Source organism: Leiobunum rupestre, chromosome 4 (assembly GCF_980474605.1).
Source record: "Leiobunum rupestre chromosome 4, qqLeiRupe1.1.hap1, whole genome shotgun sequence".
In the NCBI taxonomy this organism is placed as follows: domain Eukaryota; kingdom Metazoa; phylum Arthropoda; class Arachnida; order Opiliones; family Sclerosomatidae; genus Leiobunum; species Leiobunum rupestre.
Window position 1 is genome coordinate 64,285,546 of NC_143387.1, and position 72,089 is coordinate 64,357,634.

The 72,089-nt window shown below is 36.3% G+C and overlaps 2 protein-coding genes and 1 long non-coding RNA gene across 3 annotated transcripts; 2 read left to right on the forward strand and 1 right to left on the reverse strand.

Annotated features, from left to right (window-relative positions):
- The first annotated feature begins 23,895 nt into the window (after positions 1-23,895).
- Positions 23,896-24,982, forward strand: LOC149948737 (uncharacterized). Its single transcript, XR_016480492.1, has 3 exons — positions 23,896-23,951; positions 24,021-24,557; positions 24,621-24,982. It is a non-coding gene; the product is annotated as an uncharacterized LOC149948737 (long non-coding RNA).
- Positions 24,983-50,733: 25,751 nt separating this feature from the next.
- LOC149948738 (putative G protein-coupled receptor No18) lies at positions 50,734-51,876 on the reverse strand. The gene has a single exon (XM_090171140.1). The coding sequence runs from the start codon at positions 51,868-51,870 to the stop codon at positions 50,734-50,736; it is 1,137 nt and encodes a 378-aa protein (XP_090027266.1). The 5' UTR covers positions 51,871-51,876.
- A 6,729-nt stretch (positions 51,877-58,605) lies between these two features.
- LOC149948739 (uncharacterized) lies at positions 58,606-59,715 on the forward strand. The gene is made up of 3 exons (XM_090171143.1): positions 58,606-58,939; positions 59,185-59,630; positions 59,710-59,715. The coding sequence occupies exons 1-3, from the start codon at positions 58,606-58,608 to the stop codon at positions 59,713-59,715; spliced, it is 786 nt and encodes a 261-aa protein (XP_090027269.1).
- Positions 59,716-72,089: the final 12,374 nt, after the last annotated feature.

A 72,089-nucleotide genomic window follows, 5' to 3' on the forward strand; every position in this document is an offset into this window, starting at 1 on the left:
TATTTTACGTGTTTTCTTATCGGCTTAAAATGTGTGATACATTTTCCTTAATGTGGTTACGTTGGTCTTATATTTTGAGATATGCGCTGTTGTTTAGCCTTCACTATTCAGTTAAGGTTTTTTTGTGCGCGTTATAAGCCGGGAATTGTAAACGCGGTAAGGTGTTTTTGGTTTTTTCTATTACAATTTTCATTTTAATGGGGATATGGATTGACATTTTCTGGATTTCTAAGTATTTGAATTACCTTGTTGTTTGATTGGGTTATTATTATATATTTTTCTATTGGTTATTTTTCTTGTTTGTTGATAATGTGGGGGATAATTAATGTCTACGATTTTTTATTTCCATTGATTTTTATCGGCTTCGTTGGGTTGTCATCATGAACCCACGCAGTTTTTATTAGTTTTTCCATATAAATTTGATTGTTTAAGACCTATTATACAATGGGTTGGTTTTTCTCTATAAAATAATTTCTTGCACGTATATTTTACGTTTCGTGAGCGTTCGAATAATTTTAAATTTTGTATATTCTATTTCTCATCTTGTTGCTTTGGTAATTTAATAAAGTTTTGGGTCTAAAGTTGGTTTTTTGTTCTATTGATATTGGAAATTTGTTTAATGCAATAACATTTGTAATATTTATAATTAAAATAAAAAATAATCTACTGGTTGGGATAGCACCGGGATAACATTTTTTGGAGGACGCTTTTAATGGCGAAATATCATTGAGTACCGTGTCCAGTAGTTAATACACCCAAGGGCAAATTCTTCCGAGGATATATATATTTTGGCAAGCTTGCCGACTTGTTCTTTTATCAATTATCTAATAAAATAATAATAAAAATCAGATCGGCTAATACCCAAGGCACCACCTTAGGCCTATGTCATCAAGCGTCATTTAAAGCCATGAATTCAGGTAATTGTAAGATCAATAGCACTATTTTGTATTATTATACAGTTGTTGGTATATTAATGGAGAGTTAAACCTCGCTAGAAGTTTCATTACAAACGCAGTTTCTATTTCAAGTATCACAACACGTGATTTCCTTTCAAAACCCTTTTTTTTTATTAGATGATTTCCAATATAAACTCTAGCACTGCACTTTTTTCCAACATACGATTCAGCTCCAAAGCTGGATTTCCAAAATCGCTCGAAATACCAGAAAAGCTGTTCTTTTGTTGATGCGTTTCGGAGCCCAGTTCTTTTTTATTTTCAGATTTGAAGCGTCTTTGGAAAACTAGCTTTAAGCCAATAGTTCAGCTTTTACGCTTCGATCGTAGTCGTCGTCGAGAAATTGATTCGAACGGATTAGCGCGGAGCTCCGGTTTAATTGCTCTTCTCGGGAACACCGTTGTTTCCAGACCCCTCTTATTTTCGCATCCGCTTAGAAACAATGAATTTTACTTGTATCATTTCTGGATTTGTTTTAGTTATTGGTTCAATTAGCAACTGCAGAAAGAGTTCAAAAGTGGAATACCGAAGTATAATACGCGCTATTATGAGTTATAATTTGACCAATAATAATGAAAGTATGATCAGAAAGATTTGTAAGGAATTCTATCCAAAAAATCAGCCGTTATTATTAACAGTATTGTCATTTCTCTATAAATATTTTAACTTGACTCTATTAATTCATAAATAATATTAATAAGAACAACGAGCATCAATCACCACCAGCAGTAGGCATTATTAATTTTTATCCCTTTGACGGTCTCGACAAGGAACAAAAAGCCGTACATTTCGTCAATTTTAAAATCCTTATTTTTAGAGAATGGTGTAAGATAAATGGGTTTTGTTTAATTTTGTTTAATTTAAAATCAGTTCAACGGTAATTATTTAAAACTGGCGATTTAAGGCAAACTTTAGCCATCGTTCATTATATTTATAGCACTTTACAGATCCTATTTTCATATTAGGATCGTTGTTAATTCACTAGTTTGTTGAGCAACAGGGTGATTGAAATATTGTTCCTAATGAGCAGGGTGATTGAAATATTGTTCCTAATGAACAGGGTGATTGAAATATTGTTCCTAATGAACAGAGCGGTTTATCAAGCGTTGTTCAATGTTTTGGTAAAGTTGCTCTTTGGTTGTTTAGAATTAGTGCCTTGATTATGTTAAAAGAACTGCGTTATTGAGTTTTGGTAACGGGTGGTGGATCTTTGCGTGAAATTTACACTTTGGTGGTTATATAGTGCGCTTAGTAATTATAATGTAAGGGGTGATTGAAATATTGTTCATAATTAATGGACAGGGTGTTTAATGAAGCTTGACCGTGGGTCTGTGAGTTTAAATTTTTCTTTTGTTGTTAATGCCTATTTGAGAAAACGGTCATTTTCGAGCAAATTCATCTCGGGTTATTATAGTGCATCAAGTAAATGTACAAGATAATTGAAAAAAAAATACTCGATTGTCCGTAACATCTTGTTTTTCTTCCCGATCTAAACGATCCTCAACTGCGAGACTAATATTCTTCAGAAAAGAAGGACACAAGGCGACCGAATCCGTGTTTGGACATGGATTAATGGATTTATATACCCCTGTACAGTGGTACATCCGATAAGCTAAATAGCCTACGTGCGGTCCTTATCTTCTTCGTGTACCCTGCTTCACCAAAGTGTTAATTGAATGCGCTCAATATTTTCTTTAGACGTATGACCATGAGTCTGTAATATTAATTTATAAGTATGACATTTGCTGTTCTTCACGTTAGAAGTTTTTTAAAAGAGCCATACGCAACACTCTATCGTAGGCTTCGTCACCATTTTGCGTCCGCTTGCACTGGCGTCTCACAATGTCTTTGATAGCATTTCGCTACAGCTCAATTTTATATTCGTGATAAAGTCACTCGATAGCTCTCACAAAGGAGACTACCCGTGGTGGTTATCACCGATTCTGTTGAAACTCGGGGGTTAGGTAGACCTTATGGTAGTATGAAAATGGCCAAAGGGAAAAGTTGCAATGGGCTTTAGTTTTCCCATGGCAACCGAAAATGTTTTTGATCTTTCGAAACGAAAAAATCTTCATTTAAAAATACATGGCATTTTCTCGGTTTCACAGGGCACTTACTTAAAAAATTTTAAAAAATTAAAAACTTACCCAAAAAGATTAATTTGATCTATTTTGGGTAAAATTGATCAAAGATTTTGGGTAAAATTTATCAATTTTGAATAAATTTTAAAAAAATTTGGGTAACTGAGAAAATCCCATGCTTTTTTAAATGGAGAGGTTAAAAACATTTTCGGTTGCCATGGGAATCACCGTAATAGATTTGTCTTGAGGCGCGTGGAAAGCTTTCCCAGCCCAATTTAGCCGTTGGGAATCTTCAGCCCTTCCTAACGAGATTCGCGCGGAAGACACTCCCTTAATTTCCATTCAAAAAAGTTCTCTTATAAGCCTGAAAGATGACAAGTTTTATCACCCCCGACGGCATTACTCTAGTAAATAATTCATCGAGCGGAGATAAATTATTATCAATTTCCATAATTTTAAAGCAGGCTGGCGACAACCTGAGTTCCTCGTTGATTTATAACACTAGCGAAGATGCATTGTGTCTTTTCTTATTCGATGAAAGTTGCTCGACTCAAAATTAAAACGTAGACTGAAAGCTTTGACATTATTAAATGACGCGGACTTATAAAATAAACAATTACGCTTTAGTTAGGATGTAACACAACTATTTAATAAAATAAAATTAAAGATAACAAGTTGGCAAGCTTTCCAAAATATACCTCTCCTACTACTGGACGCGGTACTCAATGATATTTCGCCATCAAAAGCGTCCTCCAAAAAATGTTTTCCCGGTGCTATCCCAACCAGTAGATTATTTTTTATTTTAATTATAAATATTACAAATGTTATTGCGTTAAACAAATTTCCAATATCAATAGAACAAAAAACCAACTTTAGACCCAAAACGTTATTAAATTACCAAAGCAACAAAATGAGAAATAAAAAATACAAACTTTAAATTTATTAGAACGCTCACGTTGTCTATGTCCCCTCGGATAGGCAAAAATTCTTAATTTTAAATTCTTCTAATTTTTTAAGTATTTATGATATAAATTGTAATTTAAATTAAGATATTCAGATGCAAAATATTCAAAACGTGACATTATACAATACTCAACTCTATAGAGACCTCTAGTGGTCGTTTCTCTAGCCTGTTTAAAGTTATTTAAATTATTTTAATTTATAATAGAAATATTACAATTTTAAATAAGTTCGAATAAAATCCCATTAGATAGAGAAGATATTTTTATGCAATATAAAACTGGAATAATAGATTTAGAAATTGGTCAATTTTGAGTATTATTCTTAGCAGTAGCCACGTATTTCACTTGACGGAAAACCATTACGCTAGAGGTCTTTATGGAATTAAGAAATATCTACTACATTTTGCTTCTGTGATATCTAAATTTCCCTATCGAAAAACCTTACACGCACTCTATGCAATTCGACATAAAACCCTATCTAAAACTACGCCAAAAAATTACTTTATTAAAAATTTTCCCTATTAGATCAGCTGTGGTTTTCTTAAAGCAACTGTCGGCTCTATCACTGCCACCTGTATTATGATGAGGCCCTTGATATTAGAGATGCCAATGAATTTATCCAATTCTCCGCAAAAGCGACTTTACTGGAGAGCGTGGTGCCATCTATTAATGGCACATTAAGCTAAAATTCAAAATAGCGAAACAATAACGTCGTCAGAGGACCATTGTAGAGTATTAAAATTAGACAACTTAATATCTACTTAGTGGACTTTAACCTAAATAATGTATCCCATGTCAAATATATTGCTAAAAATTACTTTAATTTAATTTTTTGTCAAATTTAAAACCGAGCAAATCAACGCGGGGGGGGGGCACTTTTATATCTAGCCTTTTGGGTCAAAATGTAGCTTAAGCATCTTGTTTTGAGCTCGACGCTAGTGACATCTGTTGAAAAAAGTGCTAGTAAACGTCGAGCCGACACTTACTTTAAGTATTTCTACATACAAAAATTATGAAATATTATTGCCTAACATTAAAATTTTCAAAAGAATTTTATTAATTTAATAGATAAATTTGTCGTTAATCTTGGAAATATGCCCTAAACACCTGCGAGCAGTACTTGTGGTTTCCAACTTAAAAAGAGAAAATGGTTTTTTTGGAAGAGGGAACATTTTGAATGGATAGACCCGAAGGATATTCTCCCCGATTCTCCCACTCTAATGGCCCGTTTCGTACCGAGTTAAATATGTCCGCGAAAGTGTGTAAAGTCCATTAGGTCGTCCAAAGGGATACCTTCAATGGGGTTCTTTAACACATTGTTGTAGGACTAAATGTTTTATACCACGCCATCTAGGTCATCCACTTATCATTAATATGAAAATCTTCTAAATGTTCAGGGGAATTTCGAAATTTTTTTTGGCTAATATTCCATCATTTCTTTATAATAAATATTCCATTTTTGTGGCATCGTTAAAAATTAAGTTCTTTAAAGGAAATAAGTTCCACCTTATATAGTTTTCGTTATAAATATATCAGTAACATGATAAATCATATACGTTTCCTTTAAAATTCGTCTCTAATTAAGATTAATTACGTAAAAATAACTTTGATGTACGTTTGTCTTCCCCGCATCACACCAGGGGCGCGTCAAAATTCTAAGAAGGAATTTTTCTCTTGAGAAGAGTTCTTCGTGAGAGTTTTCCCCCGGCGGGACTCGCTAAAGAGCGTCAAATGTAAAAAGATTCTTCTAAAGATGGCGGCTTACGAGAATGCCACGCACGTTGTAAACTAAGCCTTTGACAATAAGTATTATTTTTACACGATTTCACATTAATATATGAAGGAAGAAAACATTTGATTTATAATTTAAAAGGAAATATTTAATCGGAAATTATCTTAACATTCGGTTTTCTCCCTTTTCGCGCTCTTTCGAGAGACGAAATTAGTTCTCCTCCCTTTTCGGGCTCGTTTGAGAGACGAAATTAGTTCTCCTCCCTTTCCGCGCTCTTTTGAGAGACGAAATTAGTTCTCCTCTCATTTCGGGCTCGTTTGAGGGACGAAATTAGTTCTCCTCCCTTTTCGGGCTCATTTGAGAGACTAAATTAGTTCTTCTCCTTTTTCGGGCTCGTTTGAGGGACGAAATTAGTTCTCCTCCCTTTTCGGGCTCATTTGAGAGACGAAATTAGTTCTCCTCTCATTTCGGGCTCTTTTGAGAGACTAAATTAGTTCTTCTCCCTTTTCGGGCTCGTTTGAGGGACGAAATTAGTTCTCCTCCCTTTTCTGGCTCATTTGAGAGACGAAATTAATTATCCTCTCATTTCGGGCTCGATTGAGAGACGAAATTAGATCTCTTCTCCCTTTTCGGGCTCGTTTGAGGGACGAAATTAGTTCTCCTCCCTTTTCGGGCTCATTTGAGAGACGAAATTAGTTCTACTCTCATTTCGGGCTCGATTGAGAGACGAAATTAGTTCTCCTCCCTTTTCGGGCTCATTTGAGAGACGAAATTAGTTCTACTCTCATTTCGGGCTTAATTGAGAGACGAAGTTAGTTCTCCTCTCTTTTCGCGTTAACTATGTACGCGCTCAATATGACAAAAACTCTCAAATGAGCTGGTCGGCACCCACCCTGATTCGAACCAAAGCTGTATTCGAGATAAACATATTTTTTCGTGATTTCCAAATCGATATATTACAATCCTATTCATCAGCATCCTTTAAGCCCTTCATTGACCAGTTCAAAAATAAACATCGCGCATGGTGATAATTCACGTACCCTTTTCAAACGGTTATAAACTAAGCCGATTTTCGGTTTATTTTAAGCCTAGAATTCATACAGTTATGGTTTCAAACCCGTGGTTTAAAACTGTACTTTAGTTTACTAAAGTCGGTCTAACCAGCTTAACGTCCTTCGTCTTCAAATGGGTATTAGCGGTTGTAAGGCTTAAGAAACTCTCCCTTCTAATAGTGTTTCTTAAGCCGCTTTCACACTCAAGCGAAAATTAGCGATATTAAAGCTGGGTGTTGCGTTAAATCACGTCGAAAAAAATGTTTTTCCGCCCAGTTTACGACGAGTGTGAATGTAGCTTCTACATATACTTCGCAGCCAACGTAATTATACCAAATATAAAGCGTTACACGACCGCTTATATATATATTATATACGAGTGTGGCGAACATGTAAAGCGCTTAAATCCCCCAGACGCTTTTATTCCACCTTATCAAGTGACCCGGAGGCTAAAAAGCGTTTATATCTAAAATCAAAAATGGCAAAAAACTGCCAAAATCCAGCCGGAAATTAGCTAGATCATTACGGTGCAAACTATACCAACTCGCGGCCGTTAAACGCGACGTGGAACCCTTGGGGAAAGCTGACTAAACGGAGCGGAATCGCGGAATCGTACTGAAAGTAAAACCAAAAATACGTAACGGTTTTCGGGAAAATAAATGTAGCGAACGATTTTTTGGCGCCCTAAATCGACATAGCTAAGCCTATTTCATATTTTGCCGGTGCGAACGAATCCAAGTACGTTTGAGTTTATATCTTGGAAATATCGAGTTCGGACTTTAAAGGGGAACGGCCAAGCTTTTCCAAATATGGCCTTATTTCCGTATCAAAAGATTAACAAGACGTTCAATATACTAACACGTACCCTTTTTTTGTCTTGAAAAAATAGCTTTTGGCCCAAAAAGTTGAAACGAAAAATAACGCCGTGTGTTTGGGTTTGAATTTTCGCCGCCATCTTAGGGGCTGCCGCCATCGCCCCTAACCCCGTATGAGCGATTTGCGAGCTATCCTAAGTTTTAAAATCGCCCAATTTAGGCTTAGGTCTCTTATAACTGGAACGCGCCGCTCGTGAAAAACATATTTTTCGCGTCTTCAGCAGCGCGCGCTTTTACGTTGTTTTTCTGTCTCACCGACTTCTCACCAGGTGTCGCGGCGGACGCGCGCTTTTCGATTTCCCAAAATTTCTTTATTTTATTTAAAATTAACCACTCAATATTTTTTATGCGGTTTTTGCCATAAATTTTAGTTTTTAATGGGCTATAGGGCTATCTAACTGGTTAAAGCTTGACCGTTCCCCTTTAAACGAGTGGCTAAGATTACTAAATTTAATCTGGTGTCGAATCACGGTGGTTTTATATTTTCCCAATGCGAACGTATACTAGTACGTTTGAGTTTGTACAGAGAAAATATCGCGAAAGGTAGTCGAAAGGGGTAAAGACACTTAGGAAAATAGCCGCGTTCGGACTATAAACGAGTGTCTAAACGCGAAACCCATTACGGTGTCAGCAATCAAGTAGTGAATTAGTGGGCGACCGTCGTAATGAAGGGAAAGCTACTACTGGGAGGGATGGGTGGGACTGGAACCAATTTGTCAAAAATATACGGCGCCGTACCACAAGAAGCAGTCCCGTCGATCGCGCTGTTATTTTTAGCTCGGGTTGCACGCGCGCGGACACTAACAATTAAGTTATAATCGCTTTCCGGCAGGGAAATTTAGGAACACTGAAGATTATGAGGATAAAAATAAATAAAGCGAGTCTCCACTTTCAGCGCAGCGGTTCGCTACGTTCGCAGCCACGAAATCGGTCAGCCGACGGGACACACCAGAGCGGCCTCTACATATAATTTCTAGTAGAGTTGACCCTGTTTTATGAGCATTAGGAAAAATCCGAGATTGAGATCTACTGGCGTATGTCCGGGCCTTGGAGCTCCAATTACTTTTATGAATACTCTTTCAGCTTAAGCATTTTCGCCGTAAATTGCTACCTGGAGAATGGTCCACCAATGTGGAGGCTTTCTACTAATTAAGAGTCCGTGTTTTAAGGCGGTGGACTTGTGACCTGGCATTAGCGTACGTGTACACTAGGCGATGTAAGCCTGTAGCTTACACCTGAGAAAAATTGCAGTCCTTATTTTATTAAAGCTAATTACCTACCTTGAGGTATTATTTTTAGGGACTGCCATTTTGAAAAGCTGGTGCAATATAAAAAAAAATATGTTTGTTTGGGGGGCATAGCCTTCGCTACATCAAAGACAAAGTGAAACAAATAAAAAAAACTATATTTTGAGAAGGTTTAATCTATAATAATTGCAACTAAAGTAACAATAAAAATTAAGTATTAAAAATTATATTGCTTTTCACTATAAATCCTGTTATCAGAAGTTAATGAACCCCAAAGTTATATGATAGCTCAAGTTTAAACGACCGTACCGGATTTCCTGAAGGTGGGGCCCTAGGCAGATTTTGGTGGGGGCCTATGTAAGGAAAGCATAAAAACACAAAACTCGCTTGTCCCGAAGCTGAGCTTATGTCACGAAAATTATTATTATTCCAATATTAAAGCAACAAGCCTCATACTTTTTTGTCTGAAACCGAATCAGTGAAAAATCCATTGATTTCAACAGTGGTGGAAACCTTCTGTTTGTGGGGGCCAATTGGCCTGTGCCTAGTAGGCCTAGTCCTTAATCCGGCTTTGGTAAACGATAAATCCACTACGCGTTCCCCTCTTACCAGATGTATCGCTCCCTCTAGCGTAATCCCCAAATTTTCACCTGAGTGAATGTTTATTTACAGTTACACAAGGTTATCATTTTTTTTTTTGAAATAGGAGATAATCCCTACTAGCAAGAATGAATGTATTTCTACTTTTGGAGAAGAACAATGTTAAGGGGATTTTTAGCGCAGCTTTCAATCAGCCCTCACGGTCTAGTGGACCGTTCTAAAAAATCAGCTACAAATGCTTTTCCCCGTTGAAGTGTGAGGGGTGTGAAAGTTTGGCCAGATTTTCGACGGAGATAAATAATATTTATCTGGCAAACGTGCGAATGAATGTTGCCAACTAGGCCGAGGCTTCAAAATTTCCTCTTTTATTGTTTAATATTTGTAATTATGTAAAAGCAAAGGTCTAGTGAAAAACCGTTAGTTTCGAAGTTGTCAATTTTATAGACATGGTCTCAGACTCCCAAAAATATAGGCTAAATTTACGAAAACAAAGACTAGAAATACCTAGAAAAATATAATATGTCTGGCCACGCAAAGACCGAGTGGAAGCTTAAGTTTTGAAATCAAAGGATAGAGAAAGTTGCAAGTGCCACAACAGTGGTCGAATAGACTTTGTGAAATGTTTGGCCTGTTTTTCTCGGATTTTATAGAACGCATGTCTGCGATACTCATTATCCCAAAGAATAAATATATTTATACAGTCTTGGTATTACTTTCGGAGTTTTCTCCAAGTTTACGTATTTAGTTATTTCACAGAATCTACTTTGAACATATCATCATCCACCTGGAAATTATAAACGTATACACCAAGAATGTTCAATGAAGGCTGATGATTATCGAAGAAACGGGCGTGCCTAACAGCGGAGATTTCGTTCGCGGCGTGCTAATTTAAACTCGGGCCAAAGTTGTCATTAAAGGGAATATAACCTCAAGTCGCTTTTTATGTTTTTATGCTTTTTTATGTAAACAATTTTGGCGGGAAGTCACTAAACAGCGCCAAAAATATCTAAAGTCATAGGAGGGAGCGGGAAATGGTCGAAGGTTGGTGTTCCACACCTAAAACCTGAGGTTATATTCCCTTTAAGCTTGGTGTCTCACTTTTCATCTTTACTCTTTTTAATCCATCTAAATTAGCCAGCCAATGAATTTGAAAAAAGAAACATATTACGTCTTATATTCACCCGTTTGACGAGTCACTGTCGCAGCATGGTGGATATGGCGGATTAACTTCCACCGGGCCCAAAGGCTTAAGCGTTTTTAGGGCCCCTGGTGACCATGCTCCCTTTATCCTCGTCTCGGGCCCCTCAACCTTAAGGCAAGCTCCGGTTCCCTAGGCTTCAGCTTATTCCGCCGCATCCACTAAGCTAGCCCCTGTAGCATTTTAGAGTCGGGCCGACGTCGGCTAGTGTCTTAAAACAGAAAGGTCGGCCTACTGTCGGGCCACCCCACTCTGAAAGGTCGAAATGTCCTAGTAGAAAAGTAGTCGGCCGACCGTCGATCGACAAGAAAATTCGACTCACTTCCGATGTATGTCCTACTCAGAAAGGACTATGGACCGACTCAGAAAGGACTATGGGCCGACTCAGAAATGACTATGGACCGACTCAGAAATGACTATGGACCGACTCAGAAAGGACTATGGGCCGACTCAGAAAGGACTATGGGCCGACTCAGAAATGACTATGGACCGACTCAGAAATGACTATGGACCGACTCAGAAATGACTATGGACCGACTCAGAAAGGACTATGGGCCGACTCAGAAAGGACTATGGGCCGACTCAGAAAGGACTATGGGCCGACTCAGAAAGGACTATGGGCCGACTCAGAAAGGACTATGGGCCGACTCAGAAAGGACTATGGGCTGACTCAGAGAGGACTATGGGCCGACTCAGAAATGACTATGGGCCGACTCAGAAATGACTATGGGCCGACTCAGAAATGACTATGAGCCGACTTCAAATAGGCATATTTCCGACTCGGAAACGACGTTGTGCCGACGTCAAATTAAATCGCACTTCGGAACTCCCACTTAATACCAATTTGATGCCTTAACAGTAATTTAGCTGAGATTGAATCGATAATAATTTTCAATAAAAATGAGCTATTTATATTAATAGAACTAATCCAAACAATATACAAGTCTGAAAATCTTTTGGCGAAGTACATAGAATTAATAAAGTAGTGATATAGAAAAGAAACATTTTAATTAAGCTTCTAGATTTTAATACGTAAAAACAATTACAATTCAAATACTTTTAACAAATATCATTATCTTTTGATGTTGTAGTCTAATTATATTTTATTTATAAAACACATGACCTTGTAATTGCCAAGGCCTAACAGCTCATGCAAAACATTGTTCACAAAGCTATAATTAATTGATATAGATATTATTTATATTGATATATTATTGAAAAACTTACTTTTTTAGTTTAGATTTAATGTATTTCTCAAGATTCCAATGATTTTCCATTAATTTTGAATAGAAAATTAAGCGCACAAGTCAACAATTACACCTCCCATCTCAAGCGAGTTCGCCAATAAAATTCTATAATGCTGCTAGTCCGGAGATGGCGCTGCGAAAGTATTAACTGGCGCGTGCTTTTGAATTTTTTAAACTATGAAGCGTTTGTGATCGTATCAATAGGCCTATTTATTAATACATTTTAAATTTTTTAATCTATTTAGAGTATAATTAATCAATATAAATAAAAATCAGGAATTAATATTTTGAAATAATATCGTAAATCGCAAACCCCTGTAACACATGAAGTCGGTTTAGAGCAAAGACTATATACGCTTCGCTTACTAGACAGGCGTCTCCATACAAAAAACCTGTTAACACTTTCGAAACACGGGAGAAGCCTTTGACCAGCCGTTAGAGGCACCACTAGTAGCACTCTGAAGCGCGAGGAAAATTTTGACCAGCGTCTGCTATCGTATGCAAGTTGAGCCATTGAACACGCCAATCTATTTATATATAGTCTTTGGTTTAGGGTCGGGGTACGGTCGATAAGTCGGTTTATAGCATTGAGTTGGGAATAAATAGAGGTACAACTAAATCTGTCTGGCGCGGGACCAATTTCGTTCCAAAAGGAGACTTTATCAACTTTATCGTTCAACCGTGGGGGCATCTGTCTTTATTGGTGGCAACTATTGCAATTGAATTTTTTCGCGAATCTGATGCGAAATTGAAATCTATGATTTCTCGTAACAAACAAACCTTTGAAGTTGTTTAAAAATAATTTTATTCTGTCAACACGATTCTTTTTAACTCAAGTTACGGTGAGTTAGCTAATAATTATTTATTTTTAGCCATATAACTTTACAAAATATAGATGGCGCTACCGCCTAGTTATAAAGATGAATTTCGTACAGTCTTATCAGATTAGGCCCCGCGTAACCATGGCAACTGGAATCGTAATTTTAATTCTAGCAGTATTATTTCGACACTAAAACCGTAATTTTTTTTTGGGACTATTTATGGTCGGTATGCCGACCATTATCCAACTTAAAATAGACCTTACATTTAATTATTGGATTCGACATTAACTTTATGAAACCGACCATATTTATTTAGGAAAAGGGGATATTTTAATTATTTTCTGACTATTTGATGATGATAAATTTTTTATTCACTTTTATTTTTTCTTCAAACTTATTTGTATTCGAAAATCTAATAATGAGATCAGTTTTGGGTCGGAAATAAGCATTAATATAAAGTCGGCCCGACGTCGTTTCGGAGTCGGTTCTTAGTTCTATTAATTGGCGGTAAAGAGTCGACGTTTTGCAGTCGGCCGACCATTTTACCCCTACGACATTTCGACCCTCAATCCAAAGGTCGGCCGACTTTAGCGTTTAGTACCTTTTGCCGACGTCGGCCCGACTCTAATTTGCTACAGGGAAGTAACTTCTTATGCAAATTAATTTCTAAAAATTAATTAATCATAATTAGTAAAAATGAACTTCAAGTATAATTATAATTATACAATAAAATACAATTATTTTAAAAATATGTGTGGTCCTTATCAAGTCGGCATATCGACTGTACATTAAAGTCGACTTGCCGACTTTATAAAGTCTCAAAATGGAAATTTGTAATTTTTGGGGTAAAAAAATTGAACAATTTGAGTCGGCATACGGTCGTCGACCTGAAAACGACTTTTAGACCCATACCCGACTCTTGACCGACACCCTAATGCTACAGGGGAGGTCGAATGCCTTCGTAAAATACTCACGTGTTCGAATTTTGGATTAAGCGATAGGAATAGAGGTTTCTTCAGACTTTTTACACTAAAAGTCAATCAACTATGTGCAAAAACTCCCTTTAAAGATGGGGCCAATTCGGTGGGCCGTTGGAACGCTCCACACTTTTCAATAGGCGATAGCATAAATTGTTTTGTAGCTAACTTGTTAAAATGTTCCCGAAAATTCGTCAGTGCTATGATAGCACTGCCAACTTCTATAACGCGCTTCCGCGATCCAAAGGTAGGGGCTATTCTACTAAGCCTAGGTTAAAAACGTGTTCTAGTCTTAAGTCTTTCATTTTTTTACCATTTTCTAGTCAGAAACTTAACATCACTATCACAATTATATTACTAATTTCCGAGTCATCGTTAAATTAAGTTTAACAAATTAAAAAAGTATAAATATTAAAACAGCCAACTTTAAAGCAATTTTATAACCACGTGACTATTTTTAAAGGTTTCTACCGTTTGATGGCGCTCAAATGTTTCCCGAAAGAAATTTTACCCAGTATACCTTGTAATTTATGCTATCGCCTATTAAATAGTAGAACGCTGAAGTTACTGTTTGATGGTCAACGGTTTAATTTCAGTGCTGATCTAATTGAGTTCTTCACTACTGGTTCAATCTAATGATATAGTTTTTTTGCCGTCATGGCGTTTTTTGCCAACGTGATAAACTGCATTAGCTCTCTTATTTGAACAAAATATTTAGTTTAGACATAATTGAAAATTTGACTGTTAAACAACCACCGAACGTTTCACTCAACGACTTTTTATAGAAAATATAGAAGAGGAATAGAATAGCTTTTACAAGGCTTTCAAATATGTCTCTAGATACTAAAGCCAGGGCCCCCGAATCTGCAAAGGGTCTCAAGCTGGAGAGATTCTTAATTAAAAACAGCGACAACAGAAAAAGCCAAAGATGCAATATTTCATATTATTCACGTATTCTACATGTAAACCAAAAGCCTAAAGGGCCCCGACATTTTTACCGCCAGTGGCCTCCAATAGGCGTAGTCCACCTCTGGTATTTGCGTAATGGCGCAGCGTTGCAAAGAAACATCACACGAAGGAACCTGTAACGCCATTTGCTAGGCTCATCTTAATTCTTTATTTTCTATTCGCAAACTGTTAGGCTTATTTTAATTTCGTATTTGAATTCCTGTAAACAGATAGTAGGGGTAGTTTTTGTCAGAGCCTTTTTTTCAACCTGTCCAGAAATCGTTTTGGGTGACGTATGGCTTCGGCGTTTTGGATCCACGCGCGGTACCTATACAGGGTGTTTGCTAAGGTTATGCAATAATTTTAAGTAGTTGTAGGGGGTGAGTTGAGAAGTATGCCTGTTTTTTCCCCATTTTCCTACGATGAGTTAAAAGAGCGCCAGAGAGCTTCAACGTGTGGCCTACTAGCCCCTGCAAGTAGGTTGCAACAAGCACAAAACGAAGCAGCAGGGAAATGCGAACATTAAGGTTTGGGTTCGTGTGATAGGTAAACAAGCTGGCCAGCCAAAATAAACCTATCCTCGCAATAGTTTCTAATTTTCAGTGAAGCGTAACATATGTGTCCGTGGTTCTGTGGTAGAACGCTCACCTGTCGTGCAGGAGGGCTCGGGTTCGAATCCCGCCCGATACTAACGCAAATTTTATGCTACACCCAATGACAAAAAGAGGGCTTTTTTCGAAAAAGCTTTTCCCCAATTCCAAGAAATTGCGAACGCAGTGATTTCGCATGACCCCGAAAATGCGTACGCGTTCGCAGCCCAGAAAATGGGGAAAAACAGGCATACTTCTCAATTCCTCCCCTACAACTCCTTAAAATTTGGGCATAATCTTTTGAAACACCCTGTATAGTCCCAAGTTCGCCCTCTTTAACCCTACGGCGTAGTTGACTATGGTCAGCCATGGGAATATCGGCCACTCGCTAAAAGCGATGGTGGGCCTATATCTGGTTAAAGGTTTTGATCTTTACAACTCTATCTTCTTCCCTTCAGCCCCAAGTTTCCTTAGTTTTAGCACGTTTTTAAAAAAAATAAGTTGCCAATTACCCAGAACCTATTTTTGCCATGAAAGTTATGGTACAATCGTTATGTATGTATATATGACATTATGCACGCATTCAACTACGCCGCTCGCTTCGCTCTTAATTTCCATATTTTTATTTTTGGTATTCTTTATATCCCCGTCCGCTGGAATGCTTACGGAGATGAAACCCAGTCCTTTATACGCATGCTCAATGTTTATTCTAACTCGATATTTTTTGTTGCCTAACCGGGAATAAGTTGGTCAAATGATTGCGTTTTAAGGTTAATGGGGAAAATGTTAATATTAGATTTATGATTTATCGATGTGCCCAAAGCAGAGTTATTATTATTATTATTATTATTATTATTTGTTTATTGTGCAAAGAAGAAAAAATGGTTACAAAAATTATTAAAAAAATTTAAACAGAGCACAACACGTCTCCCCTTACCTAAGCAGGGCTTGTATTTAAGGGGAGCAATTAGATATAATTAGTTTTTCGGCAGCACCTCAACACCGAGTTATAACTTTAATCATTGAAATACACTTGTGTTAGTTTTTACAAATATTTTCAATTTACTTTTAAATAACTGGGTAAATCTTTTAGATTTTAATTCCACGGGTAATGCATTAAACCATTTAGGTCCTAAATAAATAAAACTTCGACGCAAAAATGTGAATTGGATCACAGGTATGCAAATATTATGATTATATACAAAACGAGTAAAATAATTAACATTCGACGGATCTATCTCTCTAAACAAATTACAAAAATTAGTTGAAATAACAGAGATTATGTATAATTGTTTAAGATTAAAAACGTCAAATTCGTTGTATAACTTTGTAGCAGAATAAAACCATGGTTTTCTAAGACATACTCTTATGATTCGATTTTGCAAATTAATAATTGGTTAGTTTCAGTAGCACTACCCCAACAGATAATACCATAGGTTAATATCGAGTTAACAAGTTGGTAATGGTGTATTAAGGGAAGCAGAACTTTGGAGGTTTCCCATCGGTATATAAAAACAAGACGGTCTCAAAAGGATTGCTTCAAGTTTGAGCTTTTTGCAGGTAACCATTACAGGAACTCGCTACTTTTATCTCAGTTTTATGATAGATTCTTCACCATTATTGCAAGGTGGTTCGATTTTCATCAATCACAAGTTTCTGCTCAATAAAACGTTCGGAGAAATGTATCAAATGTCTAAATTTCAGCCAGAGATTCCAACAGTACGAAAAGATTTTTTTTTATATTTGAAACAATTATGACTTTGACGGTGGTACTTTTTTGATAATTGGAATTTCCAAATGTGTGAATCGGTTTCTCCAAGGATTCTATATTTTAGAACTAACAAGGAGACGACCCGAGGTGTAACGCACCGATTTTGTTCAAACTCGGGGGTTTGGTAGACCTTCATGTTACTTGTAAAACCCTAAAGGGAAATGTCTCCATAGGCAACCGTTTGGCCATGGCAACCAAAAATGTTTTTGACAACACAAAATGGAAATTATTCTATTGAAAATAACATCCGAATCTGACCAATTTTAAGGGCACCCAATGAAAAACATTTAATTTTTGGAAAATGCTAAAAATTGAAAATATAAATAAAAAGTTAATGAAAAAGTTTGAAATTGATTAAATTTTGCAGGGAAAATTTCCATTTTGTGTTGTCAAAAACATTTTTGGTTGCCATGGCAAATTGGTAGCCTATGGCAGCGGTTCCCAAAAGGTGTTCCGAGGAACCCGAGGGTTCCGCGGAAAGGTCACAGGGGTTCCGAGAATTCACAACGCGGCCATCTTTGTTTGCGTCAAGATTCTTTTAAGTTAAGTAAAAAAATTAGTTGGGGTTCCGTCAGAATTAGGTTTATAATTTAGGGTTCCATAGCAAAACAAAATTGGGAACCGCTGGCCTATGGAGACATTTCCCTTTAGCCTTTTTTCAAGTTAGAGGAAGGTCTACCAAATCCCCGAGTTTGAACATAATCGGTGTGTTACACCTCGGGTCGTCTCCTTGTAAGTGAAAGGGTCTGACTTCGGGATTGGTTTTCCCAATGAACCCACCAATCTGAGGTGTAAGGGGTCACGTCATGTCCATTGTGACCTATTCAGAAAGCCGTGCCCCTTTAATCTGATTGGTAAAATAAAATTAAAATTAACTGTTGAGAAGATAAAAGCAATAAAAAATTGACTCACCCGAAAGAGAGAAAGGGCGAGCAGAGCAGAGCAAACGAGTTCCAGAGTAGAGACTCCGCCAAGTACTAAAAACGTATAATGCTTTCGACAATGTTCCTTAACTTTTGAAGGTTGCGCGTCGAGTAACCGACTTAAAAAAGAGGCTAAAAGCCCATTCGGTCACTCGTGGCGCGGCGCCTACTGTGAGCCTCGATCCAGCGACTCATGAAACTCTTTTGTAATTATTTCATTATTTTATCTTGATACGTTATTAACTCTCATCAGTTCATTACCAAAATGTTAAGTCCATACTTTCTATTATTTAGTTATATAGTTAGTTGATCATATATATATATAATATTTTATTTTATATTTGGTCACAAACCGTTCCATGAGAAGAAAAGTGACAACAGACTGCGCTGCACACTCTAAAAAAGGTTGGGTTAAAACATTTGGGCAAAACATTTTTGACCCATAATGATTCAGTTTTGACCCAATTTTGGCTATTATGGCAATTTTGGGTTATTTATTTTTACCCACCATTTGGGCAGTTGTTAATTTGCCCAACTTTGGGTCATTTATTTTTACCCAACCATTTGGGCAGTTGTTAATTTACCCAACTTTGGGTTATTTAGTTTTACCCAACCATTTGGGCAGTTGTTAATTTACCCAACTTTGGCTGATTATTTTTACCCAACTTGGGTGGTTTTCATTTTGCCCAAATTTATTGGTAGGTGAAATACTGACCCAAAATTTGAGTAACAATTGACCCAAAATGGTTAGAATTTCACCCAACCTTTTTTAGGGTGTAGAAATGGGCCCTCTCCATTCGCATTAGAGAATATCCTCCTTAACAAATACAGCCTTGAAAATAACTTCCGGGGTTAATAAAATAATGATAATTATAATTAATTTTTCCCAATAATATAATACGCTCCTTCTGTTCGTCATATCAGAAGTAAATAATGTATCTCTTAAATAAGAGAGAAGCCTTCATCCCTTCATCCGGCTAATGTTATTGTTTGAAACATGTACCTTCGCAAGTTCCCGCTTACTTTACAAAATGCCTTTGTAAGAAACAATAGTACAAGGGCGAAATACGTAATGTAAAACACATTAGTAATTATAAATATTATTAGGCAGTGTATTTTGTACATTTCACACCGTTAGGTGGAGTTGTAAACGAGTAGTAAAGTTTGAGTCGTTTACACTGTTTGTCGAGAAAATGGCACCTATTGGAAACTGCAATTAGCCTGCTAAGGTACACGTTTCATTTTTGTATCCTTAAAGGCCTGTTGCAAAAGTCTACTTGGCTAGAATGTTACGTCATAATTCTAGCCAAAATAGGCGTGGTTAGCCGATTGGAGATTCTAGCTGAGAAACGCGTTGCAAACGTATAATTTTCAACTCGGCTAGCGATAAATATTTTTAGCCGATTGGCGACTGGTCTAACCCACTCGCCAACCGCCTAGAACGGGGAAAATGGCGAAATATTTGGCAATACTTGATTTGGGCGGGTTTTTTATTCACGAAAACGAAGCTGGAGAACCTGTTTTAAGACGTAGAACAGTGCAACATATACGCCAAAATCCATTGGCATTGGATGAAAAAGAGTTTTTGGAGTATTACCGACTACCAAAACACGTATTTAAGAAGTTGTAGAATGAACTACGACTTTATCTTGAGCCTGAAGTGTTGAGAAGTCGACCACCGTTGCATTCTGCATTATAATTCCCGCGGTGCCATAATTATTTACTTTTCAACCACCAAACTACACAAAATTATCAAAAATTCTTGAAAGTAAACTTCACAAAAGATAATTTTCACCGAGATCACGAAAACCGTTTCTATGTCGTCTGCCTAAAAAACTCGCGATTTACCGCGAAAATAGGACTCTCCTATTGGTTATAAAGTGGGCGGGGCGTAATTTCGACTAGAATTATTTTGGCTAGATCTCATTTTGCTAGATCGCACTTCTGAGACTTTTGCAACCGATTTTTTCTAGCTCGCCAATCGACCTACCCGATTTGCGATTTCTAGCCGATGGTCTAAAAATTTGGCTAGGACTTTTGCAACGGGCCCTTAGATTGGTACTTCTCTTGTACTAGCGGTATTATATACTTTTGGTCATATGGAACGCGTAAATGATCTACCTAAAAGCATTCCCTGAAAAATTACAGTTCATTTTACTCTTTCTTAGAAACGTAAACGGCTTAGGACTATGTCCATTAAAGTTTCTTTGAAGCGTTTGAAAAATTTGAGAGACAATTTCAAGTAGTTTATCCCCTTCCGCCACGTGACTTAGGCATACCTTCCTACTGTTTAATACAAGTGATTCTGTAGCCCACCCCCAAAATTCTAACGATCTGGTGGCCCTTTAAAATCAAAGTTAGGCGTAGTACATGTTTTTTTTGCGTAAACGCTCGTTGTCGCGTGGACTTAGGCCTAGTGAAAACTAGCCCCTTATATTTCGGTATTCAGCTTGGAAATTCTGAAGCTGTCATCGTTATCTAAGCTAGATTTTGTCGTTTACCACATATCCATGTACTCTTCAGTTGACACGATTAGCGAATTAGAATTACGTCGTGGTCTTCCCTACTCACCTTATCTCAAAACAAACTTTTAAAAATGTTTAACTCTAGACAGCCCATTCTTGCCTTTTGAGATTTTACCACAAACGTAAAAATGTCAATTTCCAAACACGTTGAAGGCGTTGTAGTCAAAAATGTTTAACGCAACGTCTTCAAACCAAGAACGAATTTAGGTAACTCATTTTTTTCCAATTATATAGCGCCATATAGGTCGATAAAACATTTTCATTTACCTTTTGACAAAATGTCTAAAGTTGCGTCCGTGTTGAGATATTCCACAAAATCCCTCTATTGATGTGCTGGAGCACCGTCGTGTTTGAAGCGAAGTCGTTGAACCACGGCTAATGGAAGTTCTTCCAACTCGGCAGATTTTCAAGAACTTTCTCCAAAGTATTTTAAAACAAATCTCTGTCTGATGACTTTTTGGTTTCGTCGTTATCGGCAGCTCCTCCAACCTAGTGCATTGGATTCGATTGGTTGAGCGTTCCAAAGCTTACGAAAGGAGACTAAATATCAGCCGTATATTTGAAATGGAGAATGTGGAATCGCTAATCAAGTACTAGTCTCTAGAATTTAACTCGTTCACCATCTTAGCGTCATATTTTATTTCATAAATCGTAATAAACATCTTTTCGATTAAACCAGTTAAAATGTGAAATGGTATACGCCTACATTACGTTTATGAAAAGAGATTATATTATATTTAATTACTTTAAAGAAATACGAATGATTTTCTTCGTCTATTAAGCTGAGAAATCTGAGTTTCTCGTCGGGTGATAAAATTAAAATATTTCGCGATGCGACTACTGTAGGGGGCGATACTTTAAGGGTTTTTTCGGTGTAATACGGAAAAGCTTCGAATTAATTATCTTTCAAACCATCACTTGTTTTAATACATAAACAGAAAAATTGTGAGTACAGTTTGAGCTATTACATTAAGAAGAAATATTTAATGAAACGATTCCCGAAAAATGGCGATTCTGTTTCAATTGAGGTTTTGAGATAGTACTTTAACGTTTCCGTAAACAGGTAGACCTTATACGATCTCAGTAACGTCAACAGGTTATTGTTCATACTTTTAACCTCTTTATAACAATAACGACGATGAAAATGTTTATCGAGAAGACGATATACGTCACAGACGCGTAAAATTTGGAGGGGGGCTTCTAAATTCCCCCGGAATAATTTATTCTAGTCCTTTGAAGACGACATTCTAACAATAGAAGATACGCCGCCGTCCTAATTCCCTGATGAATAAATCTATTTAAACAACCTCCCCCCCTCCCTGCGATTTTTCCTAAAACCCTTCCTTCACTGTCAGTGTGTACCTAGACACCCACCTCTACCACCATCCATATACCGACGCTATTTTTATGCTAAAGAGTATGTCGAAAAATATCTGACTCGGGGATGAAAAGCGATTTGAACATCCCCTTTATACCTTTTCATCCTCTTTGGTCGTGACTCTTCCGCTGGATGTTTACTCCCCCCAAACTCTCCCTCCCCTCCTCTCTCTCCATCTTTCCTCGCCGAACATTTTGCCCCGGGACCAAAGCCCGATAAATCCGAGCTTGGCGTCTGATGGTAGCGCGCGCCAGTTATACAGCTATAGCCTCCGTCATCGCCGACTCGTGTTTGTCCTTCTAGTCGGACAAATAGAAGCGGACACGAACCGAGTAAAGCTCTCGTTCTCTGTAGACAGCCTTCCTAGAAATACGTGTCGTTGGAGAGCGCGTGCGCTCGTACGCGGCGTCGAGAAGGAAGACCGAGAAGCTTCGCCAGAACTTACTAACTCCATTTGACATTTTTTAGCGATCCCCTCTTTCACGCGCGATATCCTCCTTCTGTTTAGACCAAAAGGATGAAAAATGCTTCTTTTTCGTGCCGCTCTGTTTACCTAAAACGTACCGATAAATCCATATTTCTTAGTCAATATTTGAAATAACACTCGTTATATTTTGGCAATTCCTGCTCAAACGCCGAAGGGTATAGAAGAATAATGTATCATTTCTTCTGTTATTTTTCTTACTGGTACTGTGCTAGAACTTTTATTGTGGTCGATATTTGGGACAGTATACTCGAGAGATCCGGGCAAATACCATAGTGAAGTTTAATTGATAACTAAAAATAGGCTTAATATAGAGTTTATTTGTGGTATGGGGATGGTGACCGGGGTTGGACATAAGTCACTACACTGAGAGAAAAAAGACCCGTTCAAATTATATTAAAGTGTTGGAAGCAGGGGATGCCAAGACGTTTCTGTAAATATAACAGCTTATTCCGTATTATAATATTACAAGTAATTTTATGTTACTTTAACATGATGAAATAGCTGTAAATAACGCAGTAATAAAGTCTGTCAAATCAACATGAATTACATTCTGGAGTACGTGAACCTTTTACGTAATTGTATTGGCATATTAAAGTTGGTTTTACACATCCGCCGGTAGAAATACTTTTTACATCTCAGTAAATTCGATAAGTAGCAAATAATTAATTCAACAAACAATATTGTAGAAAATACACTAACACGTTTAGTCAAATTTACGAATATGAAACTGAATTTTTGACGTGGTAGCTAGGAAAAAACAGCTAATCTGCAGGGCCGATCTACCATTTTTCAATTTTATAAAATTAAAGGTTATCCGCACAGACAAATCGTTAAAATCCGGGGGTAAACGGGTCAAATACCTCAGAGAGACCCAATAATGCGCAATTGCACAACTTATTCTTGGGTTTTTAAAATTAGCTTTATGTTCAGTCCTCTTTGGTTAGTATTTTTTAAAGTTTCACGCGTAAGGTTGATTTCTAGTATATAGCTAAGGTAGCCTACGTAAAGAGACTATATTTCAAAATATAGCACGATTTTAATTTACATGTTTACGTAATTACTGATACACCGCTATTTCACTAGTAAAAATGATTTTGTTTAAAAAATAACAATAAAGTCGGAAGACTTTGGAACAAAATTTTACATGTTTTACGAGGCAACTGGGTTTTCAGGTTTGGCAGATAGGTACTAACCTAATTGTGAGCCTCTCTGGTTCAAGAGAAATCGGACAGAGCCTTTAGCCTTTCTATAAACCAAAGTAAATAATCACGTAAGTAGTATTTTACCGAATTGTTTATTGCTGTAAATCAATTCGACAAACGACTAAATATTAAAACCAGAGAGTGTAAAGATTATGAGAGGCGTCTCTTCCTATTCCCGTAACGTTAAAATTTCGTACAAGATTTTGATAGCGCGCGCCCATAGGAGAGGTTACGATACTATCCGACACACGATGTCGCTACTGGAAATTTTTTAAATTTTGTAAACATCCGGAAAGTTTTTCATCAGTCATGGCTGTTAAACATATTTGAATTATGCTAATTTAAAATTAATAAAATTCAATTCCATGAAAAATAAAGAAACGTAAGTACAAGAAAGCGGACTATTTATAATATTTTGATACTAAAAGAATTATTTGTTTGATTAACCAAGGAAATTCATTGGAAATTTTATGAAATGGCCGAGGCTTAACGAGAACAGAGCGTTATAAATTAAAAAATACGAGGAAACATTGAAGTTGGTAAAATGAGATTAATGTTGTATTTTTAACAGTTTCCTATCTAATCTTTTCTGGGTTTTCGTGTATTCATGGTTGAGATCTTGTTTTTTAAGGGAACTATGTATGCAGAATTCTATGAAAAAAGATATCATGTTTTGGTATGCAGTTGCACATGGAGAATCTTCATTAGCTTTAAAATATTTCTTGTCAATTCTTTGAATGATGAATCTCTCCAAACGTCCTTTAATATTTGTCATGTGCGATAAAAGCTTAAAACTGGTGTCAAATACTTAATTCATTTGTCTCCGTTACAAATTTGAAGAAACTATCAGTTGGTACGATGAGGCTGCTGAGCAGCTGATAGAAGAATTCTTTGCTGTTTTGAAAGCTTTAAAGTAAAAGAGCAGATTTGTTGGGTCAACAATTGGATTGTCTTTTTTGAGTTGACTTATGCAAGAAGAGCATTGAAGGTTTGAGTAGCAGCGGTGAATTAGATATCCTGAAATGTAACTAAGAACATTTTGTTTTAGCAGGTTTGGACTTCCAATAGAATTACAAAATTCTAAGTCTTCATCGGAACATTGCCCCTGGCTTTGCGAGACTACAAGATTTTCAAAATTAGAATCCGGTGGTTTCAAGAGATTATTCACAGAGGCCGCCCTGTATGCAGCTCGAAATTGTTGTGGATTGGGATGATCACGGACTCGCGGTTGCCTCCTTTCTGTCTTATAGATCCAAGAAAATTATCTACAAAATCTTGGCTAATCCTGTCCGTTAATAAAAACTTAATTTTGGTTTTATCCTTTAGATCTTCCCAGAGGAGTAGCAAGGCTTGAATTGAAATTTCCAATGGTGTAGAGTCATTAAGACTGAAAATTGTTGGCACAGCGGATGGTGTGAGCCTATTTTTAGTTCTAATATTCATGAAACTGACATCAATGAAATTATTTGCGCAAATTATATGGTTAACGTGTAAATATTCCGTAGTTTTATTTGTAAGCCCATCATTATTTACATTTTTCAGCCACAAAATAGAACTAAACTTTATATTAAGTTAATTTGCCAATAAGCCTATCTAATGAAAATGCGAATTTACCAGTCTTTTTCCTTTGGAAACTTAAAAAAAGATGAACAAGGATTTCTTGTTTTCAATATTTTACAATTTAAAACAAAAGAATATACCCCAGACCCACTAAATTATTTAAAAACCTTGTAAATCTAGCATTAAAAATCTGGGAAGTTTTTGCGTCTCTTTTAAACCTAACATCGAAACACACGCGCTGTGAGAACGGCGCCACTGGTGGCGCCATCGCTCTTACGGTAGTAGTGGACATTTTTGGGAAAAAAAAGTTAGTACGCTTTTTTGAAAGAGAGACGCCTCTCATAATCTTTACACTCTCTGTTAAAACGCTCGCTCTTTTCCCAAAGAAACTCTCGCTTAAGTTGTATAAAATATCTCACGGTTTTTATATTTATTTATTTTTCTTATTTATTTCTTACAATTAGTATGACGTTTTAATTAAAATTTAATTAAAACCATTTGAGGCCGATAATGGATGACTATAACCACAAAACATATCATGACTCTATCATTAGTAGATTTCAAAATAGAGTTTAGTCAATCCCTGCCTTGGGCAGTGCACTCAAAAATATAATTTTGGGCAATGTCGGAATCGAAAACATATCCAAATCACTTCTTGGTCTGCAGGGTGAAGGATTATCAAAGAAATTACCATGCATTATGCGTAATTAAATTGACGGGGTTCAGATGCTATTAACTAACGTAAGTAGATGAAGGGTGGTCGTACGGGGCGCACCCCCACAGCAATGAAACAATAAATAAAACTGTTTAAAAAATTTGCGTGCTGAAATAACCAGTTTTTCAAAAATACTGGCTCTCCGATGAATTATACGTTTGAGTTTTTAAATTGAAATTAATTGATTCCGGTATATCTACAGTGTCAGATATGCTAATGTTTTTAAAGAACTTCAATGTTAATCTTACTGAAGCTAGCCGTTTAAGTACATATCTGTTATTCAAGTAAATTTTACATAATGAACTGTTAATTTTACACTCTCGATGTGTGTAATAAATACAGCTGCAAATATTCCTGAACATTTTTACAATGTCCTTCTGTACATTTTACAAGACCAACCCATTTTTATAGAATACAGGCCATTTATGTACTTATGTTCCTGTATAAAAAAAGGATACGTGTAATTTGTACAGGATTATTCTGTACTAGTTGTACACAGACGTTTCATGTTCATATCTTCCGTTAAATTAAAGGATAACAGTAATTATTACAGGATTATTCTGTGCAAGTGATATACAGACGGTTCATGTAAAATTATCCTGTTAAAACTAGGGTTTTTCTCTCAGTGTAGTCACGGCATTTGACTACTAAAATAAATGCTCTGACTGCTAAAATTAATAGAAATCCGGGGGCTCACTAGTCAATTTGGCTAGTGAAAAATTTACCTAAATATTCATAAATAATGGCGAATATGGTGTATCATAAATTCATCATTCATCAATCCCATTTTATTTTAAAAAAAATCGCATCAGGTAACTCAAGTGATAATTAACTCATATTTTAATTCTGACGGATAAAGCAAAATGTTGACTTTCCTTTTGGTTTTTATACCCGCATTTTTCCCCCCACTAGTCAGTGACTACTAAAATAAATTAAGATAGGAGGCTCACTAGTCAGACTGACTACTAAAAAAATATCCTTATGTCCAACCCTGATGGTGACTGAGGCTATTTCTATGTGTAAATATTTATTAAATGCTTGGAGCTGGTTTACTATAATCGGCGAATCTTATTTCATGCAAGTGATAATGCTCCGTTGTGTATTTGTAGGGAAAGAACTCTCCAAAACATTTCTTGAAAAAACCTTCTACCTCGTACGCACGGTCGAAACACCAAAGCAGGTCATTTTGGCGCAGTAATAAAAATGGATTAACGTTAGGTTTGGTGCCTAAATGACCTGCTTTGTAAAACTATAATAGGTGGGTTTCTTTTCGCTTATTTCGGGATTTTGGAGTAGGGTTAGAAGAATAACGCTATGACGTCATTTTACTCCAATTCTGTGGTGGTGAATAGTTTGAGTCAGAGTAAAAACGTTTTTCCAAAATGGCTGCCTGTGACCTTTTCGGTAGATAATTTCTGGCTAGCAGACGATAAAAACCGATTTACTCCTTTTCAGAAGGAGTAAAGTAACCCTAATACTCCGGAACAAGCGAATAGTTAATGGGGTGGAGTAATTATCATTCCAGGAACAGGCGAATAAAACGTTTTAGGTTAAAGAGAGTACCCTTTGAGTCCGAGAGCAGGCAAAAAGAAACCATCTACTATGATGACCGTGAAAATAACCAAACAAAACCGTTCTCTTTTCGTTGAAAAAGGGCCTCACAGATAAAATATAGGAACAAAACGTCGGAATATTTTTTGTTCTCAGTAGGTATACGATGCCAGTAGGTGGGAGTTTTATACAGGTTGTTTTCATTTGATCGGCCCAGGTATTTTTTCAAAAACTATTCTTTCTAGAAATGTAAAATTTTCAGTATGTACTCTCTCGTGGGAGATCGTTGTTATTTGTAAATTTCTGAAAATCGTGAAATGTTTCACGGTTTTAGAAGTGTTAGTTTTTTAACGCTACGTGATAGACGAAAAGTTTCAATTTTGTTTGTTTTTCATGACCAATTATTTCAGTGACGAAATGTCCGATTTCCACCAAACCAATTCCATTATAGGTTTTCGAGTATGCTCTACAACTTGCTTATTGAAACATTTCGTCTACCACGTAGCGTTCAAAAACTAACACTTCAAAAACCATGAAAAATTTCACGATTTTTCTGAAATTTACAAATAACAACGATCTCCCCCGAGAGAGTACATACTGAAAATTTCACATTTCTAGAAAGAATAGTGTTTGAGAAAAATGACTGGGCCGATCAAATGGAGACACCCTGTATACACCCACCATGATTTTAGAGAATGGGGTTAATAAAGCGAACGTGCGGCGCTATTAGGCGCCAATTATAAAGTTACTTTGGTTCCTATATTTTATCTGTGAAGCCCGGAAAGAGAACGGTTTTGTTGCAGTCGCGTGTCCGGCTGCATCGTATTTTCTTTGATTTTCGCGTTTGTGCCTTTGGCAGGTGACATTATTATTTAAATTTGAAAGTTTTATTTCGGAAGCCACTTGAATCCATGTTTTTTCGGCGTTTCCAATTTCTTCGGCTGTTAAGGGGCCAGTGCGCTTCTCCTTTTTACAGATTCTGGCGAGTCGGAGGATCTGAGCCGTGATACGGAATGTCTTGGACAGGGAACTAAATTTCTTGAGATTCAACGGCGGATCTAATTTGGCTTTAGCTACGGTAACGACCAGCCTTGGAAATAACGGTGGTCTGGTGGACAAAGACCAGTTAATTAATTGCTCAGACCAGTTTATTTATTAAAAATTTTGGGGGTCACTGGTCACCGTGTCCAGTTTATTAATTCGAAATAATAACAAAAAAACAGAAGGTGACCAGTTTATTAATTCCAAATAATAGGAGATGACCTATTAATTTCAGGTTTATATCAATTTTGATTTCCCTATTCACTGAATTTCTATGTACAGCGACTCCGCTTACTACCGCCGCGGCCGTAAGTTGAGGTTTTGTGTAGAGTACCTTCGCTCGCATCCCTCTGGCCTCAAACCTCTAGTCTCGCTTTCCCCCGAGTACGGTAGGCCCCCTGGCTACGCGGTAACCGACCATTGACTTTGGAGTTACGGGGCCTAAAGAAAGAGAGATAATACGGTAAATTACCAGGGTCTTCTAGGAAATGTTAGTAGTCTTAGGTGAGATAGTACTATATTGTACTATTCTTGTGGTACTCATAAAATAAAGTTAACTATTTTGAATATGTGTAAAGTTAATGTTACAAACATAATCTAACTTCTAAACATGTAGTATAGGTTTTTTTAGGCTTATAAATGACTTTAGGACATTTTATATAAGACCAGTTTAATAATTCATAAGCTAGGGGTTCACTGGTCATAAGGACCAGTTTAATAATTCATATGCTAGGGGGTCACTGGTCATAAGGACCAGTTTAATAAAAAAAACCTTATTTCCAAGGCTGGTAACGACTCCTTGAATGGCGAGTTTCAACTTTCATTTCTTCTAGAACTCAGGTTAAAGACATTAGACTTATTTTGATACTCTAGAATGAGAACTTTTCCAGTTATTAGCCCTGGTATCTGGTACATTTTTTTCATCAGAACCTAAAATCCCTCGATTTGTTATTGGTCAAATTAGGTATGACAAACCAACTTTGTACCTTTAAAGCCAGGTTCACACTTACTCCTTAAATCGCTTCACTAGTTTTCAAAACCAGTTTGAGAAATCACTTCGTGTTGGTTCCTGAAGCAACTCGTCCAAGTTTGTTCGCTTAGAATCGCTTTCAAAACGACAAGGTGGGTAGTGGCGTAGCTAGGGGGGGGGGTGATGGGCGCACCGGCTGCCACCCGTTTGGGCCCGTTTTGGGGGTGACACCCGACCGTGAAAAAAAAACTTACACAAACTAGAGAAATTTGAAAAAACGTTTTTACACGTTTTGACTAGTAAGTAGCACACCATGATATCCGCACCGGGTGCCACCCCTGCTAGCTACGCCACTGAAAGCGGGGAAGTAAAATTGCTCGTATTTTCAAAAATAATAGGAGGTGTTAGCACTTTCGCTTCGCAGCAAGATAATCAGGGTTCGATCCCAGCGTTTAGCACTGGGTGAAAACTCGGAACTACTCTGCGTTGAGATTGCAAGTTCTTTCCCTACTGATTAAAGGTGTTTCCCCCAGATCTTCGGTTTGCTCTTTCCATAAATAGTTAGTGTACGCAGCTTTTGGCTCGTGTGGCATGTATGGCTTGCCACCACCCTCCTACACATTGTACCCGGCCACCTGAACAGCGTTGCCATACGTACTATAATTATAGAATAAGAATTTATTATTAACTGTACATAAAATCGTCGCCTGAAAGAAAAAACCCCGTAAATTTATACTAATATTAAGTCTAGTTAAAGTTACGTAGTTTTTGCTTTCAGGTGACGAAATAATAATAATAATAATAATAATAATAATAATAATAATAATAATAATAATCAGCTAGGCTAATACCCAAGGCACCACCTTAAGCCCACGTTCAAGTGTTGCCAGATCCCTCGGTAGTTGATACCATAGAAATCAAAATTTCTAATCGACGCGTGCTGCAAAATTTCCAAAATCGTTCAAGTTAGTTTTTCCGATTTCTATGGTCGATACTGACTACATCCACTAAAACACACGAAAACAGTAATAAATACTATTTTATAATGGTACCATAATTTCTATTGTTGTACTATAATTTTTTACCCTTAGTACAATAATTCGGTAAGAATAATCTGGCAACGCTGCACCTGAATGAATGGTGGTGCCTTGGGTATTAGCCTAGCTGATTATAAACCTTTTTAATTAGCACTGAATAATTTTTTTTACACCCTACATATTTCGAAATGCAGTAAAACCAACTTCGCGATTTATTTTTCTGTGTAAATTATATTTTTATTTTTTTGGCGCCTAAGTGGCGGCGGCTAGATGTCGCGGATCGACGAAACACTACACAGCTAATGAAGATTAGGTCGGCTCGGACTATAGGTAGTATTTTGTTCGCAGAATGACAACCAGGTTACGTTGATGGCTATTTAAACATTTTTTATCTTAAATTTTTAATAAGAACCTTCAGAAACGATTAAATAATTTATAATTATTTCGCCGAACTAATTAGCGTCGGTTTCAATTATGAAAGCGCTTTAATTTAAACTTAGCTGTCAAAGGAGATTACTGCATGGCCATCGTAACGTTTTATAACACAGTTTTATAATCAGGTCCATCATTATTTTAGACATTTTTTGATCAACATTGTTGGTGAGCGCAGTTTTAGATTGAAATTCATAAAACTCGCAATAACCATGAAATTATTAAAATATTTCGGATATTTAGCTAGTGAAGAAAATTACCCTTAACTTTTAAAAAAAAATGTTATTTTAAATTAATAAAGGCGGCCAAGATTGAAGTATAGGTCATAAAAACAGCCAACAAAAGCGATGATGTGCGTAGTACAGAATAGACTATTTTGCAAATTGCTTACAGGGAAACGAACAAATAGAGAGAAGCCTTAAGACGTTTAATGCTTTTATTTAAACTAGATGGCGCCAATTTAAACCTTTTGGCGCGAAGGGAATAAATGTTTAGTATTTGGATATAAATCTTTCCAATACTGGACACTACGGCGCTACAAGCGGCGATGCCGTAAAATCACCAAGCGCGCCATTTGGTTTCGGGTCCAGTAATTATTCGTCCAAGGTGAAAGGATCCTTCTTCATTGTCAAAAGTGTATCGATCTAATACGAAATAGCTCGAATGGTGTTTACCAGCAATGTTTAGCCAAATAATAATAATACAAGTTTATTGTACAAGAAATACAAAGTGAGCACTTATGGGATCCTGCGTCTTGTATGTCAACAAAATCCAATCGTCCTTTAGACTATGGTTGTATTTTTGGTTCTAAGATTTAGTGTTCGGAATTGTTTATTCATTATCCACAAAATTTCCGATTTATTTAACAAAAGTTGGTAAAAATAATATAATTTTAACTTACGCAACCAAGCATTTATTTGAATTAAAATGGTATATATTTAAATAATTGTTTGTTTTGTTTAAATAATAGGCTTATCCACTTTCGATTATTTAAACATTTTACAATTATTATTCAAATATTGTATATTTAAATAAATATTATTTAAATATCGCCGAACTTATTTTATCCATGGATAAAAATTAATCGAACGCCGACCTCTACTAAGATTGGCCACTCAGTTAGTTTCCCATTGCTGAAAGCGTACATGATGAACTGTACATTTACGAGTGACTTGCTGAATAATTTTATTCCAACTGAAAACTGCGATTTAATAACATAGACTAAATAAGTAAACCCAGAAGTGTATAATATATCCCTTGCGAAAGAAGTATCCGTCTAGGCTATTCCAATGAAACCAGCTACCTTCGCTGGTTTCTGATATAAAGAATGTGATAAATCAGATATCAGATTATCCGCATTTACGTTCAGATATTATCAGATCAGTTGATACGGGTCATAATAAGTCGCTAGATGACTTGGGTCTAAGGTGGTGCCTTGGGTATTAGCCTAGCTGATTATTATTATTATTATTATTATGCAAACCAGATAGTTTAAATCCGAAAATAATCTGAATTCATTATAAACTAGGGTTGTAAGTCGGAAACTTTCCGCAAAATGATCGAGGTTTTTTTTTCGGAAAATTTTCCGTATTTTTCCGAAAGAAATAAAAAAATTTATGTTTAAATTTTTTATTTTTTAGAAATTTGCGTAAAATTTTCTGGAAATTTTTCCGCATTTTATTTTTCCGGAAAATTAACAACACTATTATAAGCCAACAGACTGAAGGTGAGCAGATTTTAGATATTTGACATTTTTCAATTTTACATATCCACCGATGGAATTCCCTCGAAATTTAAATTACTATTTATTTGGATTTGCTTCCGCAAGACTTAACATATTTTCAACGTTTAAGTCGGAAAACTGTTCAACTATTCTGGTCGGTTGAATTAGAGCAGATTTGTTCATATCGGTTACTTCAGATAATGAATCAGATAAAATTTGAGATTGCTGTTTGAGGGGAATTTAAAAGATAAACCTAATCTACGTAACTTATTATCTTCAGATATATGAAAATTATAACCCGAAGGCGTTGAAAGCACTATTTTCGTCTACCGTTAGATAATGCCTAAGTATATTTAATTATTTTTAAATATTTGCCCTTTGTAATAGCTTTTATAAACCACTATATGGATTAAAAAAAACTACTACTATGAAGCCTGTATTACTCAGGATGTTAAAATGTAAAATGTACTTATAAAAAAGTTACTCACAAAATATGTAACATATGCTTATAGTCCTAGTAGATACTTGAACTTGAGGGGGGGGGTTCGAAATTGGACAATTTTGCGTACGGGATTTTGAATATCAATTGCAGAAATCAAAAACTGATTTTGAAATTTCAGAGCACGATTTTTGCGTTGATTTCCGGTTTTTAAGTTGATTTTGGAACTGATTTTCACCCAGATTTCGGAATTTTCAAGTTCATTTCAAGATTTCTAAAATCCATTTTCTCTAAAGTGTATGGAATTTTTATTAATGTCGAACCCCTCGCTTAAACCGTGGATTAATACAAGTAATAAAGCATTTGTAGAAAACGCTATATCTGATGCAATGTTGCAAGCGAATAACATTAGTAAAATATGGCGATGGATTCTTCTGCTAAACGTAAAAGTTGACAGAAAAGGCGTAGTTGTAAGCGCGCTATTTAGTTAAAATGTCCCAATTCCCAAATGGAGAAAACTTGACTTTAATTTCGAGGTTTGTTTACTCTAACGCCTCGCTATTAAGCCTCATCTGATAATGGAGAAGTTAAGCTGTTGACGCGACGTTGAACACGGTAATGCTTAGCTGCTTACGTTTCTTCGATGTCACTTTTCAGCGCTATCGAAGCCTGGAGAATCCGCCGTTTAATCTTCAACGGAACTTGGCTCAATATTTCGATCCGGTATTCCGGTGTTGAACTTAAGCTATATAACGCGGCTCCCGATTGTTGATACGCACTCAAAGGCGTAAATCTATAAATTTCGGTAAAAAATAATGTTTGAAAACGTCCTAGGCAGCAAATTCTGTACACCTGGAGCCTCTCGTGATTGCTATTTCGCAAAAAGTATCACGTCTTTTCGTCCGTGAAAATGCCTTTCATAGAATTCTAATAGAGTGGTTAAGAAGACTAATATATATTCTGGAAGGTGGTTTTTTGCGGGCGCTGGGTAATTTCGAACTTTATCTACCTGACTAATCCAATTGAATTCCACCGAAGAGTTTTTACGGAAGGATGAAAGAATAAAAAATGAGGGCGGAAAAAAAGACGGAAAATTAGTTTCTTCCAAGTTTTTTTTTGGTCTATCGACTATTAAGTTGGGATTTTCCACGACCCGCCGAATTGTCTTCAAAATCAGTTTTTCACTCTCAATCCCCGATGGGAATTGCGCCTAATAGTTTCGTGTACAGTGTAGCCGTCGCCACCGCTAGACACTTCTGACTGGGAATAGAATCATTGGATTTTGACCATTCTGAGACAAATAGTCAGAATAGTTTCGAGTTACCTTGCCGACATAAAATAAAATGGCGGGGTGTACTGCTGCTGATATTGATAATAATAATAATAATAATAATCAGCTAAGCTAATACACAAGACACCACCATAGGCCTAAGTCATCAAGCGACTTTTAAAGCCATTAATTCAGGTGGCCGGGTTACAATGCGTAGGAGGGTGGTGGCAAACCCTTCATGCCACGCGAGCCAACAGCTCCTTACACTAGCTATTACCTTTAACCTCAACAATATACTAAGCCGAAGTAGATATAAATTATATTTAACGTGTAAAACAGTAGGAATACGAAAGAATGGTGAATGGTAAGTTATATTTCGTCATTATTGGTCATTGATTTTTAATGTCCGTTTCGAATCTTACGCTTAGAATTCTTAGTAAAAGAAACGCGTCCGTTTCGAATCTTACGCTTAGAATTCTTAGTAAAAGAAACGCGTCCGTTTCGAATCTTACGCTTAGAATTCTTAGTAAAAGAAACGCGTCCGTTTCGAATCTTACGCTTAGAATTCTTAGTAAAACAAACGCGTCCGTTTCGAATCTTACGGCAAGAATTTTTCTGACTCGGAAAAAATTCTTTTTTGACGAACTAGACGCACCCCAAGAATATAGACTGGTGACAGAGAATACGAGGATAGCACGCTGTTCACCTCGTGTTTCCCGGAAGAAAAACCACGCCCTTCCACATTTCCTAGAGAAATCTTTCCCGTCTTTCTGCCAGTCAGTGTATCATGTGTATTGAGTTTTCTTCAGCTTTGTGGGATAAAGGAAATTTTTTGTATGAAAATGATATAGTTTTTGTGGTATTTTCAACTACAACTTACTTCAAAATTGTTCTCAATTTTTGAATATTTTTTTCTGGATAATTATGAAATTAGATCGTTAAAAAATAAAAGAAAAAGGTGGCGCAAAAATCGCTTAAAAAATTTACAAACTTTCTGGCAGTCGACATTTACTCTAGTCACCTTGGCTTTAAAAAGAATATGCAGTTAACGTTATGAAAAAAATCCGGTTTTGGGAATTTCTAACAAATTTACTATTCAGTTATGTGAATTTGGTACATGAAACATTGGCAACACTGCTACCAGCAAGAGGAAAGGCACCACTTTCTCTCTCCGTGTAGGCGAATAATATTTTCCGGAAATCATGAAAACAGAGGCTTTAGTCTCCGCATTCTCTGTTAGCCCGAATACAATCTTGTTTATACACAAACCCTGGATCCATTAGGGTTAGAGAGGTTAATGATCCATCAATCGATAAGGAATATCGAACAATTCGCTTTTCCAATATTAGTTGGGCCAATCGGAACTTGGGAGTTTGACGTTTATTTATTTTGAAATCCTCGTACATTATTTATAAGTAAAAACGTTTTTACATTTTTTACTTGAAAATGCTCTTACATTCGTCCACCTCATATTTGAAAATCAGTACCTTCTAAAACGAATGTTAAAATACAATTTTATGTGCCGTATCATAAGTAACATAATATGACACTTGTAGCCTTACTCGTGCATTTTTTCTTACTACATCCTTCCTTCACCAAAGATAAATCAGTGAAACGACTAGCAACTCCGTAACCCGGAAGTTTAAAGGGAAAGTCCAGGTTGGGTAAAACTTGGATCTATTTGAAAGATCATGTTTAAATATACTCAAAAATATCAGTCGTAAAATTGTATCTTTTTTTAATGACGAGAAATTAATTTTCCCGCCAAGCGATCTGCCATTTTGTTTCGAGGTGACGTTTTAGGACTTTAATCACGCGCTGTTCGCACTATAACAGCGCTCTGTTCCCTGCACGCGCTTGCTCCGCGTGCGATCTGTCCGAGGGAAGACGAAAGAAAATGGCAGATCGCTTGGCGGGTAGATTTCAGTCGTTTAAAAATTAATTTATCGTCATTAAAAAAAGATACAATTTTTGAGTATATTTAAACATGATCTTTCAAATAGACCCAGGTTTTACCGAACCTGGACTTTTCCTTTAACCTTCTTTGTGATTAGAACTGTTCTATCGGTCATCCAAAAGGAGTCAGAGTTCAAATTCAGCCAATCATATAGTACTCCAAAAAACATCGTCGGTTGCGTAACGATAGTGCGGTTAAATACGCATTAAGCCTAAAAATTGTGGTATTCAAAATCGTGCGCCAAATTCCCGATATATAACGTTAACGGAACTTGGGGTTGATTAGTTCATGGCGCCGCTACCGAGGGGGCGCTATTTAGAAAAACCTTTGGCGTCACTATGAAGAAAGGATGTAGTAAAAAAATTTCCTAATGTCATACTTATACGTATTATGTTACTTATGGCCGAATGAATAATTTGACAGTATTTCGTCGAATTAAGTAGCTCCAGAATTAACGATGGAAGCGTTTTAATTTTCAATAAGCCTTGATCTCGAGCCAAAATTTGCTGGAGAAGGAGATTTCTCGCAGTCGTTACCAGAAAGTTGCACGCAGCGCTAAATTTGTTCACGGCGTATGTGGGAACTTCTTAACCAGGTCGTAATTTTTTAAGGTATTAAAGAGGTGCCCCTTTAAGGAAAATACTGAAGGAGTGAAATGGTGCCATTCGCACGAGCCAACATTGCCTAAAGTTCTAACTTTAACGAGCGACGAAAATTATTCATGATTCTGAAAAAAATATATCTTAATTAACGTGTATAACAGTAATATTTTCACTTAATTTTGTACAATCTTAACGATGATTATGAAAATTATACTTGTCAAAATATTGGAGTTTTAACTTCGCGAACCTGACACATGTTTAAGGCAAGGTTACCTTCATTCAACCTTAGACCATGGTCTAAGATTCCACGCGAGCCAACAGCTGTTCCCTACACTCACTATTACCGTTAATATGATTGGTCGTACCTGCGACCACGTGGTAAATTTGCACCCAATTTTTTCAATCGCCGGTGTTTCCCGATAACATATAGGTTTTAATTAGTGCTGTTAATTTTCCGGAAAAATAAAATGAGGAAAATTTTCCATAAAATCGGAAAATTAAAAAATTGAAACATAAATTACTTTTTAAAGGTTTTTAATGTTTTTAACTTTTTACCGATATAAAATGTCTAATAACAGTAAACATACTACAAAACATTAATAGTGTAAACTAGTCTAGAGGTTTAGTTTTACATTTAGACTAAAAAAAATAGGCGAAAATGCCGCTTTATTTAAATTTGCAAACAATATATTAGACTAATCATGGAATCAAAACTTTTTTATTTTTTTCGGAAAAATACGGAACATTTTCCGACTTACAACACTAGTTTTAATTAATTAATGGTTACTTTCGCATTTCTACAATATATATTTTTATTGTGCCATTTCACGGCTGTCTTCGAGTATAAAAAGATTTTTCTGTTGTTTTTTATAACGGTGACTGGAAGGAGATGGGAAGGCGTTAAATTCAGCCAGCAAAAATTCGAGCCAGCAATCGAGTCCTTCCCGAGCACTTTGAAATCGATATGCGGCCCACTCCAAGCACCTCCTTTTTCGCATTTCTAATATTAAAGAAATTGCCAATTCCATCAGATTCGATGGAAAAGGCAGGTTTCCGCTTGAAATGAATCCGCGCCGCACCTTCTAATATCCCTCGAGGCGCCATTGTATCCGATCTCACTCTCTATGAAAAAAACTTTGGCGACACTTTATAAGTCTCATCGAAGGTCCCAACCCCGCGCTTTTATCTTCCTCTTCGGGATAGTTGTCTCTGAGTTTGTTACGAAGGGACGCACCGTACGCGAAATTGAATCTTTATTTTGCCGCTTTAGGTATAGTGTCTTACAATAAGTAACGTAATATACGGAAGTGTGAAATTTTCTATTGTTTTAACGCTCATTTTCTGACCGAACCCTTTTTCGACAATGTCACTTTCGCCCAGCAGCCGAACTGAGTTGTATCATCATGAAGGAAAGATAAGGAGAGCCGACTCTGCCTTTGAGGTATGAAAGGCGGTTCTGGAATTACGATTCTATCGCCACCTGGCCGTCATACGGAGCGCGGGAAATTTAAAATTTCATATTTAATTTATATTTATATATTTACTAACTTTTGTTTTGTTGCCACATTTCTTATCGTACGACGGTTAGAGGCACTGCAGTCAGCAGGGCTACCCGGCACTTATCAAAAAAGGCCAGAGTCGGCTCTCCTTATATTTCCTTCATGGTATAATATCGGGCTTGCTAGTAGTGTATTTCGCCTAGGGCATATTTAGACACTAGGGGGCATTGTGCCGAAAACTAACCCATGATTAATTCGGTGTTAATGTTTAGCAATTGTCATACTTATTTTTGTTACGTTACTTACGGTGTTACACGCGTCCCACTGCGCCTTCAAATCATAGCCACCATCAAAGAGCAAATGTCTGGCAAAACCTTCTTAAAAGAATCCTTTTTTGGGGTACAAATCCTTCGTACGCCCGCCAGGCTAAGGAGACATTTCGAGTCTGCGGCATTTCAATTTAGACAATAATCCCGGTGAAACTTACGAGGACTTGAAGAGTTCTTCTGATTGTTATACTTCGTTCTCTCTATCCTTGAAAAAGTTTGCCGTAAAATCCCAAAAACTTTTTTGTACGTTTTAAGACGAGAAACTCCGCCAATAACACTTCTTTCACATTATTAGGCACTTCTAAAGCGCTATTCGCGACCGCCAACCTTTTAACCCAACTCGGTTGCCAAACACAATTGGCCAATCTAATAAAAACCTATTCATACGGGCCAAAATTTTGTCCAACTTTGTTGGCCAACACGAGCTACTTCGTTTAAACGGAGAAAAGATTCAAGGCCTAAAGCTAAAGTTGGTAAGTGTGATTTTCGACTGTGGTTCGTGAAACACATTGAATTTTCGTTCACATGCTCCACCGGAATTTGCTGAGATTTCGAGTGTGAACAGACTAGAGTTGTAAGTCGGAACCTTTTCCGAAAAAAAAAAAATTTTAATTCCATGATTAGCATATATTGTTCGCAAATTTAAATTTCGCTGCATTTTCGCCTCATTTTTTCGAATCCAAAAGTAAAACTAAACCTCTAGACTAGGCTAGAATGAAAACCCTTAGAAAGTAATATATGTTACGATTTTTCATTTTTCCGATTTGCGGAAACTTTTCCGCATTTAATTTTTCCGGAAAATTACCAACTCAAGAAAATAAGTCGTAATTCTTAAGAAAATACCGCTTCTACTTTAAAATATGTAATTAAAAGGAGGTGTAGGAAAATTATTAGTCTTAAATATTTGGAACGAAGCTTCTGTAAGAAAAACCGGCCCTTCAAAACTTGGAAAATGAAAGCGTTAGTGTGGTCAACAATTGATCTATTTATATATAGAGAGAATGTTTATATTCCGTCAGTCGCGACGCATCATGAACCAGGGGAATCAACTAAAAGGGGGAGGAAATGGAAAAGGAGGCATTCCTATTTAACGCGTCACTCACGCGGATATACGTATATTTCGTCAACGCGTCAAGAGGACGTAATATTTAGGGAGCCAATAATGCGCCGCCTGGAATTGATTGAATTTGAAGGGGAGGGGCCACGTTCTTATCCTAGAGCTGCAACGGGAGCGAAGGTAAAAATTGACGGAATATAAACATTCTCTCTATATATAAATAGATCAATTCTTGGTGTGGTCAACATGGTGTGGTCAACACTTTAAAATATCCATTCACACTCAGGGGCATCACCAAGATTTCAAAACTGGTGGCGCTTAAGTCATAAGCACTGGTCAGGGCATCTCATTGGGTGATATGGGGGAGGGGGGGGGCAAAACGGTTTGTAAAGTTGAAACATTGAGGCCGACTAGAAAAAATTTTGATTCCCATTTTAAGTTTGAAGAAACTTTTCGCCAAGTGAATTGGAAAAATTCTGAATTTTAGGAGGCGCTTTTCGGAAATTTTAGGTGGTGCTTCAGAAATTTTTCAGGTGGCTCAAGCGACGCCACTTTTCACACTGAACAAATCGGATTGCGACTCGTGTTGGCCAAAAACTGTTGGCCGTACACACGCATTTAATGGACACGTTTTAAGGAACAGATGATTTTTGTAACCAATATATAAATCTAATAACCTCCTGAAACATCGATTTGATTAGGCAAAACTAAATGATAATATCAAGAAACTATAGAGGTATACACTTGGAATGTCTAAGGTTCCATTAGGACGGTGTTACGAAAGCGCGTCGAGAAAAAGGCGGGGCTTAACTACGTCAAGTGTAAGACGTAACACGTCATTTCAAATTCATTGGCTTCAGGTTTGACGCGAAAAGAATGCGTCGTCATGGTAACAAATAGGCGATATTCCCGCGCAAAAAAGGCTTATAAAACAATGGATTAAAAAACCTCAATTTGTTATCGTACTTAATATTTTGAAGTAATTATAATGTTCTTCGAGAAAGAAGTGTAGTGATACCTAATTTCAGGTATTTGTATGGTTATAAAAGAGATAAGCTAATAATATAATAACCATGACTAGGCTTAATGACGAGTTTTCGCCGAATTAGGGTAGCGAGGCGCGAGTTTTTCTCGTGAGTTTTCCCGCTTTAAGACACACCCTTTTCTACGAGCTTCATCACGGCCGTAAAAATCTTCCTTGGACATTCCTAGTGTATACCTATATAGATTCCTGATAATATTAATACCAAAAGTCTTTTATTAATATAAATTCGCATATTTTATAATAGTAAAGGTATTTTTAAAATGTCACTATTATTTGGTCGTTTTACGGTTTTTATGACAAAAGTTTGGCCCCAAATGTTTTAATTAAATAAATTTTCATACCCATCTTTTTACTTTCAAAGCACATACATGAAAATGTAAAAATTTAATATTAAACACCTTTATTAATATCAGTCGACATCTGGTACCGGTAACTATCTACTTGAAAATTGTTAAAGAAACGCAACAAAGTTTATCTAAATTGTAACCTACTGCGAATAAATCTGTCCAATTCAAACGAACCAACATTTGGCTCAAATTTGCGTTTTCGTTTACACACAAAGTTGGTAAGATTTTTCGGTATCTTCCCATTGCGCCGAATCCCATTCGACCGAATTCCGCCAATGTTTTTGATGAAATTAGCCCACAGGCGGGTTTGGTATTTTCCTAATCGACCGACGCAATATTCACAATTGAGCGTTTTAAAATATTTTTAAGTCTGTTAGGTTAGGTTAGGTTAGGTTAGTTTAGTTTAGTTTAGTTTAGTTAAGGTGAGGTTAGGTTAGGTTAGGTAACACTGCATGCTGCAGGGCTGGCGCTAGGATTTTCGGGCCCCAGGTAATTTTTACTCCAAAATTTGTGTGTTTTTTTTTGTGGAAATAGTCAGATAGTTTTAGTTAGTTTAGATGCTGAAACGCATAAAACCGAATCCAAATTTCCTAAACCCGGAGAAGTGCGGGTTTTTCGGTCGAATGGGACAATCCCATTAGACCGAATCCTAAATCCGCCAGAGTGCGGATTTTTCGGTCAAATGGGATTGGGTTCGGTCGAATGTGATTCGGCGCAATGGAACAGATTCAGATTTTTCCTGTTAACAGGCAAAGAAAATTACTCTTCAAATACTACAAAATATGTATAAAGGTATTTTTTATTAATATTATTATTTAGTTTTGTATTATCAAAAGAATGTGTACGAAAATTTATTAGATTTACATATTTGAAACTAAGCCTCGGTCAGAAAAACGGCCGTTCTTCAAAACTTGCCCAACAAAAGCGTTTTTGTCGCCAACACGTTGTCCAACTTTTACCCTATTCACACGGAGCAACTCGGTTTGCGAGCCATGGTGTGAATAAGCCTTTATAGCATTTTTTATTTCTAGAAATCGTTTCTAAGATAAACTAAAGAGCTTATTTTCCACGGTGTGTTTTCCTTTGTCTTTTTGAAGTGTATTTTCGTTTCTTTTAAATTAAGTTTCGGTTCTACTAAAGTTTCGACTGTTAATCAGGGCGTTTTCTTCAACTTTTATCTCACAGGGTTTTTTTTAGTTTGAAGAAAAACTAGCTAATTAGATTAAAATGCTTTCAGAACTGTTTGTGTGTGGTTTTAAAAAGGGATTTGTTTTTCGTACAACCTTTATTTAATCTACGGCAGTGTGAGACCAAGGTGTATTTAGTTCTACTTGGGGATTATGACTATCAGGGTTGTTCCAAATGCATTTTGAGTTAGAAAGGTTTGGTGGCATTTTACATTTTGCATTTTGAGTTTCTAGAAAAGTATTTTGCATTTTGAATTTCTAGGAAACTATTTTGCATTTTACATTTGGCATTTTGTGGGTTTGAAAAACATTTTCAAAATGTTCTTACTCTGGTACCATCATCGCAGCTCTTGTAGAGATAGTTCGTCTGCTATTTACTCCCAAGTAATCATAGATGGCGATACTCAGTTACTCACTTACTCAGAAGCAGACGAACATTCGTACAAGACTACAAGTGCCACCGCTTTATTTCCCACGTTGGCTGCGAGGATGCTTTTCAAATCTCTACGTAATTATTATTAATTATTAATTACTAATTAATTACCAAATATTTTTTTTAATAATTACCAACTAACTGTTGTAAAATTAGTTACCACAGTGAGTTTGTAGATAACTAGATAACAAATTAACAATGAAAGATAACCGACTATTAAAAAGTTAACATAGTGTATTTGTAAAAACATTTTGCATTTTATAAACCATTTTCCAAATGCATTTTGTATTGTTATTTTGAACTGCAAAAACCATTTTACATTTTGCATTTAGAAAAAGCAATTTTCAAAATACATTTTCTATTTTGCATTTTGAGTTATGCCATGTTATGGAGAAAGTATTTTGCATTTTACATTTTGCATTTTGAGTTATGAAGAAAGTATTTTGCCTTTTACATTTTGCACTTTGAGTTATGGAGAAAGTATTTTGCATTTGGCATTTCCAACAACCCTGATCATGAACCCCCGTGGCACAAATGGGGGGAAGGAAATACGTCACCGGCGTATGCTTCAATCGCGTCGGAAGTCTTCAGTTTTAGGAGTTAGTAGCTTATTCTTCGAGCGTGAGTTGAATTGGGAGACTGGTAGCAACGCTAAAAATCGTCCGTAGGTACAAATAAATACATTATTAGTAAGACGCTTGAATGTTGGTGATAGTCGTGAACCTAGCGGGAATTGTATTGAGTTATTTGATTAATAGGACCCGGTAATTTGCTAATTTCCGAAAAGCGTTTAAAAGAGGCAATGTTGCGTTTGAGGTGCAATTAAGCTTCTATTTTGGGCCCCACGAATTTTTCCCATTTATGATCGAACGTTTTGTAATATGTTGAGGTTGGAATCATGAAGCCCGCATCATTTATTATAAAGTTAACTTATTTAGTTGAATTATTGAATATTATTTGGCTGATTAATTTTCTAGTAGGCCTATATTTAGAAAATAATACTTGTTTTCCTAAATTATTTGAAAATCATTGTAACAAATCATAAAATAACCCAAAGGTTCTATATCTTTTTGAATAGAGTAACTGTTGTAGAATTATTACTTTATACCATAAGTAACAAAAAGTATGACACTGAAAGATTTCAAATTAATGATAATCTGTCGCAGTTTAGGAACAGTTATGTCAGCTAAACTACTAAAAGATTAGTTTGTTGGAAAAAACTACAAGCGAAGGCAAGGTTTCAAATTCAAAAAAGAAGCGAGTGTTAATAATAACCAATTTTATATTCGGTTTCAATAATTTATCATAATTTTCCAAAGTAAGCATTATTTTTAATTTTAAAAGCTTTTGATTTTCATCAAGCATTGGGCGATCTGTTACAAATTCAGTCGTTGTTACTAGAAGACTAGTAACGATTAGCCAGTACAGACTACTATTCAAAATATTAACGTTGGGAGAGTAAAATTTGGCATATTTATGTTAATTTTGTTACTTATGATGTTAATAATAATAATGGTTATTATATCTATTTCTCAAAGAAAATAAATATTAGATGGCAACTGCATTGAGGCGAAGTCAATTTATAGCTCTTTATATAAAATACGAGAGGTCACGTGATTACGTGAGATTCATCGTGCAGTTAAAGTTAGAGAACGCGCGCATATTTTGGTTTTTGTTGAGCTCGAGACCCTCTACACGGAAATATTATAAAGCGCGCGCTCCGAAAAATAACACTTATTAGTTCCACATCGATATATATATATATATATCGAAGTAGGACTATTGCTATGGACGGAATGTCGTTAAGTGTTTGTTGTTGTTGTTATTTGTTTGTTTGGCGTGGAAAGCGACAACACGGTAGATTTAGCTGTGAAAAATAATTCATATTTATATTACTCGCGTCACCGGGATTCGAACCCAGATTTCTGGTCGCGTAATCTCCAAAACCGACGCTTTTACCAAGCCACACCGTCCTCTTCAAACTACTAGCTTGAACTTTTAGCCTTGAACACTTTTATAGTTTGAATAGTTGGTCCAGAAATTTTCCGCCCCCTCACGCGTGCCGTTAATTTCCGCCCCCGCCGACCAGCCCCCTTAAAGGGAGAGTGACCGAAAAAAAAGTTGGTCTCATTCGATAGAACAATAAAAGTAAAAGATTGGAATCGTCTACGCTCGCGTCTACGTGAAAGAGTGAGACCAAAAAATCCAAAGCAGTCGAACTTAGGGCCTGTTGCAAAAGTCTGCTTTGCTAGAATCACACATGTTAAATTCAATGGGCTAGCACTTTGGCTAGGGTTTTTGCAACAGGCCCTTAAGCTGCAAAGTATGCGACCATGGGGACAGAAATCTCCGTCTTGCCATATTCTTAGTACATAAATACATTCTTGCAATAATATGATTTATGCAGTTTTTAATAATCCATTTTAAATATCTGCTCTAAGAAAATACCAATTTAATCACCGAGATAATATAAAATCACATAGCCTGAACAGCATTTGTATTGGTTTGCCCACCCGGGTATCCTGAGGGTGGGCGGTGGCCACTCTTTAACACAGGGTGGTAAATTATATATCAAACGATAGGAAATCACATGGCCTCAACAGCTTTCGTATTGGTTTGCCCACCCGGGTATCCTGAATGTGGGCGGTGGCCACTCTTTAACATAGGATGGTAAATTATATATCAAACGATAGGAAATCACATGGCCTCAACAGCTTTCGTATTGGTTTGCCCACCCGGGTATCCTGAATGTGGGCGGTGGCCACTCTTTAACATAGGATGGTAAATTATATATCAAACGATAGGAAATCACATGGCCTCAACAGCTTTCGTATTGGTTTGCCCACCCGGGTATCCTGAATGTGGGCGGTGGCCACTCTTTAACATAGGATGGTAAATTATATATCAAACGATAGGAAATCACATGGCCTCAACAGCTTTCGTATTGGTTTGCCCACCCGGGTATCCTGAATGTGGGCGGTGGCCACTCTTTAACATAGGATGGTAAATTATATATCAAACGATAGGAAATCACATGGCCTCAACAGCTTTTTTATTGGTTTTCCCACTCGGTCTCCTGATAGTGGGCGACATTCACTCTTTAACTTAGGATGGAAATTTATATATCAAACGATAAAAAATCACGTAGCCTCAACAGCTTTTGTATTAGTTTGCCTACCTGTGTCTACTAAGGGTGTATTGGTTTGCCCACCCGAATACACCGATGTGGAACTAATATTACTTTCTGGGCCGACTTGTTATACATGTATGCGTATATATTATTTTATAGAAAGAGTTATTAGCCATTTCAGTTTACATAGAGCCACAAAGAGATTTATCACTTGTTTAGCAGACGAAAATCCACCAGTTTGTCAACTTCTTCTATTGGCCGCTACGTGACTCTGTTTAAAAATAACTCTTTAAAAATAACTTGACAATTTACAAAGCGACTTTTGAAGCCTTTAATTCAGGTGGCCGCGTTACAATGCGTAAGAGGGTGGTGGCAAGCCCTGCAAGCCACGCGAACCAACAACTCCCTACATTTACTATTACCGTTAACCTCAAAAAGTTTTTATGGAAGGGGAAACCGAAGAGCTCGGGGGAAAACCCCTTAAACAAGTGGGGATAGAACTTGCAAACTCAACGTAGAAGGAGTTGTTCCGAGTTTTCACACAGTACCACAAGCTGGAAACGAACCAGGCTCCTCTTGTTGCCATTAAAAGCGAGTAACCACTGGGAAGGTCGTAACTAACTAACTAACTATTACTAGTATGAGAATAAACGAGACAAATATTCATTCTTAAACATTTTTTGAGCCTTTTAAATTTATTCGTGTAACATTTAAAACGCAGGTTAACAATATCACAATATGGTTTTGGTGTTGCACAGGCTGGGAGATTTTTCTTGTCGATTTCGACGATAAAAGTACAACACTGAGTTATTCGGAATTCCGAAAATTTCATTAATTTGCGGTCGATTTTATTGTAATTTGTGCCAAAATATTTTGAAAACGACTCGTTGAGAAATTACGAACGAATATACGATTTTTATCGACGGATAATTTGATAGTTTATTTTTTTTAAATGTATTAGGAATTCAAGTTTATTATTTTACGCAGTGACTGAAGTTTTAAAAACGTTTAATTAAAACTTATTAAAATTTTTACAGCTAGCTTTCAAACCGCAGTTCTTCATCAGGCCACGTGCCAACGTTTTTAAAACTTCAATCATGTAGAATCGTGTCTCTGCGTAAAATAATAAAATTTAATTCCTAATATTGCAAGCATATGAATGTTTTTAATCTATATATTTAAATGTATGTTCGTGGTGGTGGTAAATTGGTAGGTTTGATTTCGCCAAAGTAAAATTCCCCTGAGATTTGGCGAAATATAATGAGCTATACTTGAGAACCAAGTTCAAGCGAGTCTAAAAACCCCTATTTTAGAAAGAAAGGTTTTGGTATTAAATCCATTGTAATCTTAAAATGAAAGTGCGCGGAAAGACGGTTATCTCGACTCGCTTGACTCTCGCAATCATTTGATTCTCCATTTTCGCTAGGCTACAATTATACCTTAAGCTTATCAATGACATCGATGCTTACGGTTTGAACTCCAATTGTAGCGTACAGATTCTCCGTTTCAATTCGATTAATCCATTAATTTCTCTAATTATTCGCTTCAAATGATCCAATAAACGAATTAGGGTTTTTTAACCTAATTATCTTTTTCCTCCACCTTAAAAGCTTACCTAATTAACGCCAGGTTCTAAAATTAACGGGTATAAAATATAATGTTTTTTTAATTGACTATAATTTGTACTGTTGTTATAGGCCTCCGAATTTAGCGATGTTACGACACTAATAATAATCCCATCCCGGAACCTTTTTCTCATTTCTAATAGAGTGATTAGTTTTCTGGAGGTAAATCAATAAATAATGTGGCTTCATTTTTAAATGAATTTAATAATTTTAAGATTTATGGCGCTCATATCATTAAGATTGGTATTTTTACTTTCCAATTTTTACAATTCCTTAAGAACGGAAATCAAGGTTGGTGTAAAAGACGATTTGGTTTTGCGTGACGTAATTTGATAACAACCATTAATTAGGTCCTCGAAATAACCGATTAAAATTAAATTTTAACGTTTAAATAAAATAAAATTTATTTTAGAAATATAGTGAACTTTTGACTTAATTTTTATAAAAAAATTAAATATTTAAATGTCCATATGTTTTTCACGTTAAAATTTTATTATCATATGTTTTCCCCGTTAAAATTTTATTATCATATGTTTTCCCCGTTAAAATTTTATTATCATATGTTTTCCCCGTTAAAATTTTATTATCATATGTTTTCCCCGTTAAAATTTTATTCAAATATGTTTTCCCGGTTAAAATTTTATTCTAATTTGTTTTCCCGGTAAAATTTTTGTTCTAATATGTTTTCCGTGTTAAACTTTTATTATAATCGTTAGGTTTCCTAGTTTTGTTAAAGTAGTTTTAAACTTAAAATGTCAAACTGTGATGTGAGTGTTAATTTGATCGTACTTTAAATTTAAAGAGATTATATAATATTGGTCCCTGCCTCCCTGGTTCAACCTTATGATAGATTTTTGTTATATAGCAAAATGTATATTTATTGATTCTGTATTAACTAATATTTATTTATTCTATAAATTTATCGAGATATTTAAATTGTTTAATCCACGAGCATAGTAAATAGAATTGGGTGACTCGATTTCTGATAGAAATTGGAAGAACATAAGTTAACCTACAATTAGTATTGTAGTCATCAATAAAGTTCGATAATTCCGTCTTGTTCAATATTAATAAATAATTTCAACATTAACTAAAATGATTGATACATTTTCAATCAGAAAAGGGAACTTTTCCTCATTGAACTCAATTGGAAATAAATATTTGAACAACAAGTGGGAGAGTTCCACTAGTTTTTGCCATGTCAAATCTTGCTTCTAAAAAGATATGGCCAATTTGATAACTTAATGCAACTGGAATCAAGACACATCGAATTTGAATCCAATTCTATTTGTATCCAATTATTTTTATCAATTTTTTATAAAGTTGAATGACGTACGTTGCAGTGGGATCAAATATAACACATTTTAGTGGATCTGCCTAATTTAGTATAAAATTTTGAAATCAAAACCACCATTTTCGCGAAGTTGTATTCCAGCAACTTTGAAAATTGATGGATTAAGAGCTATTGGGGAACTCTCGAAGCTATAGCTTGCTGACCCTTTAGCCACGTTCACACTAGAGCCTAAAACCCAGTTTAGGTCGGTTTGAATGCCAGTTTTGACCGCCTACGATAATTCTTGGTTCACACGTGCGAAATCGCTTCACCCGGTTCGCTTATAGCCAAGGCTTAACGCCATTTCAAATTATGACTAGAATTTTGAAAATACTAAAATGTATTCCAAAACAATTAGTTAATCATGTTTAATATACATATAGTAATATTATTTGACATTGTTTAGAATTTTATCCCCATTATTTTTGAAAATACGAGCAATTTGACTTCCCCGCCTTGTCGTTTTGAAAGCGATTCTAAGCGAACTGACTTGGACGAGTTGCTTCCCGAACAAACACGAAGCGATTTCTCACGTTGGTTTTAAAAACCAGTTATCTAAACGAAGCGAATTTAGGGGTAAGTGTGAACGTAGCTTACTTGTTGCGAGGATTAACAATTTACCAATTAACAACGCATTTCGAGTAGATAATTTAAAGAATAGGCGTAACACCTCTTAACGTTCGATCTTTTAGCCTTTAAGGTGTACCCTGAGAGATGCTTCAGTATATTGGGTTTGGAGCTAGAACGATATAGAGCTATCTCAGTCGTAAACTATCGTGGGAATATAGTGTCGTCCGCGATCCGCTGGCCACGGATCAAATTAGCCTTCGCTCGATCGGCTTTCTCCGTCACGGCGGACTAATCTCTTCGCTTAAATGGGAATTAGCGCGTAACTTTACAAGCGAAACAATTAACGGACCCTCGAAAATTTCCAATCCAATCGGAGAGCGGGCAACGGGTCCCGCGGTGCTCCTGCACGACGCGCGGGTGTGAGAGGCAATTCGTAGTAGTTACCCCGGTGAAAGTGTTCGAATCAATGGTGCCGTTGCTAGACGACGGAAAGATCGGAGAGGAATACTTGCCTTGATTTCTCTTTTGACTAATTATAGTTCCGATGGGGGGGGGGGTTCAAAACTAAGCCCACCCTTTCTCGTCATGGCGCCGAAAGCGAAATCGTCTTCTTATTGCCAATTAAAATCTTTGTATTGCCATTTCTTCTTTGAGCTTAATTATGTTTATGATATGAAACGCGATGAATGCGGATACATGTTTCATTTATATAAGTGCGTGTACATTGATTTTCGTTTATGTTAAAAGAAAGAACCTATTTAGGGAACCTTCCAGGCCCACTAGTAGAATTCTTTCAAAAGCCATCTGATGCCGGTCGTAACTTTTTAGTTTATCTTGATTTTACTCTTTAATTTAGCTCGAATAATTTTAAAGAAAGCTTAATTTAATGATCGAATTAATCACAAATATCGAAATAGTTGGTAGATTCTCAAGTAATGTGTCAAGAAAATTTTTTTAAAATGTTAGTTCTCAACAGATGGCTTTATTGTTTCAATTTTTCAGTCAGACCTAGATTATACGGGTTGACTTGTAGGTTTTCAGTAACCTTAATAAGTTGTTGATAAAAGGTTATATCAATGACGTTGTAGGAATTTCGGTCCTCGGAAAACAATGTCGGAAACTGTCACCTTTTTAACCGCTATATATGACGAATTGACGTAACCTTAATATAGGTTATTTTTAACGTAAAGTAATTGAAATTTTCAACGCACCATTATTTTAAAACAAACGCGGGAACTCGAAATAAGCACATCGATTTTGAACGATATTTTTGAAAGATTTACACGAATGATTAATATCAGTGAGAGTAATGTTAGAGATAGTGCCTCTCTTCGTGACCATTTCCCAAGTTGGCTCTGACCGGGGACGGTGGTAACAAACTGTTCCCCGCGTAACAAGAACCCGCGTGATGACTTTGCAGACCGGCCCACGGATTCTCGGGCGTGATACTCGGCGTTCGGCAATCGGGAGTGCAAGGAGCGTCCAGGAACAGGCGGTCCATCCTCTGCATACTCCGGCTGGTCGTACTGACCTCGTCGAAACCGGGACCCTCTCGCTTGGGTTCGTCTTTGCAACACAGAGTTCTCTTGAAGGCCTCCTTGAATTCGCGATTCAAGAAGGCGTAGATGCACGGGTTGAATGAGGAGTTGAAGTAGCCCAACCAAGTGATGGCCGACCGGGCCTCGTAGGCCAGTTGGCAATCTTCGCAGTAGGCGTCGATCAGGTACATCAGGAAGAAGGGCAACCAGCAAACGCAAAAGACACCCATGACGATGCCGAGCGTCCGGATCGCTTTCGTGTCGGTGATGAGTTGGCGCGAACGACGCCGAAGACTACGGCGGATACGCTGGTCCGTGTTCTGCAGCGACTGTTCCAACTGCCGGATCTCCCGAGACTGGCGTTCAGCGACCAATAAGATGCGGAAATAAACGTAGAACATTACCGGCAAGGGCAAGTAGAAGGAAGTCAACGAGGACACGACGGCGTATATCCGATTGACCTTCAGCGTGCAATGCTCGATTTGCGCGAACAGAGAAACGGGTTCGTCGCTGTACCACCCGAAAAAGATGGGCACGAAGGAAATGGTGGCCGAACACAACCAAACGGAAGCGATGGCCAGGAAAACCCTTCGCTTCGAGACGCAAGAGCGGTAGCGTAAGGGCTGCATGATGGCCCAAAATCGGTCCAGCGCCACGACGCATAAATGCAGAATAGACGCGGTGCAGCACATGACGTCGCAGGATATCCACAAGTGACAGGGAATGGCTCCGAACAACCAGCGACGCTCGATGTCGTATACCACCAGGAAAGGCATCACGAAGAGCGCCACGGTAATGTCGGCCGTGGCCAGACTAGCCAGCAACAAGTTGGTGACGGAACGCAAACGTCGGAAACGAACGACCACCACGATGACCAGAGTATTTCCGACCAGCGTGACCGCGATGACCATGGCGCACAGGAGAGCCCCGAACGCTCTGAAAGTGCGGAATCCGTGCGAAGAATCGGCCAGGGATAAATCCTCGGCGAGCTTCACTTCCAAATCAACTCGATTTTCCGACCAATTAGCGGTGGTGTTAAAACCGTTCCACCAGGGATGGAGGGCCTTCTCATCCATTTTATCACCCGCTCCGGAAACAGCCCTTTTAAATTGAAAAGTTTTACCGTGTTTTCCGACAAACTTCGAACAACTTTCTAAACTTCGACGAAAACGAACTAATCCTATCGAGTCGCATCACCACTCTGAATCCGACGATATTTCAAGGAATGTTATTTTTCCAATAGGGGAAAAAAGTTAAAATATAGACTTTTTATTTTGAAAGATATCAACTCGTTGAGATCGTAATTCGAACCAACTCAGTCTCTAAGGTGGTTTTACTTTAAAAAGATAGATATCCAAAATATTATTCCTACTTTTTCCTTCTCTCCTACTTTTTTTCTCTCGTCGTTTCAATGAAAAGTGTACCGCTTTAAATCCTAAATCCTCATCACTTGATCGCGTGTGATGGGAAACTTTTCTTCTCCATCGCGGTATATATTCCCGCTGAAACTGCCGATCGAGTGCCTCGGAGACGGGATGAAGCGAAGGATGCGCTCTCTGGCGCTCGTCCCTCCAACTAAGGCGAGGTCACGTGGGCGTCGTTACGTCATCTTTCAAAAGGAGGCGAATCTTTCTCCCGCGAGGGTACGAAGCTTGTAGAGGAAGTAGGGCTTCGGGGGCCCTAGGGGACTCGGAGAGGCGGATAGATAGACCGTTTTGGAGGCCCTGGTGACGAAGATGAAAAGGTGCATTCTCGAAGTTACCTCGTGGCGCGTCTAACGCCCTCCCCCAGACGTTAATTCCATCCCCCCTCTTCATCATCGTACCACCTTTCTCTCCGGACGGATATATTTTTCCTGGGAAACCTTTTGTAAATGGTTATTCGCCTAAACCAAATATCTTTTGTTTACGATAAGACCCCCGCCACAAAAGGTTTGGGATTATTTTGCATCTCTCTCCGTTCCTACCACGAGCGGAGGGGGGCTTTCCTTAATAGAGAGGAGCCGGCCGATCCTCTTTTGGGGCCTTTTGTTTATGGGTTTTCACACGAATCTCTCCGCATTAAGGGGTTTTCGACGCTCTTCGCGTCTTCCGACATCATCCCTCCCGCCCTTTTCCCTATCCGAGTTTTAGCCGTAACGGAGTTGCTCCGTCTTCTAGTAAATATTTAAAGGATGGGCCGCTCACCGAAGCTGAGAGATTTAAGATAATTTACTCGAGAGTAATGAGATCTTAACAGCGCATATCTATCGCGTTTTGAGTTACGAGTTTCATTTTAAAATTTATTCCAGGTAATATGGAAAAATAATAATTTTCTTAATTGGCAGTTATATTATTTGTAAAATAACAAACTATAAAGAGAAGTGACTAGAAAACCAATACTTGTATAATTTGTGGATGTTAAGTATTTGAATCGTGTCAACTTGTATAAAAGTTTTAATTAAATGTTCGGGAAAAAGTTATCTATTTACCCCTGTAATACTACTCAACTGATTGTGCTTCGGTGTACAGGGTGAAGTTAATTTACAGGAGTTTTTAGCCTACTGTTTTATTTTCAAAGGAATGGAAGTTATTTTAAAAGTTTGGAGTATTCCGGAGATTTTCTCTCGTAACTCTCCTTCCGAGTAAAACTCTTTTTGATCAAAAGAACAGTTCCTCCTTTTGCAAATTCTCATTACTTTTTAATACAAGAGTGATAACGAGCTAGCTAATTAGAAGGAAAGAAAAATTTTAATTGGGTTCATTAGCAGGGTTCTAAAAAAGGGTCCTGTAAGGATTCTTTTAATTTTTCCATCCATCAATGATAAGTGGAAGGAAAATACAGGAGCAAAAATTCACCTTGCTGGTAGCAATAAATTATGCATATTTGGCAATTTTTTTTAGATCTACATCGACCACTTTATTTTGGTTGGGAGGGTAGACACGTGGATGAAGAATATGACTGAAACTCGATACAGTCCTAAGGGTATATAAATCGACAGACTGGAATTTAAGATTGCGACACTAGCGACACCTACCTCCCTGCGAATGGTACAACAAAATAAATTCCAAAACGAACGCTATCGTCTCGTGTTGGAATGAGAATGGCACAGGTTTGAACCCCGGTTTGAACTAATATTTTTTTTATTTGTACATTATTCGCGACCGAAACGAGCATAGATGGCGTAACGGCGTTAGCTTCTCCGAGGTAGCGCCTTTGATCAAATATAATATAGAACTCGTTACCCTCGATTTGAATTCTGAGAACTTTCTGATTGACGGTTTTGTAACGAAGCGTTTACTCACTTCCGGCACGTGACCTCCGAAAAATCGGCCTCCATCGGTAGATGCCATAGTCCTATCATGGCCAAGTTGGATGACGCGCTGTTCAAAGTTGGCCGTGGTTTATAGTTGGTTAACATGGTAACAATGGAGCAAATTTTTTTCTGGAGTTCCGGCAGGAAGTAGGTAAACGCTTTTCACAATAGGGGAGGTAGTTATTTCGAATCTAGGATACGAGGTTAATAATAGGTGAAAACTATTCGATGAGTTACCGCGCAAACTATTCGTGGAAAAAAATTCTCGAACCGTTTTAGCGCAAACAATTCGCTGCCTGGAAAGGCTGAGCTCTCTTAAATTCGTCTGCAATAGTTTTTTAGACTAGTCATTAGGTGAAAAATATTCGTAAGACCGGAACCGTTCAAAGAACTGATTCGGACCAAGCTATGACGTCACCAAAACTTCCCGGACAGTTAATAAATACAAACGAATTATACACAGCGACGGTAGTCGCTGTGTATATATAGGTAGTGTCGATTTTAGCATTATAACTGTGCTTTCCCCCACGCTTAACGCTATGGAAAAGTTAGCCCATTTGGCATTCAAAACCTATGGTAATTTAGCATGGGCTTCACGCTATGGGAAAACCAATATGCCCTATGGTAATTTTTGCCGATTTTTAACTTAAGAACTGTTTTGTTGATTGTTTTAAAATTTTTAAGGGAATCTTCGTTTAAGTGTAGTGTAATTTCTTTGGTATAATTGATAAAATAAATTGCAAAATAAGTGTTTGAAAATTAACTTTTTAAAACACATTGATTTACAAATTACCGTCAGATGGCGATACATCTACCGGTCCGGAAACGTTTACCTTGAGGGTGTAGCCTTCATTGGTTATGTCTCTGGTCAATCATCCGAATAATGCGAAAAGTAAAATGGCGGATTGCCGCCATGCTCTAGCTCGTCTTTTATATAAGCCTTGGCTAACACATTGAGTGTTACCCATTTCGTATTTTCGAATATCCCGTTCGAGTGTGGTCGTATGGTTAAAGATGAAAGATCTACGCTGCTTGCTGCTGGAGGCAACACGAGTTCGAGTCCCATCATTAAGCATGATGAAACGATATTGATTTTAATTATTTTTATTAATAATTAATTATTTTTTATTTTTTATTAATAATTCATTATTTTTTATTTTTTTATTAATAATTAATTATTTTTTATTATTAATTAATTATTAAACTATAGGTAGTGTTATTTTAACATTTTAATATTAATTTTATTATTCATAATTATACATATATAATATAATTTTAATAATTATATAGATAATATATATATAGATAATATATATATAGTATTATATATATTATATATATTATATATATATATTATATATATATAATATATAATATATATATATATATATTATATATATATATAATATATAATATATAATATATATAATTATATATATTATATATATTTGGACTTATGTAAATCAAAGACTAAACAACAACCACAAAAGTAGAGAAGTTGTTATTGATATTGACGGTAATTTTGTCACAGACAAAATTGAGCTTGCGAATCTTTTTAGAAACCATTTCACAAAGCCTTTTGATACTTCAGGTACTAACTTTAACCTTAATAATTTTCCTGTTGGTGTTATCAATACTTTTATGAATCTAGTAATCCCAGAAATTGCTGTCCGAAATGCAATTAAAAACTTAAAGCCTAGGAAAGCTTTCGGCTACGATAATCTCCCGTCTTATGTCATAAAAGGCTGTATCAATGTATTTACTCCAATTCTTGGTACTATTTTTAATCTTTCATTAAGGTGTGGTAAATTCCCAAATCAATGGAAAACCTCTTTGGTTCTTCCTGTATTTAAGAAGGGTCTAAAAGGTTGTATCGACAACTACCGTGCAATATCTCTCATAACTGTAATTTCAAAAATATTCGAAATGATCATGTATAAATATATTTATAAGTGGTTTGAACCCTACCTGTCTCCCGGGCAACACGGTTTCAGTAGTGGTCGCTCTACAGCAACCAACCTCGTATCTTTTGCTATAATGATGTCGAATCTATTGTAACTACTCGGGGTCAGGTCGACTCTATTTATCTTGACTATTCTAAGGCCTTTGATAGAATGAACCATGATTTGTTAATAGGTAAACTGCAATGCTATGGCATGGGTGGTAATGTTTTGAAGCGGTTAAATAGTTACCTTAAGAACAGAAAAAATATATTAAAAATAAATAACGAAGTCACGAATGTGAGCTACATTTCTAACATAGGTGTCCCTCAGGGCTCTGCCTTAGGCCCCTTGTTATTTAGTATATTTGTTAATGACCCGCGTTTCTCTATCAAAAACGACTCTAACTTAAAATCTTACGCTGATGATAATAAGCTATATAGAGATATTGTTCAACCCATTGATTGTAAATTTTTAGAAAACGATCTATCACAACTTGATAACTGGAGCACTGAGAATGGTTTACCGTTAAATCCTGAAAAGACAAAAGTTATCTCGTATACTAAAAAATTTAATAGTATATTGTTTGACAACAAGATTAACGACACTGTCCTTACTCGTACTAATAGCACTAGTGACCTAGGTATACTTTTCGATTCGAAAATGTTGTACGCGAATTATAGGGGACTGCTATCGGATCATTTACGCAATTTGTAAAATAGCAAGAAATCTAAAATCCAAAACCGTGTTCGTTAGTCTCTATGTTAGCTTGGTTCGCAGTAAAATATAGTATTGCCATCAAATCTGGGAAGGCTGTAGTAATTATCTCCTCGCAATAATCGAGAGAATTCAGAGAAAATTTATTCACTTATATTGTCATTATTTTCAAAAACCTATGTCATTTAACTATGTGGAGACCTTAAATAACTTAAAATTACAAACAATTTATAATCGTATTTTTAAACGCGACGCTTTATTTTTAAATAAAATTCTTACCAACAAAATTGACTGTGCGAATCTACTCGAAAAAGTTAAACTAAAAATTCCTCAGAGAAAAACTAGAAATCTTTCTTGTTTTTATACTTTAAATAAAGGTGTAAACCCTATTAAAAGAATACAAGACAAATGTAATAGTTTAAGTAAGAGTGTCGACTTCTTTGAAACTAACTGCCCAAGATTCATGAACTCTCTGAACAATGTTCTAATACCGAACAAAGATTTTGATGTATTCTAATTGGCTGTTCTTCTAAATGTGAAATCGACAATGTATATTATAATATGCAAAATTTATTTAATATTTAATATTAAATTTAACGTAATTATCTAACATGTGTAACACTGTGAAATATGTATTTCTTTAATTTATTTAACGCATTTATATAACACATGTAGCGCAGTCAACTCGACAATATATTTTATTTGCTGTATTTATTTAATGTAATAATTTAAAACGTGTAATACTGTAAAAAGTACAACTTTGTATGTTGTGTTGCACGCAATAAACAATTTTATCTATCTATCTATCTATATATATATATATACATGTATATGTAATATATTATATATTGAATCAAGAATTTATTTATTTATACTCAGGGGTTATTATGAATATGTCGAGATTATTTTGAGCGTTTTCCCAGTATGCTCCTCCGCTTAAATAAAATCAAATAATACTGCAAGCTCATTATTTCTTACATTTCTTACAAAATTACGTTTTTCAACGCGATTAACTTGCTGCGAGTGAGCCTCCTATTTTCCTCCCCCTATAGTGTGACCCACTCAGACACACTAAGTCAACATTTCCATTTTGGAAATAAAAGCGTCATTAATAATTAATTTGTACAAAATAATTAATTTGTACCAAAAAATAAATACTCGTATACTCTTGAATACGCATTATTATTATTATGCCCTGTTTTTAAGTAGAAACGGAACTGAACTTCTGCGTAATAGGTCTTTCGATAAATTCAGCTACGCTTGCCGAACTTGTTTATATGTTGCTCTAACGTCATAGCTTTATTTTAATAGTTTTGACAAGCGCTCGCGAAATTCCGAGTTCAATACACCCTGTAAATTGCAAAAATCCGGAGGGTATTTTGGACTTTTTTCAAGTAAAAAAAATAGAAGAAAGTGGTATGAGCATTTGGGAAAAAAATCTGGATTTAATGTGTTTTCCGGACTTATTTGTTAGTGGTAATTATGGAAAATACTCCGATAGACCATTTGCTAAACTGTCTGAATCAGATTTTCGTCTTCAAAGAATTTTAAACAAGGATAGAAGATTTTCTTATAATGAACAATACCTCTTTCATCTTCTTTATGACAGTGAAATCAAAGGTTTGTCGAATAGCATCGACCATTTGTCCCGTATGAGTGGAAAAAAAAATTCTTTTAGTTCGCTAGTTAATAAAATGGAAAGCAACGATAAGGAGTTGGAAGCTAGTTTGACAGCTTACATGCAAAATATGCGAGGTACTCAAGAATATTGGTATAAGCGATGCGGTGAAGTGAAAACAATGTGTTTTTATTATGGTCCACCTACGTGGTTTGTAACTCTAAATCCGGCAGAATACGATTGGATTGAACTACATGATCATTTGCGATCTTTTTACCCGTTAAATGAAATTTGTTTAAAAGTTCCTGTTGGTGAACTTTGCAATAACGACCCAGTTGCAGTAACACGACATTTCCACAATAGGTTTCAAGCAGTTTGGCAAAATCTCATAATGAGTAAAGAAAACGCAGGTTTGGGGGAGGTTGAACATTTTTTTTTGGAGGTTAGAATATCAAAGTCGATGTGCTCCTCATATTCATTTTATTTTATGGATAAAAAACGCACCGATAATTGGCGAAGCGTCTGATAAGGACCTTTTGGACTTTATCCAAAAACATTGCACTTGTGCGTTGCCAGATAACACTAATAGCCCAACGTTGTACGATTTAGTATCCAAGTATCAATGACTGATTGCGTGTTATGAGAAATGCTTTAGGTTGTTTGAAGCTACTTATAATCGATGAAATTTCGGTGGGGTCTTCAGCTTTGCTCGCTTACATTCATTTGAGATTTTGCGAGATAACTGGAAAAGAGGAACCATTTGGTGGTATTTCAATTTTAGCATTAGGAGACTTGTTTCAATTACAGCCTGTAAAAGGGGATCCGGTATTTTCAATTTTATCTCATATAGAAGCTCGTAAACTTATTGGTTCAGTTGGTGGTTCTAATCTATTTCGTCAGTGTTTCAAGTTTAATGAATTAACAATTAATAAGAGACAGAAAAATGACCATGCTTATGGAGAAATGCTTGCTAGAATACGGGTGGGTGAGGTAACAGAACGTGATGTTGAAGTTTTGAAAACGCGTTTAATTCCCAGAGCGGACAATGTTGAAGAGATTGCTGACTATTATGACATGTTGTCTAAAGAAGGGAAAAAAACAGTTTGTTTATTACCAACTAACAAAATGTGCGACACTATAAATAATATTATGCTACAAAAATGTGGTAATCCTATTTTAGAAATAATGAGTGTTGACCAATGTCATGGTCACCAAGAAATACAAAAACTGTGAAAAATCAGTTAAAGAAATTGGAAAGTAATATCTCTGTTACAGCTGGTTTGGAATCGAGATTGTTGCTTTGCGTCGAAGCTCGAATAATGCTGAGGATAAATTTAAATATGGAAAAGGGGCTTGTTAATGGAGCCATGGGTACTGTGAAAGCTATTAAAACCAACGCAGAAGGAATTATTTCTGAGCTATTTGTTAGGTTTGATAATCATGCCATAGAAGAGAAAATTGAAAGAGTTAGGGTGACGTTCGAAATTATGGCAAATGTTTATGTTCTAAGAACTCAGTTTCCTGTGGTTTTAGCGTACGGAGTTACCATTCATAAAAGTCAAGGTATGAGTGTAGAATGCGCCATGATAAACATTGGAGCCAGTGGGTTTCAAAGTGGAATGGCGTACGTGGCTCTTTCAAGAGTTGTGTCTTTAGACGGTGTCCATTTACTTGATTTAGATCCTTCCAAAATATTTGCAGATTGGAAGGCTATATCAGAGTATAATCGCCTCAGAGCTGAGTTTAGGCCGGATTTGCCTCAAATAGGGTTGTTTAAAAAGAAGAAAACTAAATCAAATTTTGTAATACCTGTTGAGGTATTACAACAATCGGGCAACGACATCGATAGGTGTGCTGAACTTGATTCTTCTAGAACTATGGTGCCTAAAAGCAAAAGTGCATATATTCCGAGTGAAGTTTCTTCTCTTACATTGAAAGGTTTCATCAATAACGATAACTCTCGCTATGCTACATCTATTTTGCAAGTTCTTTTATACGTTCCTGAATTTGTTAGAAGTATTCAAGAAAAGGTTATTACTCCAGGGCCAACAACTGCTGCATTGCAACAATTGCTGATAGATAAATTAGATTCTAATATTCCTTATTTACGAACCACTAATTTAAGGAACACACTTGATATTCGATTTCATGGTTTTAGTCAAGAGGACCCCGTGGAATGTTTAGTTACCCTTTTACAGAAATTTAAAGACTAAAATGTTTGTATAGGAAATTTATTTTCACGTCGCATTCAATATCAAAATAGATGCCCACAGTGCCCTCTGGGGCGAGTTTTTAATCATCCGCCTGAAGATGGTTATGTGTACATCGTTATTGTTTTGGCTGATAAAAGTAATTTAATTTTTAACGATTTGTTGGACCATTGGGAACTGTTTGAAAATAAATGTGTCCAATGCCACAATGAAGTGAAAGAACGTCGAGCCATATTATATTCTTCCAGTAAGTACCTCTTTTTAAATTTGGCGAGATTTTCTTATAGAGGGGTTGAACGGTTTAAAATTGACACTCCAATTAAAGGCTTCATTTCTGACAAAGTGAAAATTAATGAAATCTTTTTTAAAACTAAAGCTGCTGTAGTTCACATAGGAAGTGACTGCGAAAGCGGTCACTACATAGTCTGCTCTAAAGAACCCTGGGATTGGGACAGGATGGACAGTTTGCAACGACAGCAAAGTATCTTCGAGAAAAAGTTTTTTCAACAATTTGACTGATGTGTATTGTTTACTTTTAGAAAAAGATTGAATTTGCGAAGTATTAGGAATTACAGAACCGTGAGATCTTCCCAAAAAAAAACAGCGCGAGAAAATATTTCAATATAGTGCTGAAATAAAGAATGCGTAAGACATTATTATTGGCTAACTAAAGGATGTTAATTGAAAATACAACTTATATACATGTTTTGCCGAAAGTTACAAATGCACCAGCTAATAATTGGTAAACCGGACCTTAAATATTTTTTCGCTTGAAAACAACAAAGTTTATTTGTTTCGTTTTTCTGCAGCAAAGTAAGTAAATTGAAAAGTAATAGTTGGTATGTGTTTATAATTGTTGAAAGTGTGGTGAAAAAAATAGAAATGGAATTTATTTGGCGATTTAAATATCGAAAGTGTGACTGAAATTGCCTATTTTAAAAAAATAATATTAATTAAAGGTCTAATTGAAAAATGTGCTTCTAACTTATAACATCCTCTCAAAAAACTGTAGAACTTGGAAAAATCGCTATTTTGAGCCTTCAGTCATGTTCGATAATTTTTTTTAATAATATCTCGGTGGTTGATCAAAAACCGGCTTCCTAAAAAACCTGGAGTAAGTATTGTAGTTCACGATCTAAAAAACCAATAAATTTAATATCTTTTCAAATGTGCGTAAAATTGGATACAATATTCAATGTTTCCCTTTAAGTTTTATAACATCAAAAATGTTTATTAAGTGCGTATTATGCTTAAAGCTAGTTTTATTTAGGATATTGAATATGTTGTTGGTCTTAAAATTGAAGTAAATTAGATTAGTGTAAAAATAAAATAAAATTAGATTAGTGTAAAAATAAAATGAAATTAGATTAGTGTAAAAATAAAAGTAAATTAGATTAGTGTAAAAATAAAAGTATATTAGATTAGTGTAAAAATAAAACTATATTAGATTAGTGTAAAAATAAAAGTATATTAGATTAGTGCAAAAATAAAAGTATATTAGATTAGTGCAAAAATAAAAATGTATTAGGTAAGCCAGCTCTAAACGTCAACCCATGTAGTTAAATTGAAAAACATTTCAGAATAAGGTTAGTACCTTGCAAATAAATGGTGTTTTATAAGAAAGGGAAGTTTACTGTAGATCATGAACTATACATAATACCCATAATACCACGTTTTCGTCAAAGCCAATGGACGGTTGGAACCAGTGTGTAGTTAGCCTGCCTAATTATCATGTTGGTTGATCTTGGCGTATTCCTATATTGTCATACAACTGGACTGATATTACTAATTTTGAAACAAAATTCAAAGAACGAGATATATTACTTGAACAAAGTATAGCGGAGAATGCTTTTATCCCATGCGTGTGTGGGGACCAGGTATATGCATGAGCCTATGAAGTCGTTGAACTGTTTGAACCAGTGTGTAGTTAGCCTTCAAAATTATATTGGTTGGACTACGGGCATATAATGTCTTTTAACTGGGCTAGTAGTGTTACGTTTGAAAGATACATACTACTTGAACAAAGTAAAGCGGATAATACTTTTATCCCATGCGGCTGTGGGGATTAGAGAATGCATGAGCCCTATGAAGTCGTTGAACTGTTTGAACCAGCGTGTAGTTAGCCTGCAAATTATATTGGTTGGACTACGGGCATATAATGTCTTTTAACTGGGCTAGTAGTGTTACGTTTGAAAGATACATACTACTTGAACAAAGTAAAGCGGATAATACATTTATCCCATGCGGCTGTGGGGACCAGAATATGCATGAGCCTATGAAGTCGTTGAACTGTTTGAACCAGCGTGTAGTTAGCCTTCAAAATTATATTGGTTGGACTACGGGCATATAATGTCTTTTAACTGGGCTAGTAGTGTTACGTTTGAAAGATACATACTACTTGAACAAAGTAAAGCGGAGAATACTTTTATCCCATGCGGCTGTGGGGATTAGAGAATGCATGAGCCCTATGAAGTCGTTGAACTGTTTGAACCAGCGTGTAGTTAGCCTGCAAATTATATTGGTTGGACTACGGGCATATAATGTCTTTTAACTGGGCTAGTAGTGTTACGTTTGAAAGATACATACTACTTGAACAAAGTAAAGTAAGCGGTTTTTCCCCGAGTTCTTCGGTTTCCCCTTCCATAAAAACTTGTCGAGGTTAACGGTAATAGTTAGTGTAGGGAGCTGTTGGCTCGATCTCGTGGCATGCAGGGCTTGCCACCACCCTCCTACGCATTGTATCCCGGCCACCTGAATTAATGGCTTCAAAAATCGCTTGATGACTTAAGCCTAAGGTGGTGCCTTGGGTATTAGCCTAGCTGATTATTATTATTATTATTATACTTTTATCCCATGCGGCTGTGGGGATTAGAGAATGCATGAGCCCTATGAAGTCGTTGAACTGTTTGAACCAGCGTGTAGTTAGCCTGCAAATTATATTGGTTGGACTACGGGCATATAATGTCATTTAACTGGCCTAGTAGTGCTACGTTTGAAAGATACTACTTGAACAAAGTAAAGCGGAGAATATTTTTAACTCATGCGGCTGTAGGGACCAGAGAATGCATGTGGTTATGAAGTCGTTGAACTGTTTGAACTAGCGTGTTGTTAACCTGCAAAATTATATTGGTTGTGCTGTTGGCATATAATGCCATGAAACTGGGCTGACACTTTTAAATTTTAAAGATACTACTTTAACCAAGTAAAGTCAATTATTTTACCTATGCAACTGTGGGGACCAGATAATACATAAGAGCTTATGCAGGCATTCTCTTGGTCGGAGTAGTGGCGTACTCTATTTTACGTTGTAAAAATACGAAATATTTTGAAATGTGTGAAATATGTTCCTCCAACAAAGTAGTGGCGCATAGTTGTCGAACTGATGACACTGAGAGGACAAGACGCAAAGTTTAAAGTTCCCAAAATAAGAATGTATGTATTCAAGTGGTTTTATTTAGTCCTTCGAAGTGCTTAGGTTCTGGTCGGATCTAACCAAATAAATTTGTGAATTTCTCTGGTGGCGTGCCTAAATTCCAACTTCATGTGGAACCATCACTTTTAGAATAATCAACGAAAATGGACAAAAAAAAACTTGCTTTAAAAAGGGTTACGAAATGTCTAGAGCTGGCTTACTACCCGAAGTTTACCCAAAATTTAAAAAAGATCACATGACCTCTTTTAGTTTTGACTTAAATTAAGGTATTTCTTTCATGTGACCGCTATTTTAGTTTTCATTTAAATCAGTGTTTTCCTCGTTTATTTTATGTTCTACTAAGAAATTCAGGATTACCAAATATATAATTCTAACGGAATTGGAAAAATGGTGAAAAGTAAGGAAGTATATTGGCAAAACATTTGCACATAAAGTTAAAATTGCTTTTCTTAGAGGTTTTAGAATTCCAAAAATTACCCTGATGAAGTGTTTTAGAGAGCACAGTGATCACTAGGAAACAACAAAAAATTGCTCATAATGCTCAATTCGATTCCTTACGTACGTGATAATGTATATGAAACATAATTTTATAAATGAAATTGAAGAAATATGTTTATTATTTTTCAAAGCAGTAAACCTTATAGAAAGAAATGTAAATGTTTTCAACATATTGTTAAATGACGAATAAATTAGTTTTGGAAATATGTGTGATATGACAAGTGTCACTGAATGCTTTAAAGTATTATTGGTTTTGTATATTGCTATGTATTTAAATATATTCATTTTAAATTGATTATCGTCTCTGCTCTTAGTTTTACACCAGTATTAAATTATTTTACACATATTCTTGTAACAATAATTATAAATTTAAATTTATTGTTTCGTCATTTGAATAGAACTTACAATCGACTCAAGTGTAATATATCGGTCACTGACGTTGTGAAAGACAAAGTTAAGGAAGTTTTAGAACCCCTTTTTGAGAAAACCGAGTTTTTGTTTTATGAAATTTTACGAAAGGAGGTAAAAATTTACATAAAAAGTATCCAACGATTTTAATGTATAAACACTTAAAGATTTTCACTTCCAGTTTCTTTCAAAAAGAGCGTATCTTAATTTCTGTCGACTTGACTCTTTGACATAGTTATGTGAACTGGTATTAAAAAATATGTATAACCAAACATTTTCAAGAAATATATTCGTCTATAGTTCTGAAGAAGGGACAGATATTATAGGAAAAAGAAGAAGGTGACATATCGGTAACCCTGGGCATTTTACTGCGGCCAAGAAGGGACAGGTATTTGAGAAGATGGTACCAATTGAAAAGCCCCTAACTAACATCGTACTTAATGACATCTTACTAAGTGAAATCGTACCACGGGACGTCGCCCTAAGTAGAATCGTACCTAGTGGCTGTCATCGCCTTAAATGGCATATAGTACCTAGAGGCATCGCTCTAAGTGGTATCGTACCTAATTTGGTAATGAAATCAGTGTATTGAGAGGGGAGTTTTGCTTTTCAGCCGATATATAACGGCCTTTACAAACTAAGTAGGCAAACTTTACCCCCGTATTTAAAAATTTATCTTTAGTCAGGATAGTGTTATTACTATTTTCATGTTTCATTTAAATACAAAATATATCTCCATAAAAAATCAATATTTCTATAAGATAACTTTGTCAAAAATATATTCCTTCAATTAGTGACGTTTTCCACATTGCTTTGCGTCATCACAATAGCTTTATTAGTGCACATCATTTTTAGGAAAAATTATTTCTCAGTGGTAGAGTAACATTGGTAACGTCACCGTAAAATTATCTTGGGGGCTCTAGATTGCCGTACCTTAATTGGAAAATGGTAAAGCTTTGAAATTTTCTCGTTTCGTCATCCAGCGCGCATTGGCCCACGAATCAACGTTTTTATTATATTATAAATTTCTTTTAATCATTTTGAAAACAGGACTGTACTAAATAAAAAGTAATTTTTAAATACGGGGGTAAAGTTTGCCTACTTAGTTTGTAAAGGCCGTTATATATAGGCTGAAAAGCAAACCTCCCCTCTCAATACACTGATTTCATTACCAAATTAGGTACGATACCACTTAGAGCGATGCCTCTAGGTGCTATATGCCATTTAAGGCGATGACAGCCACTAGGTACGATTCTACTTAGGGCGACGTCCCGTGGTACGATTTCACTTAGTAAGATGTCATTAAGTACGATGTTAGTTAGGGCCTTTTCAATTGGTACCATCTTCTCAAATACCTGGCCCTTCTTGGCCGCAGTAAAATGCCCAGGGTTACCTATATATCACCTTCTTTATTCAGCGTAGCTGAGCTTTTTCCTATAATACCAGATTATCTATTCCCTATTGAAATGTTCTAACAAAGAGTTTCGAAATTTAGAATAATCACTGAGGGAAATGATATCTTTGGGCAAAGAGTTCCGAAAATAAGAATAATCACTGAGGGAAATAGTATCTTTGGGCAAAGCGTTCCGAAATTTAGAATAATCACTGAGGAAAATAATATCTTTGGTCAAAGAGTTCCGAAATTTAAAATAATCACTGAGGGAAATGATATCTTTGGTCAAAGAGTTCCGAAATTTAGAATAATCACTGAGGGAAATGATATCTTGGGGCAAAGAGTTCCGAAAATAAGAATAATCACTGAGGGAAATAGTATCTTTGGGCAAAGCGTTCCGAAATTTAGAATAATCACTGAGGAAAATAATATCTTTGGGCAAAGAGTTCCGAAATTTAGAATAATCACTGAGGGAAATGATATCTTTGGGCAAAGAGTTTCGAAATTTAGAATAATCACTGAGGAAAATAATATCTTTGGGCAAAGAGTTCCGAAATTTAGAATAATCACTGAGGGAAATGATATCTTTGGGCAAAGAGTTCCGAAATTTAGAATAATCACTGAGGGAAATGATATCTTGGGGCAAAGAGTTCCGAAAATAAGAATAATCACTGAGGGAAATAGTATCTTTGGGCAAAGCGTTCCGAAATTTAGAATAATCACTGAGGAAAATAATATCTTTGGGCAAAGAGTTCCGAAATTTAGAATAATCACTGAGGGAAATGATATCTTTGGGCAAAGAGTTTCGAAATTTAGAATAATCACTGAGGGAAATGATATCTTGGGGCAAAGAGTTCCGAAAATAAGAATAATCACTGAGGGAAATAGTATCTTTGGGCAAAGCGTTCCGAAATTTAGAATAATCACTGAGGGAAATAGTATCTTTGGGCAAAGCGTTCCGAAATTTAGAATAATCACTGAGGAAAATAATATCTTTGGGCAAAGAGTTCCGAAATTTAGAATAATCACTGAGGGAAATGATATCTTTGGGCAAAGAGTTTCGAAATTTAGAATAATCACTGAGGGAAATGATATCTTGGGGCAAAGAGTTCCGAAAATAAGAATAATCACTGAGGGAAATAGTATCTTTGGGCAAAGCGTTCCGAAATTTAGAATAATCACTGAGGAAAATAATATCTTTGGGCAAAGAGTTCCGAAATTTAGAATAATCACTGAGGGAAATGATATCTTTGGGCAAAGAGTTTCGAAATTTAGAATAATCACTGAGGGAAATGATATCTTGGGGCAAAGAGTTCCGAAAATAAGAATAATCACTGAGGGAAATAGTATCTTTGGGCAAAGCGTTCCGAAATTTAGAATAATCACTGAGGAAAATAATATCTTTGGGCAAAGAGTTCCGAAATTTAGAATAATCACTGAGGGAAATGATATCTTTGGGCAAAGAGTTTCGAAATTTAGAATAATCACTGAGGGAAATGATATCTTGGGGCAAAGAGTTCCGAAAATAAGAATAATCACTGAGGGAAATAGTATCTTTGGGCAAAGCGTTCCGAAATTTAGAATAATCACTGAGGGAAATAGTATCTTTGGGCAAAGCGTTCCGAAATTTAGAATAATCACTGAGGAAAATAATATCTTTGGGCAAAGAGTTCCGAAATTTAGAATAATCACTGAGGGAAATGATATCTTTGGGCAAAGAGTTTCGAAATTTAGAATAATCACTGAGGGAAATGATATCTTGGGGCAAAAAGTTCCGAAAATAAGAATAATCACTGAGGGAAATAGTATCTTTGGGCAAAGCGTTCCGAAATTTAGAATAATCACTGAGGAAAATAATATCTTTGGGCAAAGAGTTCCGAAATTTAGAATAATCACTGAGGGAAATGATATCTTTGGGCAAAGAGTTTCGAAATTTAGAATAATCACTGAGGGAAATGATATCTTGGGGCAAAGAGTTCCGAAAATAAGAATAATCACTGAGGGAAATAGTATCTTTGGGCAAAGCGTTCCGAAATTTAGAATAATCACTGAGGGAAATAGTATCTTTGGGCAAAGCGTTCCGAAATTTAGAATAATCACTGAGGAAAATAATATCTTTGGGCAAAGAGTTCCGAAATTTAGAATAATCACTGAGGGAAATGATATATTTGGGCAAAGAGTTCCGAAATTTAGAATAATCACTGAGGGAAATGATATCTTGGGGCAAAGAGTTCCGAAAATAAGAATAATCACTGAGGGAAATAGTATCTTTGGGCAAAGCGTTCCGAAATTTAGAATAATCACTGAGGGAAATGATATCTTGGGGCAAAGAGTTCCGAAAATAAGAATAATCACTGAGGGAAATAGTATCTTTGGGCAAAGCGTTCCGAAATTTAGAATAATCACTGAGGAAAATAATATCTTTGGGCAAAGAGTTCCGAAATTTAGAATAATCACTGAGGGAAATGATATCTTTGGGCAAAGAGTTTCGAAATTTAGAATAATCACTGAGGGAAATGATATCTTGGGGCAAAGAGTTCCGAAAATAAGAATAATCACTGAGGGAAATAGTATCTTTGGGCAAAGCGTTCCGAAATTTAGAATAATCACTGAGGGAAATAGTATCTTTGGGCAAAGCGTTCCGAAATTTAGAATAATCACTGAGGAAAATAATATCTTTGGGCAAAGAGTTCCGAAATTTAGAATAATCACTGAGGGAAATGATATATTTGGGCAAAGAGTTCCGAAATTTAGAATAATCACTGAGGGAAATGATATCTTGGGGCAAAGAGTTCCGAAAATAAGAATAATCACTGAGGGAAATAGTATCTTTGGGCAAAGCGTTCCGAAATTTAGAATAATCACTGAGGGAAATGATATCTTGGGGCAAAGAGTTCCGAAAATAAGAATAATCACTGAGGGAAATAGTATCTTTGGGCAAAGAGTTTCGAAATTTAGAATAATCACTGAGGGAAATGATATCTTGGGGCAAAGAGTTCCGAAAATAAGAATAATCACTGAGGGAAATAGTATCTTTGGGCAAAGCGTTCCGAAATTTAGAATAATCACTGAGGAAAATAATATCTTTGGGCAAAGAGTTCCGAAATTTAGAATAATCACTGAGGGAAATGATATCTTTGGGCAAAGAGTTCCGAAATTTAGAATAATCACTGAGGGAAATGATATCTTGGGGCAAAGAGTTCCGAAAATAAGAATAATCACTGAGGGAAATAGTATCTTTGGGCAAAGCGTTCCGAAATTTAGAATAATCACTGAGGAAAATAATATCTTTGGGCAAAGAGTTCCGAAATTTAGAATAATCACTGAGGGAAATGATATCTTTGGGCAAAGAGTTCCGAAATTTAGAATAATCACTGAGGGAAATGATATCTTGGGGCAAAGAGTTCCGAAAATAAGAATAATCACTGAGGGAAATAGTATCTTTGGGCAAAGCGTTCCGAAATTTAGAATAATCACTGAGGAAAATAATATCTTTGGGCAAAGAGTTCCGAAATTTAGAATAATCACTGAGGGAAATGATATCTTTGGGCAAAGAGTTTCGAAATTTAGAATAATCACTGAGGGAAATGATATCTTGGGGCAAAGAGTTCCGAAAATAAGAATAATCACTGAGGGAAATAGTATCTTTGGGCAAAGCGTTCCGAAATTTAGAATAATCACTGAGGAAAATAATATCTTTGGGCAAAGAGTTCCGAAATTTAGAATAATCACTGAGGGAAATGATATCTTTGGGCAAAGAGTTCCGAAATTTAGAATAATCACTGAGGGAAATGATATCTTGGGGCAAAGAGTTCCGAAAATAAGAATAATCACTGAGGGAAATAGTATCTTTGGGCAAAGCGTTCCGAAATTTAGAATAATCACTGAGGAAAATAATATCTTTGGGCAAAGAGTTCCGAAATTTAGAATAATCACTGAGGGAAATGATATCTTTGGGCAAAGAGTTCCGAAATTTAGAATAATCACTGAGGGAAATGATATCTTGGGGCAAAGAGTTCCGAAATTTAGAATAATCACCGAGGGAAATGATAATTTGGGGCAAAGAATCATTAATAACGTTGTGAGCAAATGAGTTAAGCCGAATGGTAGTATGACCTCGAGACTTATTCAATTTTAGGGAATGACCTCTTGTACGTGATCCAACAGGTACAGAGAGAAATTCGTTGAAATCCAGAAATAGGTTGTTTTAAAAAAAAGATCGTTAATTTTATGGTGAATAGACGCTTCAATAAAACGTCTTCAAGGAAATTGCCAAGAAGTAATATTCCTTAGAGCCAGGACCTGCAAAACACTGTTTATATAGTGTTTGTTGATATAATAGAAACTTTTCACCTATACGGTATGCAACAATTGTTCCCTTTTAACCAGGTAGCTTTTTTTTTGATATATTAAGACCATATATTAAAACACGACGTTCTGTTTACAAGCATTATATAAACAGTGACTTGCAAGTCCTGGCTCTCGGAAATATTACTTCTTGGTGATTTCTTGGGACGATGATTTATTGAAGCGTCTGTTAGAAGAGCTCGAAATTTAGTATAATTGTTTTCAGAAACAATGGATTGAGAAGAGCATTCCAATCATTGATAACGGAATTAGAGAAGTAATTTAGTCTAACTGTTGAATTTGTCCTGGGTTTAGTTAATTTATACCCCTCATTCAAAACCAAAAAATCGCGGACTTATGTGTTTTGTGAAAAAATTATGTAAGAGGTATAATTTGGTTATTTGTGACGAATGTTAACTGGGAGTATAGACCATGATTTTAAATGTGATGGGGCTGGTAGCTTGGAGGAGGGAAGTATTCTGCAGTGGAAAAGTCGGGCACCACCTGCGGCTTTGAAAAATTCCCATCATGCTCTTTTTGGTCGGACGTCATCAAGCCAGAATGATGGCAGATAAAGCTGACGTCCGGCCAAAAACCGGGGTAGTCTGGGTAATTCTAGCAGCAATAGGCGGGAAAGGACGTTCTTATTACCGCTATGGGATTTTCCATTCCAGAATATTCCCTCCTCCAAGCTAGTAGCTTTTCAAATTTTGTGGCTAATGTAGTGAAACGGTTTGGAGCCTTTTGCAACGCTAATTTATCTGTAGCTAAATGAGGAGTCCAAATGGGGGACTGACACTCAAAGTAATCTTTCAAGCAAAAGACCTAACCTAACCGTAACCTAAATAAAAGTTAATTTAAATTAAACCCAACACTGTTGATTTCGCAGGCCCCGGAAAAGAAACAAGATAACGTAATATGCAAACAATTAAATTGGGAATTGTTGCTGCGTTTAGTCGTGAAAATCGCATAACGAATGACCTTATCGACTAGACAAATGGACAGAGCTAAACGCGCCGATTTTCACCGATAGAGGTATAAATGCGGGCGTTCACGGCAAAAAAAGTAGCAGTTGTCTTCGGGCTCGGAGTCACTATTGATCCTGCCGTAAAATTTAGCTCTCCAACTAACAAGATCATTAAGCGTGTTCGCTCTGTAGCCCTAATTTCCGATTATTGTTCCCCTATTGGGACCCCCAACCAAGGACAGTAGATACCGGGACGAGAAAGCAGGAAAATAAATTAGATTTTAAACGTCTTCATATTCACGGG

What these genes read in the sequence shown, in the direction of transcription:
- LOC149948738 (XM_090171140.1), bottom strand. Translation starts at nt 51,870, where the DNA reads ATGGTCATCGCGGTCACGCTGGTCGGAAATACTCTGGTCATCGTGGTG.
- LOC149948739 (XM_090171143.1), top strand. Translation starts at nt 58,606, where the DNA reads ATGGAAAGCAACGATAAGGAGTTGGAAGCTAGTTTGACAGCTTACATG. An exon ending in AATGAGTAAAGAAAACGCAG is followed by an intron (nt 58,940 to 59,184) that starts GTTTGGGGGAGG and finishes GAAATGCTTTAG; the next exon opens with GTTGTTTGAAGCTACTTATA.